We start from the raw sequence: 57,548 nt of genomic DNA on the forward strand, positions 1-57,548 counted from the left end.
TTTACTGTGACATCCACTGTGTGTATTATCTCTGTACTGTGACATCACTGTGTGTATTATCGGCCTGTACTGTGACATCACTGTGTGTATTATCTCTGTACTGTGACATCACTGTGTGTAGTTATCCTGTACTGTGACATCACTGTGTGTATTATCCCTGTACTGTGACATCACTGTGTGTATTATCTCTGTACTGTGACATCACTGTGTGTATTATCCCTGTACTGTGACATCACTGTGTGTATTATCCTGTACTGTGACATCACTGTGTGTATTATCTCTGTACTGTGACATCACTGTGTGTATTATCCTGTACTGTGACATCACTGTGTGTATTATCCCTGTACTGTGACATCACTGTGTGTATTATCTCTGTACTGTGACATCACTGTGTGTATTATCCTGTACTGTGACATCACTGTGTGTATTATCCTGTACTGTGACATCACTGTGTGTATTATCTCTGTACTGTGACATCACTGTGTGTATTATCCTGTACTGTGACATCACTGTGTGTATTATCCTGTACTGTGACATCACTGTGTGTATTATCCTGTACTGTGACATCACTGTGTGTATTATCCCTGTACTGTGACATCACTGTGTGTATTATCCCTGTACTGTGACATCACTGTGTGTATTATCCCTGTACTGTGACATCACTGTGTGTATTATCCTGTACTGTGACATCACTGTGTGTATTATCCTGTACTGTGACATCACTGTGTGTATTATCCTGTACTGTGACATCACTGTGTGTATTATCCTGTACTGTGACATCACTGTGTGTATTATCCCTGTACTGTTACATCACTGTGTGTATTATCCCTGTACTGTGACATCACTGTGTGTATTATCTCTGTACTGTGACATCACTGTGTGTATTATCCTGTACTGTGACATCACTGTGTGTATTATCCCTGTACTGTGACATCACTGTGTGTATTATCTCTGTACTGTGACATCACTGTGTGTATTATCCCTGTACTGTGACATCACTGTGTGTATTATCCCTGTACTGTGACATCACTGTGTGTATTATCCCTGTACTGTGACATCACTGTGTGTATTATCCTGTACTGTGACATCACTGTGTGTATTATCCCTGTACTGTGACATCACTGTGTGTATTATCCCTGTACTGTGACATCACTGTGTGTATTATCCTGTACTGTGACATCACTGTGTGTATTATCCCTGTACTGTGACATCACTGTGTGTATTATCTCTGTACTGTGACATCACTGTGTGTATTATCCTGTACTGTGACATCACTGTGTGTATTATCCCTGTACTGTGACATCACTGTGTGTATTATCTCTGTACTGTGACATCACTGTGTGTATTATCCCTGTACTGTGACATCACTGTGTGTATTATCCCTGTACTGTGACATCACTGTGTGTATTATCCCTGTACTGTGACATCACTGTGTGTATTATCCTGTACTGTGACATCACTGTGTGTATTATCCGGTACTGTGACATCACTGTGTGTATTATCCCTGTACTGTGACATCACTGTGTGTATTATCCTGTACTGTGACATCACTGTGTGTATTATCCTGTACTGTGACATCACTGTGTGTATTATCCCTGTACTGTGACATCACTGTGTGTATTATCTCTGTACTGTGACATCACTGTGTGTATTATCCTGTACTGTGACATCACTGTGTGTATTATCCCTGTACTGTGACATCACTGTGTGTATTATCTCTGTACTGTGACATCACTGTGTGTATTATCCCTGTACTGTACATCACTGTGTGTATTATCCCTGTACTGTGACATCACTGTGTGTATTATCCTGTACTGTGACATCACTGTGTGTATTATCCCTGTACTGTGACATCACTGTGTGTATTATCCTGTACTGTGACATCACTGTGTGTATTATCCTGTACTGTGACATCACTGTGTGTATTATCCCTGTACTGTGACATCACTGTGTGTATTATCCTGTACTGTGACATCACTGTGTGTATTATCTCTGTACTGTGACATCACTGTGTGTATTATCTCTGTACTTGTGACATCACTGTGTGTATTATCCCTGTACTGTGACATCACTGTGTGTATTATCTCTGTACTGTGACATCACTGTGTGTATTATCCTGTACTGTGACATCACTGTGTGTATTATCTCTGTACTGTGACATCACTGTGTGTATTATCCCTGTACTGTGACATCACTGTGTGTATTATCTCTGTACTGTGACATCACTGTGTGTATTATCCTGTACTGTGACATCACTGTGTGTATTATCCCTGTACTGTGACATCACTGTGTGTATTATCCTGTACTGTGACATCACTGTGTGTATTATCTCTGTACTGTGACATCACTGTGTGTATTATCCTGTACTGTGACATCACTGTGTGTATTATCTCTGTACTGTGACATCACTGTGTGTATTTTCTCTGTACTGTGACATCACTGTGTGTATTATCCCTGTACTGTGACATCACTGTGTGTATTATCTCTGTACTGTGACATCACTGTGTGTATTATCCCTGTACTGTTACATCACTGTGTGTATTATCTCTGTACTGTGACATCACTGTGTGTATTATCCTGTACTGTGACATCACTGTGTGTATTATCCTGTACTGTGACATCACTGTGTGTATTATCCCTGTACTGTGACATCACTGTGTGTATTATCTCTGTACTGTGACATCACTGTGTGTATTATCCCTGTACTGTGACATCACTGTGTGTATTATCCTGTACTGTGACATCACTGTGTGTATTATCCCTGTACTGTGACATCACTGTGTGTATTATCCTGTACTGTGACATCACTGTGTGTATTATCTCTGTACTGTGACATCACTGTGTGTATTATCCCTGTACTGTGACATCACTGTGTGTATTATCCCTGTACTGTGACATCACTGTGTGTATTATCTCTGTACTGTGACATCACTGTGTGTATTATCTCTGTACTGTGACATCACTGTGTGTATTATCTCTTTACTGTGACATCACTGTGTGTATTATCCCTGTACTGTTACATCACTGTGTGTATTATCTCTGTACTGTGACATCACTGTGTGTATTATCCTGTACTGTGACATCACTGTGTGTATTATCTCTGTACTGTTACATCACTGTGTGTATTATCTCTGTACTGTGACATCACTGTGTGTATTATCCTGTACTGTGACATCACTGTGAGTATTATCTCTGTACTGTGACATCACTGTGTGTATTATCCCTGTACTGTTACATCACTGTGTGTATTATCTCTGTACTGTGACATCACTGTGTGTATTATCCTGTACTGTGACATCACTGTGTGTATTATCCCTGTACTGTGACATCACTGTGTGTATTATCTCTGTACTGTGACATCACTGTGTGTATTATCCCTGTACTGTGACATCACTGTGTGTATTATCCCTGTACTGTGACATCACTGTGTGTATTATCCCTGTACTGTGACATCACTGTGTGTATTATCCTGTACTGTGACATCACTGTGTGTATTATCTCTGTACTGTGACATCACTGTGTGTATTATCCCTGTACTGTGACATCACTGTGTGTATTATCCCTGTACTGTGACATCACTGTGTGTATTATCCTGTACTGTGACATCACTGTGTGTATTATCCCTGTACTGTGACATCACTGTGTGTATTATCTCTGTACTGTGACATCACTGTGTGTATTATCTCTGTACTGTGACATCACTGTGTGTATTATCCCTGTACTGTGACATCACTGTGTGTATTATCCCTGTACTGTGACATCACTGTGTGTATTATCTCTGTACTGTGACATCACTGTGTGTATTATCTCTGTACTGTGACATCACTGTGTGTATTATCCCTGTACTGTGACATCACTGTGTGTATTATCTCTGTACTGTGACATCACTGTGTGTATTATCTCTGCACTGTGGCATCACTGTGTGTATTATCCTGTACTGTGACATCACTGTGTGTATTATCCTGTACTGTTACATCACTGTGTGTATTATCTCTGTACTGTGACATCACTGTGTGTATTATCCTGTACTGTGACATCACTGTGTGTATTATCTCTGTACTGTGACATCACTGTGTGTATTATCCCTGTACTGTGACATCACTGTGTGTATTATCCCTGTACTGTGACATCACTGTGTGTATTATCTCTGTACTGTGACATCACTGTGTGTATTATCCCTGTACTGTTACATCACTGTGTGTATTATCCCTGTACTGTGACATCACTGTGTGTATTATCCCTGTACTGTGACATCACTGTGTGTATTATCCTGTACTGTGACATCACTGTGTGTATTATCCGGTACTGTGACATCACTGTGTGTATTATCCCTGTACTGTGACATCACTGTGTGTATTATCTCTGTACTGTGACATCACTGTGTGTATTATCCCTGTACTGTTACATCACTGTGTGTATTATCCCTGTACTGTGACATCACTGTGTGTATTATCCCTGTACTGTGACATCACTGTGTGTATTATCCTGTACTGTGACATCACTGTGTGTATTATCCGGTACTGTGACATCACTGTGTGTATTATCCCTATACTGTGACATCACTGTGTGTATTATCCTGTACTGTGACATCACTGTGTGTATTATCCTGTACTGTGACATCACTGTGTGTATTATCTCTGTACTGTGACATCACTGTGTGTATTATCCTGTACTGTGACATCACTGTGTGTATTATCCCTGTACTGTGACATCACTGTGTGTATTATCTCTGTACTGTGACATCACTGAGTGTATTATCCCTGTACTGTTACATCACTGTGTGTATTATCCCTGTACTGTGACATCACTGTGTGTATTATCCCTGTACTGTGACATCACTGTGTGTATTATCCTGTACTGTGACATCACTGTGTGTATTATCCGGTACTGTGACATCACTGTGTGTATTATCCCTATACTGTGACATCACTGTGTGTATTATCCTGTACTGTGACATCACTGTGTGTATTATCCCTGTACTGTGACATCACTGTGTGTATTATCTCTGTACTGTGACATCACTGTGTGTATTATCTCTGTACTGTGACATCACTGTGTGTATTATCCCTGTACTGTGACATCACTGTGTGTATTATCTCTGTACTGTGACATCACTGTGTGTATTATCCCTGTACTGTTACATCACTGTGTGTATTATCCCTGTACTGTGACATCACTGTGTGTATTATCCCTGTACTGTGACATCACTGTGTGTATTATCCTGTACTGTGACATCACTGTGTGTATTATCCGGTACTGTGACATCACTGTGTGTATTATCCCTGTACTGTGACATCACTGTGTGTATTATCTCTGTACTGTGACATCACTGTGTGTATTATCCTGTACTGTGACATCACTGTGTGTATTATCTCTGTACTGTGACATCACTGTGTGTATTATCTCTGTACTGTGACATCACTGTGTGTATTATCCTGTACTGTGACATCACTGTGTGTATTATCCCTGTACTGTGACATCACTGTGTGTATTATCTCTGTACTGTGACATCACTGTGTGTATTATCCCTGTACTGTTACATCACTGTGTGTATTATCCCTGTACTGTGACATCACTGTGTGTATTATCCTGTACTGTGACATCACTGTGTGTATTATCCCTGTACTGTGACATCACTATGTATATTATCCTGTACTGTGACATCACTGTGTGTATTATCCTGTACTGTGACATCACTGTGTGTATTATCCTGTACTGTGACATCACTGTGTGTATTATCCTGTACTGTGACATCACTGTGTGTATTATCTCTGTACTGTGACATCACTGTGTGTATTATCCCTGTACTGTGACATCACTGTGTGTATTATCCCTGTACTGTGACATCACTGTGTGTATTATCTCTGTACTGTGACATCACTGTGTGTATTATCCTGTACTGTGACATCACTGTGTGTATTATCTCTTTACTGTGACATCACTGTGTGTATTATCCCTGTACTGTTACATCACTGTGTGTATTATCTCTGTACTGTGACATCACTGTGTGTATTATCCTGTACTGTGACATCACTGTGTGTATTATCCCTGTACTGTGACATCACTGCGTGTATTATCCTGTACTGTGACATCACTGTGTGTATTATCTCTGTACTGTGACATCACTGTGTGTATTATCCTGTACTGTGACATCACTGTGTGTATTATCTCTGTACTGTGACATCACTGTGTGTATTTTCTCTGTACTGTGACATCACTGTGTGTATTATCCCTGTACTGTGACATCACTGTGTGTATTATCTCTGTACTGTGACATCACTGTGTGTATTATCCCTGTACTGTTACATCACTGTGTGTATTATCCTGTACTGTGACATCACTGTGTGTATTATCCCTGTACTGTTACATCACTGTGTGTATTATCCTGTACTGTGACATCACTGTGTGTATTATCCCTGTACTGTGACATCACTGTGTGTATTATCTCTGTACTGTGACATCACTGTGTGTATTATCCCTGTACTGTGACATCACTGTGTGTATTATCCCTGTACTGTGACATCACTGTGTGTATTATCCCTGTACTGTGACATCACTGTGTGTATTATCCTGTACTGTGACATCACTGTGTGTATTATCTCTGTACTGTGACATCACTGTGAGTATTATCCCTGTACTGTTACATCACTGTGTGTATTATCTCTGTACTGTGACATCACTGTGTGTATTATCCTGTACTGTGACATCACTGTGTGTATTATCCCTGTACTGTGACATCACTGTGTGTATTATCTCTGTACTGTGACATCACTGTGTGTATTATCCCTGTACTGTGACATCACTGTGTGTATTATCCCTGTACTGTGACATCACTGTGTGTATTATCCCTGTACTGTGACATCACTGTGTGTATTATCCTGTACTGTGACATCACTGTGTGTATTATCTCTGTACTGTGACATCACTGTGTGTATTATCCCTGTACTGTGACATCACTGTGTGTATTATCCCTGTACTGTGACATCACTGTGTGTATTATCCTGTACTGTGACATCACTGTGTGTATTATCCCTGTACTGTGACATCACTGTGTGTATTATCTCTGTACTGTGACATCACTGTGTGTATTATCTCTGTACTGTGACATCACTGTGTGTATTATCCCTGTACTGTGACATCACTGTGTGTATTATCCCTGTACTGTGACATCACTGTGTGTATTATCTCTGTACTGTGACATCACTGTGTGTATTATCTCTGTACTGTGACATCACTGTGTGTATTATCCCTGTACTGTGACATCACTGTGTGTATTATCTCTGTACTGTGACATCACTGTGTGTATTATCTCTGCACTGTGGCATCACTGTGTGTATTATCCTGTACTGTGACATCACTGTGTGTATTATCCTGTACTGTGACATCACTGTGTGTATTATCTCTGTACTGTGACATCACTGTGTGTATTATCCTGTACTGTGACATCACTGTGTGTATTATCTCTGTACTGTGACATCACTGTGTGTATTATCCTGTACTGTGACATCACTGTGTGTATTATCCCTGTACTGTGACATCACTGTGTGTATTATCTCTGTACTGTGACATCACTGTGTGTATTATCCCTGTACTGTTACATCACTGTGTGTATTATCCCTGTACTGTGACATCACTGTGTGTATTATCCCTGTACTGTGACATCACTGTGTGTATTATCCTGTACTGTGACATCACTGTGTGTATTATCCGGTACTGTGACATCACTGTGTGTATTATCCCTATACTGTGACATCACTGTATTATCCTGTACTGTGACATCACTGTGTGTATTATCCCTGTACTGTGACATCACTGTGTGTATTATCTCTGTACTGTGACATCACTGTGTGTATTATCTCTGTACTGTGACATCACTGTGTGTATTATCCTGTACTGTGACATCACTGTGTGTATTATCTCTGTACTGTGACATCACTGTGTGTATTATCTCTGTACTGTGACATCACTGTGTGTATTATCCCTGTACTGTTACATCACTGTGTGTATTATCCCTGTACTGTGACATCACTGTGTGTATTATCCCTGTACTGTGACATCACTGTGTGTATTATCCTGTACTGTGACATCACTGTGTGTATTATCCGGTACTGTGACATCACTGTGTGTATTATCCCTGTACTGTGACATCACTGTGTGTATTATCTCTGTACTGTGACATCACTGTGTGTATTATCCTGTACTGTGACATCACTGTGTGTATTATCTCTGTACTGTGACATCACTGTGTGTATTATCCTGTACTGTGACATCACTGTGTGTATTATCCCTGTACTGTGACATCACTGTGTGTATTATCTCTGTACTGTGACATCACTGTGTGTATTATCCCTGTACTGTTACATCACTGTGTGTATTATCCCTGTACTGTGACATCACTGTGTGTATTATCCCTGTACTGTGACATCACTGTGTGTATTATCTCTGTACTGTGACATCACTGTGTGTATTATCCCTGTACTGTGACATCACTGTGTGTATTATCTCTGTACTGTGACATCACTGTGTGTATTATCCTGTACTGTGACATCACTGTGTGTATTATCCTGTACTGTGACATCACTGTGTGTATTATCTCTGTACTGTGACATCACTGTGTGTATTATCTCTGTACTGTGACATCACTGTGTGTATTATCCTGTACTGTGACATCACTGTGTGTATTATCCCTGTACTGTGACATCACTATGTATATTATCCTGTACTGTGACATCACTGTGTGTATTATCCTGTACTGTGACATCACTGTGTGTATTATCCCTGTACTGTGACATCACTGTGTGTATTATCCTGTACTGTGACATCACTGTGTGTATTATCCCTGTACTGTGACATCACTGTGTGTATTATCCCTGTACTGTGACATCACTGTGTGTATTATCTCTGTACTGTGACATCACTGTGTGTATTATCTCTGTACTGTGACATCACTGTGTGTATTATCTCTTTACTGTGACATCACTGTGTGTATTATCCCTGTACTGTTACATCACTGTGTGTATTATCTCTGTACTGTGACATCACTGTGTGTATTATCCTGTACTGTGACATCACTGTGTGTATTATCCCTGTACTGTGACATCACTGCGTGTATTATCCTGTACTGTGACATCACTGTGTGTATTATCTCTGTACTGTGACATCACTGTGTGTATTATCCCTGTACTGTGACATCACTGTGTGTATTTTCTCTGTACTGTGACATCACTGTGTGTATTATCCTGTACTGTGACATCACTGTGTGTATTATCCCTGTACTGTGACATCACTGTGTGTATTATCTCTGTACTGTGACATCACTGTGTGTATTATCTCTGTACTGTGACATCACTGTGTGTATTATCCTGTACTGTGACATCACTGTGTGTATTATCTCTGTACTGTGACATCACTGTGTGTATTTTCTCTGTACTGTGACATCACTGTGTGTATTATCCCTGTACTGTGACATCACTGTGTGTATTATCTCTGTACTGTGACATCACTGTGTGTATTATCCCTGTACTGTTACATCACTGTGTGTATTATCCTGTACTGTGACATCACTGTGTGTATTATCCCTGTACTGTTACATCACTGTGTGTATTATCCTGTACTGTGACATCACTGTGTGTATTATCCCTGTACTGTGACATCACTGTGTGTATTATCTCTGTACTGTGACATCACTGTGTGTATTATCCCTGTACTGTGACATCACTGTGTGTATTATCCCTGTACTGTGACATCACTGTGTGTATTATCCCTGTACTGTGACATCACTGTGTGTATTATCCTGTACTGTGACATCACTGTGTGTATTATCTCTGTACTGTGACATCACTGTGTGTATTATCCCTGTACTGTGACATCACTGTGTGTATTATCCCTGTACTGTGACATCACTGTGTGTATTATCTCTGTACTGTGACATCACTGTGTGTATTATCTCTGTACTGTGACATCACTGTGTGTATTATCTCTTTACTGTGACATCACTGTGTGTATTATCCCTGTACTGTTACATCACTGTGTGTATTATCTCTGTACTGTGACATCACTGTGTGTATTATCCTGTACTGTGACATCACTGTGTGTATTATCTCTGTACTGTTACATCACTGTGTGTATTATCTCTGTACTGTGACATCACTGTGTGTATTATCCTGTACTGTGACATCACTGTGTGTATTATCTCTGTACTGTGACATCACTGTGTGTATTATCCCTGTACTGTTACATCACTGTGTGTATTATCTCTGTACTGTGACATCACTGTGTGTATTATCCTGTACTGTGACATCACTGTGTGTATTATCCCTGTACTGTGACATCACTGTGTGTATTATCTCTGTACTGTGACATCACTGTGTGTATTATCCCTGTACTGTGACATCACTGTGTGTATTATCCCTGTACTGTGACATCACTGTGTGTATTATCCCTGTACTGTGACATCACTGTGTGTATTATCCTGTACTGTGACATCACTGTGTGTATTATCTCTGTACTGTGACATCACTGTGTGTATTATCCCTGTACTGTGACATCACTGTGTGTATTATCCCTGTACTGTGACATCACTGTGTGTATTATCCTGTACTGTGACATCACTGTGTGTATTATCCCTGTACTGTGACATCACTGTGTGTATTATCTCTGTACTGTGACATCACTGTGTGTATTATCTCTGTACTGTGACATCACTGTGTGTATTATCCCTGTACTGTGACATCACTGTGTGTATTATCCCTGTACTGTGACATCACTGTGTGTATTATCTCTGTACTGTGACATCACTGTGTGTATTATCTCTGTACTGTGACATCACTGTGTGTATTATCCCTGTACTGTGACATCACTGTGTGTATTATCTCTGTACTGTGACATCACTGTGTGTATTATCTCTGCACTGTGGCATCACTGTGTGTATTATCCTGTACTGTGACATCACTGTGTGTATTATCCTGTACTGTGACATCACTGTGTGTATTATCTCTGTACTGTGACATCACTGTGTGTATTATCCTGTACTGTGACATCACTGTGTGTATTATCTCTGTACTGTGACATCACTGTGTGTATTATCCTGTACTGTGACATCACTGTGTGTATTATCCCTGTACTGTGACATCACTGTGTGTATTATCTCTGTACTGTGACATCACTGTGTGTATTATCCCTGTACTGTTACATCACTGTGTGTATTATCCCTGTACTGTGACATCACTGTGTGTATTATCCCTGTACTGTGACATCACTGTGTGTATTATCCTGTACTGTGACATCACTGTGTGTATTATCCGGTACTGTGACATCACTGTGTGTATTATCCCTGTACTGTGACATCACTGTGTGTATTATCTCTGTACTGTGACATCACTGTGTGTATTATCCCTGTACTGTTACATCACTGTGTGTATTATCCCTGTACTGTGACATCACTGTGTGTATTATCCCTGTACTGTGACATCACTGTGTGTATTATCCTGTACTGTGACATCACTGTGTGTATTATCCGGTACTGTGACATCACTGTGTGTATTATCCCTATACTGTGACATCACTGTGTGTATTATCCTGTACTGTGACATCACTGTGTGTATTATCCTGTACTGTGACATCACTGTGTGTATTATCTCTGTACTGTGACATCACTGTGTGTATTATCTCTGTACTGTGACATCACTGTGTGTATTATCCCTGTACTGTGACATCACTGTGTGTATTATCTCTGTACTGTGACATCACTGTGTGTATTATCCCTGTACTGTTACATCACTGTGTGTATTATCCCTGTACTGTGACATCACTGTGTGTATTATCCCTGTACTGTGACATCACTGTGTGTATTATCCTGTACTGTGACATCACTGTGTGTATTATCCGGTACTGTGACATCACTGTGTGTATTATCCCTATACTGTGACATCACTGTGTGTATTATCCTGTACTGTGACATCACTGTGTGTATTATCCCTGTACTGTGACATCACTGTGTGTATTATCTCTGTACTGTGACATCACTGTGTGTATTATCTCTGTACTGTGACATCACTGTGTGTATTATCCCTGTACTGTGACATCACTGTGTGTATTATCTCTGTACTGTGACATCACTGTGTGTATTATCCCTGTACTGTGACATCACTGTGTGTATTATCTCTGTACTGTGACATCACTGTGTGTATTATCCCTGTACTGTGACATCACTGTGTGTATTATCTCTGTACTGTGACATCACTGTGTGTATTATCCCTGTACTGTTACATCACTGTGTGTATTATCCCTGTACTGTGACATCACTGTGTGTATTATCCCTGTACTGTGACATCACTGTGTGTATTATCCTGTACTGTGACATCACTGTGTGTATTATCCGGTACTGTGACATCACTGTGTGTATTATCCCTGTACTGTGACATCACTGTGTGTATTATCTCTGTACTGTGACATCACTGTGTGTATTATCCTGTACTGTGACATCACTGTGTGTATTATCTCTGTACTGTGACATCACTGTGTGTATTATCTCTGTACTGTGACATCACTGTGTGTATTATCTCTGTACTGTGACATCACTGTGTGTATTATCCTGTACTGTGACATCACTGTGTGTATTATCCCTGTACTGTGACATCACTGTGTGTATTATCTCTGTACTGTGACATCACTGTGTGTATTATCCCTGTACTGTTACATCACTGTGTGTATTATCCCTGTACTGTGACATCACTGTGTGTATTATCCTGTACTGTGACATCACTGTGTGTATTATCCCTGTACTGTGACATCACTATGTATATTATCCTGTACTGTGACATCACTGTGTGTATTATCCTGTACTGTGACATCACTGTGTGTATTATCCCTGTACTGTGACATCACTGTGTGTATTATCCTGTACTGTGACATCACTGTGTGTATTATCTCTGTACTGTGACATCACTGTGTGTATTATCCCTGTACTGTGACATCACTGTGTGTATTATCCCTGTACTGTGACATCACTGTGTGTATTATCTCTGTACTGTGACATCACTGTGTGTATTATCCTGTACTGTGACATCACTGTGTGTATTATCTCTTTACTGTGACATCACTGTGTGTATTATCCCTGTACTGTTACATCACTGTGTGTATTATCTCTGTACTGTGACATCACTGTGTGTATTATCCTGTACTGTGACATCACTGTGTGTATTATCCCTGTACTGTGACATCACTGCGTGTATTATCCTGTACTGTGACATCACTGTGTGTATTATCTCTGTACTGTGACATCACTGTGTGTATTATCCTGTACTGTGACATCACTGTGTGTATTATCTCTGTACTGTGACATCACTGTGTGTATTTTCTCTGTACTGTGACATCACTGTGTGTATTATCCCTGTACTGTGACATCACTGTGTGTATTATCTCTGTACTGTGACATCACTGTGTGTATTATCCCTGTACTGTTACATCACTGTGTGTATTATCCTGTACTGTGACATCACTGTGTGTATTATCCCTGTACTGTTACATCACTGTGTGTATTATCCTGTACTGTGACATCACTGTGTGTATTATCCCTGTACTGTGACATCACTGTGTGTATTATCTCTGTACTGTGACATCACTGTGTGTATTATCCCTGTACTGTGACATCACTGTGTGTATTATCCCTGTACTGTGACATCACTGTGTGTATTATCCCTGTACTGTGACATCACTGTGTGTATTATCCTGTACTGTGACATCACTGTGTGTATTATCTCTGTACTGTGACATCACTGTGTGTATTATCCCTGTACTGTGACATCACTGTGTGTATTATCCCTGTACTGTGACATCACTGTGTGTATTATCTCTGTACTGTGACATCACTGTGTGTATTATCTCTGTACTGTGACATCACTGTGTGTATTATCTCTTTACTGTGACATCACTGTGTGTATTATCCCTGTACTGTTACATCACTGTGTGTATTATCTCTGTACTGTGACATCACTGTGTGTATTATCCTGTACTGTGACATGACTGTGTGTATTATCTCTGTACTGTTACATCACTGTGTGTATTATCTCTGTACTGTGACATCACTGTGTGTATTATCCTGTACTGTGACATCACTGTGTGTATTATCTCTGTACTGTGACATCACTGTGTGTATTATCCCTGTACTGTTACATCACTGTGTGTATTATCTCTGTACTGTGACATCACTGTGTGTATTATCCTGTACTGTGACATCACTGTGTGTATTATCCCTGTACTGTGACATCACTGTGTGTATTATCTCTGTACTGTGACATCACTGTGTGTATTATCCCTGTACTGTGACATCACTGTGTGTATTATCCCTGTACTGTGACATCACTGTGTGTATTATCCCTGTACTGTGACATCACTGTGTGTATTATCTCTGTACTGTGACATCACTGTGTGTATTATCCCTGTACTGTGACATCACTGTGTGTATTATCCCTGTACTGTGACATCACTGTGTGTATTATCCTGTACTGTGACATCACTGTGTGTATTATCCCTGTACTGTGACATCACTGTGTGTATTATCTCTGTACTGTGACATCACTGTGTGTATTATCTCTGTACTGTGACATCACTGTGTGTATTATCCCTGTACTGTGACATCACTGTGTGTATTATCCCTGTACTGTGACATCACTGTGTGTATTATCTCTGTACTGTGACATCACTGTGTGTATTATCTCTGTACTGTGACATCACTGTGTGTATTATCCCTGTACTGTGACATCACTGTGTGTATTATCTCTGTACTGTGACATCACTGTGTGTATTATCTCTGCACTGTGGCATCACTGTGTGTATTATCCTGTACTGTGACATCACTGTGTGTATTATCCTGTACTGTGACATCACTGTGTGTATTATCTCTGTACTGTGACATCACTGTGTGTATTATCCTGTACTGTGACATCACTGTGTGTATTATCTCTGTACTGTGACATCACTGTGTGTATTATCCTGTACTGTGACATCACTGTGTGTATTATCCCTGTACTGTGACATCACTGTGTGTATTATCTCTGTACTGTGACATCACTGTGTGTATTATCCCTGTACTGTTACATCACTGTGTGTATTATCCCTGTACTGTGACATCACTGTGTGTATTATCCCTGTACTGTGACATCACTGTGTGTATTATCCTGTACTGTGACATCACTGTGTGTATTATCCCTGTACTGTGACATCACTGTGTGTATTATCTCTGTACTGTGACATCACTGTGTGTATTATCTCTGTACTGTGACATCACTGTGTGTATTATCCCTGTACTGTTACATCACTGTGTGTATTATCCCTGTACTGTGACATCACTGTGTGTATTATCCCTGTACTGTGACATCACTGTGTGTATTATCCTGTACTGTGACATCACTGTGTGTATTATCCCTGTACTGTGACATCACTGTGTGTATTATCTCTGTACTGTGACATCACTGTGTGTATTATCCTGTACTGTGACATCACTGTGTGTATTATCTCTGTACTGTGACATCACTGTGTGTATTATCCTGTACTGTGACATCACTGTGTGTATTATCCCTGTACTGTGACATCACTGTGTGTATTATCTCTGTACTGTGACATCACTGTGTGTATTATCCCTGTACTGTTACATCACTGTGTGTATTATCCCTGTACTGTGACATCACTGTGTGTATTATCCCTGTACTGTGACATCACTGTGTGTATTATCTCTGTACTGTGACATCACTGTGTGTAGTATCCCTGTACTGTGACATCACTGTGTGTATTATCTCTGTACTGTGACATCACTGTGTGTATTATCCTGTACTGTGACATCACTGTGTGTATTATCCTGTACTGTGACATCACTGTGTGTATTATCTCTGTACTGTGACATCACTGTGTGTATTATCTCTGTACTGTGACATCACTGTGTGTATTATCCCTGTACGGTGACATCACTGTGTGTATTATCTCTGTACTGTGACATCACTGTGTGTATTATCTCTGTACTGTGACATCACTGTGTGTATTATCTCTGTACTGTGACATCACTGTGTGTATTATCCTGTACTGTGACATCACTGTGTGTATTATCCCTGTACTGTCTATCTATCTGTGTATGATCAGACATATTTGATGACTTGGCGGCGCCTCCTCCGGGTGTCTTTCTCTCCTGATATTTCTCTCCCTCTATGACATTATTATTATTACTGAACTTAAGCAAATCCAATATTCTGACTCTCAGGATGAATTTTCTTCACATAAAATATAATGTTTGCATTAGTTGATACTTTGTTACTTTGGTGATCTCGGTTTTATTACTTTCATCATTAACCTTCTCAAATTAAAGATATATATTATTATTACCTAATGTTACAGGCGCCCCATCCCCCACCCGAGACTGCGACAAACAGCCCTGGAAACTGAAGTACAAAACTCTATTGATCCCTGTAGTTCTGTTCCATGCGGCCTCATTTCTGTTTTATATTCCCAATCTATGGGAGGAGCCTGGTTGTCACATGACTGTGTGCACTCGTCCTTATAACATTGGGGGCGGAGCTTGAAACATATTTTACCGATTAGTGTAATGAAAGGAACAACCAAGAGTTGTTACAATGTAGAAACCTTACTGTAACATGAAACACAGGGACTGGCGTAGACTTCTATTCTGATACATGGTAGTATATTGATAATTCATGACTATGTTGCACCAGCTGGGGAATGGAATAAGACTGGTATGCAGAACGCCAGTCTTAATAACCTCCCCCCTACGTGTTTTACCTTATTCTATGGTGGACCACTGCAATATCCATGGTCTGTAGGTCAGATGCTACCTATGGAGACTCCTTGTAGACCAGATCCCTGTATGGGGGTCATGGGGTGATGACTAGGGTCAGCTTCCATATTGCCCTTAAAAGTGGCCCCATGTCGAATCAGTACAACGGGTTCACAATCTGCTGCCTATTATCATAACATATCTGGTCCAGATCTACTGGAAGGATGTATAGTAGAGTAGAGTAGAGTTGGGGTCAAAATGTAGAACACAAACTAGCAAGTCACCTTATATTGTACTACTATGGTAGGCCCCATGTACCGCCTGAAGCTCCCAACCATTCACATCCCGGTTATTGGCTCGCTGGTGGACGACGTCATCCGAGCTTCCTCCTACACTTGAGTGGTTTCCTTGTGAACGGGATCTTGTTTAATCCAAGGAAGGAAGCCATAGCAGCCCGAAATAGGTTTTATACAAACCATATACACATGATATCATTTTATTACCAAAAATGAACTTTGTGCTGTGAGCAATGGTACATCATGTTCTCCCGGGACAGCCATCATATGTGCAACCACCTTGTAGGACAGAAGGTCGGTGTCCCAAATGTTTAAAATTTGGGTCGTTAACCACCTTGTAGGACAGAAGGTTGGTGTGGCCATCATATGTGCAACCAACTAGTAGGACAGAAGGTCCCAAAAGGTCCCAAATGTCATGCCACCAACTATAGTTGTACTCGACACTCACCCTGTTACTAGGAATGGTGGACAAACTCTTCGACTCTCACCAATCCTATGAAGGGGTGTAGACCTTGCATAGTCCACCCAGTGATTTGGTGAACGGTGCTGGCCACAGTTCCTTACACGGTCTGATCATTCTAAAGATGGGTGACTCCATCCTATGAGATACGCCATCGCTCTATATGTAAAATTTTGGCCGAACCAATTGATTTCAGGGGGACCCAAAGACGTCCTAATGTGTATGGGGGTAAATGGTCTTGATCTGCCATGTTGGATTCCCCTCTTCCCATTGAGACCACATGCTTGGACGAGCTGTGGTCGGAGGACCAACCCGCTATCTCCCTGCCAATGAGAATGAGTTGGGAATCACACATGCATGCGTGTTTCTAGCTTCAGGAACCACCTTTCGATTTTGGTCTTCGTACTTTTTGGTTCTTCTACCTCCGTTCCTTGTGAACATCACTCATCATTTGTTCTTCTCCTCTCTTGTTTCGTAGAGATTATGAAGTCACCATGGCGCCCTCTGCGGAAGATAAGTACATGTACTTGGCGATATACATTGTAACGATTGTCACCGGATTCCCCGCCAACCTCTTCGCCCTTCACGCACTGATTCGGAAGCTACGTATCAAGGCCACCCCCAATGCCATCCTGCTTTTCAACTTGACTATATCCGACCTATCGTTCTTGGCTTTCCTCCCTTTCAAGGTCACGGAGGTCTTTCAAGGCCAGTGGTTAATGCCCTCCTTCCTCTGCCCGCTCAGTGGTCTCTTCTACTTCAGCACCATCTACTCCAGCACATTGTTCCTCACCGCGGTCAGCGTGGAGCGCTACCTTGGCGTAGCCTTCCCCCTCAAGTACAAACTCTACCGTAAACCGAGCTACGCTGTGGTCATCAGTGGCTTCCTATGGGTCTGCTCCTTCGCCCATTGTAGTATCGTCTACATCACGGAGTACCACCAAGCGACCAACGTCAGCAGTAATAGGTTGGTGTGCTACGATAACTTTACCGAGAAGCAACTGGAAGTTCTTCTACCCTTCCGCCTCGAGCTGGGAATCCTCTTGTTTTGCCTTCCTTTCCTTATAACCTGTTTCTGCTACGGGAGCTTCATCAGGATCCTCATCTCTTCTCCTCACATCCACAAGGACAAGAAGCAGCGAGCCATCGGCCTGGTTCTTACCACGCTCTGTGTTTTTGCCATATGCTTTGCCCCCTACAACGTCTCTCACTTGGTCGGATTTGTCTATAAGAAGAACCTAGAATGGAGGGAAAAGGCCTTACTCCTGAGTACGTTCAATGCAAGTCTAGACCCCGTCATCTTCTACTTCTCCTCCACCGCCGTGCAGCACTCTTGCAAACGTTGCCTGATGAAGCTACATATTTGCCAAACCAGTCCGGCTCTACATAGGATAATGGACAAGCAGAGCATCAAACTGGGTCAACCTCAGGTTTCGGACAGCTCGAAGTACGATGCCTGAGGTCTTATTTATTTGACATGAATGTTCCATCATTGTTGTGTTGTAATGTCGTTGGTTTACCAGCATGATGTTTACCATGGGTTTTGCCAGGGGTACCCATGGAGGAGATAGAACATTGTACATACCCCCATGTGTCCCTTCTTGGAACCGGTCAATGTGGGTCTTATTTGTACCCTTCCATTGCAGAAGCAAAAAAACAACGATGGACCAAAATTTTTAGCATGGTGGTGGCCATTATGCGAATGTAAGATGGAGGTCAACCTAATATAGAACCACATGAGCTGCCTATATGGTGTACATGACCTTGGTACACAATGACTCAAATAATCTGGGATTATATCCAAGGACACCTACAGTTGGCTAGACCATCACCATTACTTGTGACCCATGACATCACCAACAGTGAGATTTGTTCCAATCCTATTAATATTATAAATGTGAAAGTTTGTGAGTTTGGATGTTAGTGTGTTTGGATGTTTGTTCCTCAATCACGCAAAACCCGCTCGACCGATTTGGCTGAAATTTTCCACAAACATAGTTAATACACCCGATTAAACAATAGGCTACTTTTCGTCACAATAGCGCACATACATTTGTGCCAGGACCCCCACAAAATCCAAACTCACATCACCATCTCTGCAATCTCACACACTTTGGACCATAGCAAGCCCCAAAATTCATATTGCCCTCTGCAGCCTCGCCCCTAACCCCACACAATCACATATACATAGACTTTACCACTTTGCCCCTCACCTTAACGATACTCCAGGGGGCTCTCTTTAACACTCCGGAGCAGCCATGTTTGCCGACCCCCACCGCTCTGACAATCCGCGACACCGCCCACCCATGTCAATACCCCTAGGCGGTCTAATAAATGCAAAAAAAAAAGTGTAAAAAAAATATAAAAACAAATAAAAAGTATTAAAAATTTAAATCACCCCTCTTTCCCTAGAACACATATAAAAGTAGTTAAAAACTGTGAAACACATACATGTTAGGTATCCCCGCATCCGAAATCGCCCGCTCTACAAAGCTATACAAATATTTTTCCTGTTCGGTAAACGCCGTAGCGGGAAAAATGGTCAAAAGTGCCAAACCGCCATTTTTTCACTGTTTTGATTCTGATAAAAATTTGAATAAAAAGTGATCAAAGCAATAACATTTCCCGAAAATTGTAGAACTAAAAAGTACACCCGACCTCGCAAAAAAAGACGCCCTATACATCCCCGTACACGGACGTATACAAAAGTTACCGCTGTCAGAATATGGCGACTTTTCAAAAAAAAAATTTTTAACACAGTTTTGCCTTTTTTTAAAGGGTCAAAATGTAAATAAAACCATAGAAATTTGGTATCGCTGGAATCGTAACGAAGCACAGAATACAGGGGACATGTCATTTTGGTTGCACAGTGAACGCCGTAAAACCAAAGCCCGTAAGAAAGTCGCAGAAATGCATTTTTACTTCAAATCCACCCCATTTAAATTTTTTCCCTGCTTCCCAGTACATTATATAGAATAAATAATGGTGGCATCATGAAGAAAAATTTGTCCCAGGAAAAATTAAGACCTCATATGGCTCTGGGAGCAGAGAAACTTATACACACTACGAAAACCTTACCCGCGCCTGTATATACCCACTTCTACAATCACCGCAGACGAAGTCGCGGGTACCAACTAGTATGACATAAAATGATGTGTAATAAAGCTGATATTTGGCGAAGAACTGTGTTTTTATTAAGACGACCCCTCTTCTTCCCTCCACCCACAAACCCCAAAGGCAACCCTTGCGTTTCCATCTAGTTGGCTCTCAGTTGTTCCATTGGTCACAGGGTTGCAGCAGAATTTACAAAACATGCCATTCACTTATTATAACTCCGCCCTCTAATATTCACAGCACGGCAGAAAAGTGAGATGTCTCAACCAGTATCTATTGTGCGCCCTCTAGTGGTCAGTCTGAAAACTCACAGCCAGATAACACTCCATTGTCTTACATGAGGAGGGTGGTGTTAGCAGATAGACCCCCCGGCCGCTCCTATGTCCTCTTCTCGGTGCCCTATATTTGTCTTTTTGACCTTTTGTGCTCCCAGACAGCAGGTGAAGCAGATTCTTATTTCATTACTGACCTAATCCAGAGACATTTTCTTCTCCTTCCTCCGTCTTATGGTCTTTTAATGTGACCCCGGGAGTAATGGAGGTAATTCTCCTGAGAATTTGCAACACCAGGAACGGAGACGTAAAATTAGATTTCTCAGCGCACATTACATCCAGTTACCGCCTGATACATGGAAAGTTCTAGAACATTCCCCCCGGAAATCGAGTGATCCCCATTTATTACATGGCCTTAGGTCACCCCATCCTGTCTATAATAAATGATCAATTAGCCAACATGGCTGTCACCCAGCTTTGCAAAGTCCCTAACTATGCAGCTTTTTTGTGTTCAGGGCTCCGGGAAAGCTGTGTGGCAACTATTGCCTGTAGCGGCTGTAATAGTTTCAGTACTGTCATCCAGCTTTCCAAGAAACAGACAACTCACAAAAGATTGATGTATACAGCTAGGCAGTACACAAAAGTGATCACTCAGCTTTCCAAGATCCAGATAAAACTTACAAAAGATTGATCTATAAAAATATGCAGTTCAAATGGTCTGTCACCCAGCTTTCACAGACTTCTGAGTGGCAACTATTCCTAGTTACGTAATGATACATCCTCAATCATATATCCCTGCTTAGTTTGTCATTCAGGACTCCAGGAAAGAATCTCTGTAAGAAGAATTGTTGCCCCTCACTCAGCTTTCCCAGAAACAGATATAGGAATTGTAAGAATTTGTCTGATGGGTATATATGGGTGACATCCCACATGGCTTCCATCCAAGAAGGGTCACCCAGCTTTCCAAAATCCTGAATGTCACTAGCCATGCAGACTTTGCTGTTCAGGGCTCCAGGAAAGCTGCATAACACCACCACAGGAGCTGTTATATGTCCAATATGGTCATCCAGCTTTCCAAGAAATAGATCTAAGTCACAAAGGATTGATGTATACAAAAAAAGCAATTCCAATAATTGATTACCCAACTTTCCCAGACTCCTGAATGGCAAATATACCTAGGTACGTAATGATATATCCCCACTAACATATCCCTGCTTAGTTTGTCATTCAGGACTCTAGGAAACAACCCTTGTAGGAAGAATTATTGGCCATCACTCAGCTTTCCCAGAAACAGATATATGATTGTAATCATGTTCCCTCTAGGGGGAGCTCAGGAGCTAATTGCATACTGATAATACATCTGTAATACCTGAGCTCCCCCTAGTGGACACATTATACAGGATTTCAACATTTACCTATCATCACAGAATACTGGACCCAAAAATTCCATTGTATTCATGTTGGAGATTCACTAGTATAAACTTGGGGGTGCATTTCTGATTCGGGGGGGTTAGAGGGGTCTTCCTGAATTCACTATCATCTCAGACCCAAAGATTCACTTTCATTGACTTTTAATGAAATATCCCAGAATCACGTGAAGCGAAAGCCGACGTATTAAATAACATAGGAGCCAGTAATCGCCATCGCCGAAAATACGGACGGAGCCTGAGAAGCGATTATTGCTGGAGGTCACACGGCGACAGCCAAAACAGCGGGTAATATCTGCAATCTGTAATATAAATATTTGATCATTATTTTGCATTTACCAATATTGTTATTTCTTTTTCCATTTAATATAGAATATTTTAGATATTTAACTATAGTTTCAAGATACATTTTTATTATCCTCAGTGGGGGTCCGACCCCGATACCCTGCTGATCAGCTGCCACAGCCACCAGATCGGCACAGTGAACCGAGCTGGAAACAGACAGCGCCATGTACTGTGTAGTGGCCATGTGCGGTACTGCAGCTCAACTCCTATTCAAGTGAATGCACAAATAATTGACTCACATGGAGACCGGATATCTCAGATCTTTCACTCTTCTCATTTGATTTTGCATCTCTTTCGCACTACAAATGAAAACAAGAGTAATATAAACCGTGGATCAACGTTAAAGACCCCAAAGGTGTTGTCACCCAGCTTTCTCAGCATCCGGAATGGAAATTCGCATGCTTGGCCATACTAAACCTAGTGCTACATCATTGCAATTCAACAGTGTGGCCACCTCTGTCTGTGCAAGCTACAACCCAGCTTTCCCAGATACAGATCTAATGAAGAAAGCACAAAATCTTACCTGTAAGAAGAATGCAGATGGTGAGGGCGAGTATGAGAGCGATTTTCAGGATGTTAAGATATTCTATAAGTTGATAGCTTGTTAGTCCAAACTCGGAAAGATCTAGAAAATAAAGTAGAAGAATAAAAATATATAGAAATACTATAGGATATACTGCCATCTACAGGAAAAACCCTGCAATTACATAGAAAAAACATCCAATGACCTTGACTCACCATAAGAATAGTTGGCATATATGGGTGCTGGAAGAGATAAATGCTCGACCACACAGGAAAGCGTCAGCAAGTTGGCTCTAAAGTGTGACGGTAAGACAAGGCGGCGGGCGGCTTGGAAATCACCATTTTCTGACTTCCATATCTCTACAGGTCCAGGATCAGGTAAGTCAATATGACTACTGTGCCAGCTTATAGCAATGCCCGCAGGGTAGTAGCCAGATGTCTGGCAAGTCAAAGCCATGTCTTCTTGCGACTTGGTGGCCACCTTCAGGAAGATCTCCGGCTGTGAAGGAGGAGCTGAGAGGAGAATACAAGGGATAAGATGTAATGCTGGGAGTTGTAGTTCTAAAGAATATGTGAGATCCGGGAATGACAATCATGCACGATGAAGGTGATGTGGGCTGGGTATATACAGGAGTATATAGATGGACACTATATAGACACGTGTATCCAAGATAAACAAATAGTCCGCTGGTAAGGGGTTAACCACGTACCGTACACCAGGAGTTTGGTGCCGCTCCCCTGCGCCTCCGCCTTCTCCCACATGTGCACCTTGCAGAAGTAAGTCCCAGCATCTTCCCGGGTGACCTGACTGATGACCAGGGAGGCGTCTCCTTCACTCAGGAAGGTCTTTGGATGGGCCAGAGAGAAGCGGCTCCTCAGATGGATGACTTGGCTGATGCTCATGTTACCGTCCAGCGCAGCAGCTCGGTGCCAGGACACGGCGCCTTTAACATTGGATTCTACAGAGAAAAAGCAGCCAAGGCTGGCATTCTGCCCCTGAGCAATGACCAAAGATGGAGGGGATTGGAAGACTGACAGATCAGGCATCCCTGGGGTGGAAAACGGCGAGTTAGTCTGAGCCAAGGGCCAAGACGAATATAGGCAAAGAATACACAGTACATACCCTAGAACATATAGTGAAGAACATACAGTACATACCCTACAACATATAGTGAATAACATACAGTACATAGTCAAGAACATATAGTATATAATCTAGAACGTATAGTGAAGAACATACAATACATAATCAAGAACATACGGTATACAGTCTAGAACATATAGTGAAGAACATAAAGTATATAGTCTAGTACATATAGTGGAGAACATACAATACATAATCAAAAACATACAGTATATATAGTCTAGAACATATAGTGAAGAACATACAATACATAATCAAGAACATACAGTATATAGTCTAGAACATATAGTGAAGAACATACAATACATAATCAAGAACATACAGTATATAGTCTAGAACATATAGTGAAGAAAATACAGTACACAGTGAAGAACATACAATACATAGTGAAGAACATACAATACATAATCAAGAACATACGGTATATAGTCTAGAACGTATAGTGAAGAACATCCAATACATAGTCAAGAACATACAGTATATAGTCTAGAACATATAGTGAAGAACATACAATACATAATCAAGAACATACAGTATATAGTCTAGAACATATAGTGAAGAACATACAATACATAATCAAGAACATACAGTATATAGTCTAGAACATATAGTGAAAATACAATACATAGTCAAGAACATACAATATATAGTCTAGAACATATAGTGAAGAACATACAATACATAATCAAGAACATATAGTATATAGTCTAGAACATATAGTGAAGAACATACAATACATAATCAAGAACATACAGTATATAGTCTAGAACATATAGTGAAGAACATACAGTACATAGTCAAGAAAATATAGTGAATAGTATATAGTACATAGTGAAGAACACACAGTACATAGTCAGGAACATATAGTGAAGAACATACAGTACATTGTGAAGAACATACAATACATAGTCAAGAATATATAGTAAATAACATACAGTACATAGTCAGGAACATATAGTGAAGAACATACAGTATATACTCAAGAACACATAGTCAAGAACATACAGTATATAGTCAAAAACATATGGTGAAGAAGATATATAATGAAGAACATATGTTGAAGAGTATATACAGCACGGGCACTTTACCATTGTCAGAATTCTCAATTCTCAGCTGCTATCCCTTTAAGGTTATGGTGCTGACTGGAGAAGCTTCCACAGAATTCTTGAGCCTGAGAAGGTCTATATAAGACCCCGCCCTCCTGACCTAGGCACCTGCTAATTTACTTCTCTAGTTTGGCTCTGAACCCATCTCTCGGGTATTGCATTACTTTACTGACCCTCACCTTGTTTCTGGTTATTTGTTTTTCTGCTGATTCTGCCTTTGACATTACTGCTCTGAACTGACCCTTGGCTTTGTATTAGATATCTGTTTCATCTCCTGATTCTTGCTCTGAAGCTCTCTCCTGGTATTGACCATTCGCTTGGACTTTACTCTCCTGTTTCAGATCTGACCTGTAAGCCAATGTTGCTTCTCGCTTTTATTTCCTGTACAGTTCCTGTGGTGTTATATTTGACCCCCAAATTCAGCAAATTCTATCTGACCTCTGGGCTGGCGTTGTGAAGGCATTTGGGGGTCTGGTTCTAACGTGCAGAACTGTACTGGATTTAAATAGCTTGTATACTGCTCTCTGTTATCAGCCAGGCTCTACTTTTGCTGGCATTTGCTCCTGGGTCACAACCAGAACATGCAAGCTGGGGTTGAATCTGATGAAGGGCAACATCTCAGTGGACATTGTAGGTTCTCCCTGTGCTTGTTTAGAGGTTACTCTGCTTACACCCCATCCTCTTAAATCATACTAAAGGGGGTGGCGCTCCACTGATTCCGGCACAGTTGGTTTCTGTAGCCAAACAATCATTGCCGTTAGTTTCAGCACACATGTGCTCTCTTCTGCCAAGTGGGCGGTGTCTGTCTTTCTGCTCCAGCCCAGGGCCGCCCAATTGACAGTACAGAGTACGACTGTGCAAAAGCAAATGGCAATGATTGCTCGGGAATAGTAAGGTCTAGAGAGAAAAAACCCCAACTGCGTCAGAATAGGTGGAGAGGCGGCTATTGGAGGAGTTGGTGAAGGGTCTTGTTTATAAGGAATGTGTCCCCGTATCACTATATTAACCCTAGATAGTGACATTTACTGGGAGAAACCATCTGGGGGATTCTTTACTGTAAGAGAAGCGAGGATATGCTGATGGTGGATTAATTGGGAAAGTTCTGGAAGGGCCTCGATGTCTCTCTTACAGGTTACATGTAGGGTTGAGCCGATCTTGACTTTTCAGGATCGATTTTAAAATCTGATTTCTGATCATTTTTCATTTGAACCCGATCTCGATCCCAATTCCGAGCCCAATGCAAGCCAATGGGATTTTACTAATTGGAGATCGGATTTTAAAAACAATCCTATTCACTATACAGCATGGAATCTAACAATTGAACACTTTGATTGTTAGAATCCACGCTGTGTAGTGATTTTTTTTTTAATCCTCTGGCTACTTAGTCCCCCCTGGTGTCCACTTACCTGCAGAGATGGCTGGTCTGGTGCCCGGTGTTCTCGTTCTTCTTCGCCTCGCTGCCCCCGCCTCCCAGGTTAGGAGAGTGTAGGCGGGTACTGGGAGGGGAGACGTCACGCCTCCCCTTCCAGTACCCGCCCACGCTCTCCTAAGCCACAAGCCCCGCCTTCTTCCTAGCTCTTTAACACTAACCTGGGAGGCGGGGGCAGCGAGGCAAAGAAGAACGAGAACACCGGGCACCGGACCAGCCATCTCTGCAGGTAAGTAGCTACTAGAGATGTTAGCTAGTCTCCCATTAGAATGAATGGACGCAGCTGGCACGCAGGGGGATTAAGGCTGTGTGCCGGCTGCTTCCATTCATTCCTATGGAACCGCAGCGGAGCCTTCACACTGAGTATACACTCCACTCAGAATGAGTGGAGTGTATACTCAGTGTATAGGCTAACATTGTTAGCTTTTCCCACAGTGCTTGGCCAGTAGCAAAGCATTGTGGGAAATAATCACCAATCTCGATCCCACCTAAAAAGATCGTGTTCGGAATTCTGATCGCGAAAGTTTCTCGATTGTCAATCGGAATCCGATCTTTTTTGAACACGATCGCTCAACCCTAGTTACATGTCACCAGTTTTAGATGTTTGGTAAAGACAAATGGGTCCAGGGTTTTATACGAATTGCCAAATTTGGAGTCAGGTAGGACTTGTTTCCTCTGACATGGGGCAATTGATCTACTTTGCAGTCAATGGTCACGGACAGATCATGGAACAAAAGTACATGGACAACTGGTCATCGGCACCTTGTGTTTTCCCAAAAGGACGGCTACTCGGACCCATCGGTGCCCAGTCAGGTTGATGGTCATGTACAGGCAAGGCAGTATAAAGGGGTTTGTCCACAAGTACAACTTATCCACAGGAATGGGCAGAGAGCAGGGGGTCCGACCACTGTGACCCCCATAGAGCATGACAACCTCACACTAGTGCAACCCATTGTCTATTATCATGGGGGTCCCAGGGGTTGGCCCTACCGAGCTGGGGCAGATAGAAGCTACAACTTACAGAAGTTTCTCAAACTAATCTGCACCCACTTTTCAGTCGCGGTGTAGAACAGTAAAAATTTGCAACTTTTTACCCAAAAATTTGCAATTTTTTTTGTTTTGCACAAGAGTCTCCCTATAGACTAATACTAATACAGGATTTTGGATTGTCCAGGAATTTCTTCATCCTAATTTATACCCCCCACCAAACTCATGACTCACCTGCTGGAATCAAATGGACCACGATCAGGATTTGGGTGAGGATCGGCGCCTGATCCATGGTGGTAAATCTCACACAATGATGTGAGACTCATCCAGTGGCTAAAAAGTATCATCGCCCCCGGCTTATGGGAGGCGTCACTGGAAATGGGTGGGACGCCATGGCTGAAGACTTCGAGTGCGGTTTGTAATGAGAGCGTCAATTCTGCTGACACAGCCAAAATCAGACCAAGACCCCATTTCCAGGTCGCCACAGGAGCAGCACCGAGCTGCGTATTTATGTCATGCTCTTACACAACCCTGACGGCTACAGATGTGAAATGGTTAATAAACCCTGCATGGTTTTGCAGTTAGATGCAGTTGTGCTCCCAAAAGCATGGTGGATGAATATAGCAAGAGCCCAAGTCTCTGATAACACCAGAAGTAAATTTCAGACCACGTTAGGATCCCAAGAGACAACGGAGCTAAGCTAGAGCTATAAATCCTAGCTGAGCTGCGGTGTAAAGCATGGCGGATATCTAGAGCCGTAGCCAATACAAACCGCCCTCTGCACCCATCCATACCAACACTAATCCGTTCTCACTGGTGAAGGCTACTTGTGGACATTGATGTGGATGGTCTTGTCGTTCCTCACGAGGTCTTAGTCCGATACACTCAGCGTTACACGACGAGGTACCGGAGGATGATGACATGTCTTCAAGAAGTAGTTTTCATGGTCGCACCTTACGGTATTAAAGCTCCTAAGAAGAGGATATAAAACTGCTGACTGGAGGAAATCGTGGTCTAGGCTAAGAATATCTCCCCGCACTTCCCTACCACAAGTTATAAATTCACTAGTGAAACTCCTCGCATAAAACGTTACATAAAATGTTGTAAGGTGTTTTATTACGAGAGACCGTGTGGACGACAGGGGGCGCTATATGTCATGTGTGCGTCTCGTAAATCAGGGCAAGATTGTAAAGTATATGGCAGTGGTGTGGAGTATATAGCAATGGAGTGGAGTATATGACAATGATGAGGGATATGGCAGTGGTGTGGAGTATATAGCAATGGAGTGGAGTATATGACAGTGATGAAGAATATGGCAGTGATGAGGAGTATATAGCAATGGTGTGGAGTATATGACAGTGATGAGGGATATGACAGTGGTGTGGAGTATATAGCAATGGAGTGGAGTATATGACAATGATGAGGGATATGGCAGTGATGTGGAGTATATAGCAATGGAGTGGAGTATATGACAGTGATGAGGGATATGGCAGTGGTGTGGAGTATATAGCAATGGAGTGGAGTATATGACAATGATGAGGGATATGGCAGTGGTGTGGAGTATATAGCAATGGAGTGGAGTATATGACAATGATGAGGGATATGGCAGTGGTGTGGAGTATATAGCAATGGAGTGGAGTATATGACAGTGATGAAGGATATGGCAGTGATGAGGAGTATATAGCAATGGTGTGGAGTATATGACAGTGATGAGGGATATGACAGTGGTGTGGAGTATATAGCAATGGAGTGGAGTATATGACAATGATGAGGGATATGGCAGTGATGTGGAGTATATAGCAATGGTGTGGAGTATATGACAGTGATGAGGGATATGACAGTGGTGTGGAGTATATAGCAATGGAGTGGAGTATATGACAATGATGAAGGATATGGCAGTGATGTGGAGTATATAGCAATGGAGTGGAGTATATGACAGTGATGAAGGATATGGCAGTGATGTGGAGTATATAGCAATTGGATTGGAGTATATGACAATGATGAGGGATATGGCAGTGGTGTGGAGTATATAGCAATGGAGTGGAGTATATGACAATGATGAGGGATATGGCAGTGATGTGGAGTATATAGCAATGGAGTGGAGTATATGACAGTGATGAAGTATATGGCAGTGATGTGGAGTATATAGCAATTGGAGTGGAGTATATGACAATGATGAGGGATATGGCAGTGATGTGGAGTATATAGCAATGGAGTGGAGTATATGACAGTGATGAGGGATATGGCAGTGATGCGGAGGAGATGGCAATGGTGACGGATATTGTAAATTTACCAATATGGCAGATCAGCCCCCAGTTGGGTACGGCCGGGCCCCCCGAGGGTCACTAGAGCTGCAGTACATGAAATGAGTCTGGGGGGGTCACAATGAAAGGAGACAAAGCGGGACATACAGTCCTATGAAAAAGTTTGGGCACCCCTATTAATCTTAATCATTTTTAGTTCTAAATATTTTGGTATTTGCAACAGCCATTTCAGTTTGATATATCTAATAACTGATGGACACAGTAATATTTCAGGATTGAAATGAGGTTTATTGTACTAACAGAAAATGCGCAATATGCATTAAACCAAAATTTGACCGGTGCAAAAGTATGGGCACCTCAACAGAAAAGTGACATTAATATTTAGTAGATCCTCCTTTTGCAAAGATAACAGCCTCTAGTCGCTTCCTGTAGCTTTTAATCAGTTCCTGGATCCTGGATAAAGGTATTTTGGACAAACAATTCAAGTTCAGTTAAGTTAGATGGTCGCCGAGCATGGACAGCCCACTTCAAATCATCCCACAGATGTTCAATGATATTCAGGTCTGGGGACTGGGATGGCCATTCCAGAACATTGTAATTGTTCCTCTGCATGAATGCCTGAGGATTTGGAGCGGTGTTTTGGATCATTGTCTTGCTGAAATATCCATCCCCGGCGTAACTTCAACTTCGTCACTGATTCTTGAACATTATTCTCAAGAATCTGCTGATACTGAGTGGAATCCATGCGACCCTCAACTTTAACAAGATTCCCGATGCCGGCATTGGCCACACAGCCCCAAAGCATGATGGAACCTCCACCAAATTTTACAGTGGGTAGCATGTGTTTTTCTTGGAATGCTGTTTCTTTTTGGACGCCATGCATAACGCCTTTTTTTATAACCAAACAACTCAATCTTTGTTTCCAAAATGAAGCTGCCTTCTCCAAATGTGCTTTTTCATACCTCAGGCAACTCTATTTGTGGCGTACGTGCAGAAACGGCTTCTTTCTCATCACTCTCCCATACAGCTTCTATTTGTGCAAAGTGCGCTGTATTGTTACCGATGCACAGTGACACCATCTGCAGCAAGATGATGCTGCAGCTCTTTGGAGGTGTCTGTGGATTGTCCTTGACTGTTCTCACCATTCTTCTTCTCTGCCTTTCTGATATTTTTCTTGGCCTGCCACTTCTGGGCTTAACAAGAACTGTCCCTGTGGTCTTCCATTTCCTTACTATGTTCCTCACAGTGGAAACTGACAGGTTAAATCTCTGAGACAACGTTTTGTATCCTTCCCCTGAACAACTATGTTGAACAATCTTTGTTTTCAGATCATTTGAGAGCGGGCTGTCCATGCTCGGCGACCATCAAACTTAACTGAACTTGAATTGTTTTGTAGAAAGAAATGGTCCAAAATCCCTTCATCCAGGATCCAGGAACTGATTAAAAGCTACAGGAAGCGACTAGAGGCTGTTATCTTTGCAAAAGGAGGATGTACTAAATATTAATGTCACTTTTCTGTTGAGGTGCCCATATTTTTGCACCGGTCAAATTTTGGTTTAATGCATATTGCGCATTTTCTGTTAGTACAATAAAACTCATTTCAATCCTGAAATATTACTGTGTCCATCAGTTATTAGATATATCAAACTGAAATGGCTGCTGCAAACACCAAAATATTTAGAACTAAAAATGATTAAGATTAATAGGGGGGCACAAACTTTTTCATAGGACTGTATCTGAGGGGCAGGAACTGAAATTCGGCTGGATCCAGGACCCCTGGCTGATATACATAAGATCACTAATAGGGTTGAGCCGATCTTGAAATTTCAGGATCGATGTTAAAAATTGGTTTTCCGATCATTTGTCCAGCTGATCCTGATCGTGAAATTTGCTCAATCTCCAATCGGAATCCGATCTTTCCCGATCCCTCAACTCTAGTCAATGCTTCTCTATGGGGAAAGTCACTTTTAGGGTTGAGCCGATCTTGAGCTAACCTCCGACCTCAACCCAGCTGAAAAAGATCGGGATCGGAATTCCGATCGCGAAATTTACTCGATTGCTGATCGGAATCCAATCTCTTTCGATCCCGAACGCTCAACCCTAACCGCTGATAGATTTGCTGAGGTATTGTCCCATACGGCGGCCATTTTGTGACCTGATCTGAAGCCCTATTGGTTGGACTGTTGGCCCTGAGCTTCATTACTATTACCGTATCCTAAGACGTGGACACTGACAACAAGGCGGGTCTTTTGGTGCCCTATATGAATATTAAGTAGGGGGACACGTACAAGCTCCTCCCCTGACTACCTAGGAACATGAAGTAGCCAATAAACTGTGCAAAAGGGGAGTCATGTGATCCATTTCCTTGTTGCCGTGACTATTGGCTAAAAACAAGGGGTGGAGCTTTCTTTTTCGCTACTAAGTAGCATTTCAGCCCGCGAACGGTTGTCAGGAGGCGGGGCTTGTTTCTTCTGGGCCCGAAGACGTCACATGACCCATTTCCCTTAGGCCATGTTGATTGGCTGAAAAATCAGTTGCCCAAGGGGCGGGGCTTATTTTCCAACCCTCAGGATTGTTCCCCTTTCTATGGAGTCAGGAGGCGGAGTTAATATCTTCTGGGCCCCCAATTGGTATTTTGGGGGGCCAATGATTCAATGTGGTTGTAACCAAAGGTTCAGGACCCCTGCCCTCCAGTATGTGTACCCCGCCATAAGGGACCCTCAGCTACCCCTGTAAGTATAGGGGCGGGGCATGGACGATAGGGGGTAACTGCTGCGGGATTGTAGGGGCGGAGCTAAATGGGCGGCCGAATCTACATTGGGGTCCACCGCCTGCTTATTTAACCCCTTAAAAGCCACGTCCTGTACGTGGTTAGATAGTAGAAGTCGTCTCCACCGGACCCCTGCGGGGGCGCTGCTGGGTTGCTCTGTCAACCAGGGGAGTCCCATAAAGCTGCCAAATGTGCAGTGTAATCGGACTCCCCCCAAAAAATTGGAATAAAAGTAGTCAAAAAGTTTTACGTAGCCCAAAGCGACGGGCAACAAAAACTACGGCTCGCCCCGCAAAAAAAAAAAAGAGCCCCATCGCCATAAAAAAAAATCACGGCGACACAAAAACAAAGGTTTTTTTTTCTCGAAAAAGTAGTAAAACATAAAAAAAATGTATAAATACGGGGATCGGGGAAAGACAAGACTGGAAGTTTTTGGATATGTCGCATGAACCGCGACAAATCCAGCAAAAAAAAAAACGCGATGGATCTCAGAATACGGCGACGTAATGAAAAAAAAATGACAACTCGTGCATTCGTCACATCGAATCGGAGTCACCCAGCTTTCCCAGGCTCCTGCACAGCTCGGTGATGAAGCAGACTAGCACTAGGACCATGGACAGAGCCGTGCTGAGCCCGGCCAGCCGCGCGCTCACGTCACGTGGTCGCGACCTTGTCACATGACGCCGAGCTGACAGCTCCAGGCCCCGCCCACCCCTCCACTTTCCGCAGCTTATCTGGGGTGGAGTCTATAGGGCTTTGTTCAAACTCGTGCGCGGCCCCGCGGCGTTTGGCGCGTTTCACCCGAACGCGCCTTAGAAGCGTTTCTTAAATTCTTTCACAGAGTGTGAACGATGGCGTTTTAGTGATAACCAACCGACCTGTTAGGAAACATAGAAACCATCAGATTTGTACCTGTCAGTGAGAGTGCATAGGTAGTATAAGAAGCGATATTACGGCCTAGGCCTGGAGCAGTGTACAGAAAAACATGAAAAATAGCCAAAAAAAAATACTGTGAAAAACCTTCTAGAAAGAAATTCGCCCGACCGCGACTGAAAATAAATGAAAACATAAGTGAACCATTGTGTGTTTGTGTTATCACCCGCCCGCCCGCGCTGGATTTACCAGAGTCTGTGTTTGTATGTCGCGCCCGCCCGCCCTGCACGGACTGGCAGTGTGTGAGAGCTTTGTGTTTGTCGCGCCCGCCCGCTCCGATCTCCCCCGGCAGTGTGTGAGAGCTTTGTGTTTGTCGGGCCCGCCCGCTCGTGCTGTAAGCGCGGCTTCTTGTGTCTCGGGCCCGCCCGCTCGTCTATCTGCCCGCCCGCTCGCTCCTTCCCGTGTGACGCTGCTTCCCGGTGCTCTCGGTGGCCGCCGTCCGCTGTGAGCTTGTACCCCGGCGCCGCTGCTGCTTCTCCCCGCCTCCCTTCTCCTCACGTGTCCCGGCGGCGGTGCAGGAGAGGCAGGGAAGGGATCTCCTCACATGACCCGTGTGTTTGTCCCCGTGATCAGATCCGTCGGGCCTCCCGCCTCCTCCTCCTCCTCCCCGGGCCGCCCCGGGCCCCGGCCCCGCACAGCCTGACCCGGGGGGGGGCCCTCTCCCTGCCTGAGCCCCGACACATGGACATGCTGGACCAGAGCCTCGACTCCTCCGCCGCTGCAGCCGCCGCCAGGTGAGAAATCTAGGGCCGGGCTGAGGCCTACAACATGGAGGCTGGAGGGAAGGAGGCCAGTGCTGCTGACAACTACAGGGGCCACATACACACCGCTGACAACTACAGGGGCCACATACACACCGCTGACAACTACAGGGGCCACATACACACCGCTGACAACTACGGGGGCCACATACACACCGCTGACAACTACGGGGGCCACATACACACCGCTGACAACTACGGGGGCCACTTACACACCGCTGACAACTACGGGGGCCACGTACACACCGCTGACAACTACGGGGGCCACGTACACACCGCTGACAACTACGGGGGCCACGTACACACCGCTGACAACTACGGGGGCCACGTACACACCGCTGACAACTACGGGGGCCACGTACACACCGCTGACAACTACGGGGGCCACGTACACACCGCTGACAACTACGGGGGCCACGTACACACCGCTGACAACTACGGGGGCCACGTACACACCGCTGACAACTACGGGGGCCACGTACACACCGCTGACAACTACGGGGGCCACGTACACACCGCTGACAACTACGGGGGCCACGTACACACCGCTGACAACTACGGGGGCCACGTACACACCGCTGACAACTACGGGGGCCACGTACACACCGCTGACAACTACGGGGGCCACGTACACACCGCTGACAACTACGGGGGCCACGTACACACCGCTGACAACTACGGGGGCCACGTACACACCGCTGACAACTACGGGGGCCAGGTACACACCGCTGACAACTACGGGGGCCAGGTACACACCGCTGACAACTACGGGGGCCAGGTACACACCGCTGACAACTACGGGGGCCACGTACACACCGCTGACAACTACGGGGGCCACGTACACACCGCTGACAACTACGGGGGCCACGTACACACCGCTGACAACTACGGGGGCCACGTACACACCGCTGACAACTACGGGGGCCACGTACACACCGCTGACAACTACGGGGGCCACGTACACACCGCTGACAACTACGGGGGCCACGTACACACCGCTGACAACTGCGGGGGCCACGTACACACCGCTGACAACTGCGGGGGCCACGTACACACCGCTGACAACTGCGGGGGCCACGTACACACCGCTGACAACTGCGGGGGCCACGTACACACCGCTGACAACTGCGGGGGCCACGTACACACCGCTGACAACTGCGGGGGCCACGTACACACCGCTGACAACTGCGGGGGCCACGTACACACCGCTGACAACTGCGGGGGCCACGTACACACCGCTGACAACTACAGATGTGTACGGGGTCACCCCGGTCTCCAGTGATGCGTGTGCTTAGTGTGTAGGGCTCTGTGAACACGTGTTTACTACCATTGTATGGCGGCCGCCATGATTCACTCCCCGTCCTGAGGGTGAGTTACCTGAGTTTTCTGACGTGTATCATCGTGAACTGTAGACTTGTAGCATTTGCTGTATGTGGCAGGGTATAGAGCGCCCCCCTGTCACTGATGGCAAGCAGAGGTACTGCCTCAAGGCTCTAACTATATCAGGTGGTCACAGGATGTCTATGATACAGAGGCCTCCCATGGGGCTGTAGCTATTAGGGGTCACACCTCCTCCCCTCCCTGGTGGAAACCATCAGCAAGAATGTGACGGCCTTCCTGACAGATCCACCTGCAGGTATAGTAGGTCACTGGTATAGACTGTTACGCTGGGACTTGTAGTGCCTCCCCTTAGTTCTATTCCAGCTCGCTCCAGTGTTTGCTCTCTCTTGGTGACCTCTGGCTGATATCTGTGAGCGCGGAGGGTTTGTTTCAGTGTCTCGCTCCGTGCACGCACCTTGATAAGTGTTGACGTGTCTGAGCTGCGTGAGCGCCAGGATTACAGCTGCTTTACTGCAGGCCGGGAGGAGGAGACCTGGGAAAGCTGGGTGACATCTGAGGGATTTAGGGGGGTCCTATGGCTGGGTGACAGCCATAAGGATTTAGGGGGTCCTATGAAAGCCCCCCCTGCCCCGGTGACCCCGGACTCTTCAGTAACCGGATCTTTGATCCATCAATTCGGTCACCTCCTAGCGTGTTTTTGGAAAAGCTGGGTGGCCGCCATTGTAATCGTAGTGATTGTGCAGCAGCGCTGACTGTGTTTATGGCAGGAGAGGTCATGTGGCCGCGTCATGTGATGGCCCGCGGTGACGGCTCCGCACGTTGTCCTCAGATGCTTCACAAATCGTTTAACCCCTTAATACGCAGACATTGCCGAAAATTAGACGACTTCGTTGTGAACTGCGCCAGAATCGTTGCATTTTTGCTTTCTCCCAGCAGGAGATCAGCGGCGCTGCTTATCTCACATGAAAAGGTAGAATCCCATAGTCAGGTTGTTCCTGTCCTGTTCTTCCCCCCCTCCCTTTTACATGTGTATTGACCCCCGGTTGATGCAGATGTGATGGTGACAGATACCCGTTCCCATCCTTTGCAGCCATAATCCTCCCCACCCTGCGTAAGTGGGTCATCCTCATAGGCGCCTCTCCAGAATATTCCGGGACCGAGTTTTTTAGTTTTAGGAAATTGCCTCTATTTCCCTAAAGGTGGAGTGTGTCTTTAAAATTATGCAAAAATATGCAAATTCCCGTCACTGCAAATTTTTACGCGGCCTCCATTTCTCTATGACCCCTTTTCAGTGCGGGTTATATTGTGTATGGCTCGTACTGCACAGAGGATTTGTCCCTTTAGCTGCTTATGACACCGGCACAGCAGAGCTGACTGTGTCAGGGCTCAGCTACGTCAGTCCAGGGTTAGTCTGCCCCTGCCAACTCTAAATGTGGGCACGATCCACCCCAGGACCAGCCCCGTCATGTCTTATATCTCATGTGGTACACTGCAAGCCTCAGGACCATTGGCCGCATGTACAGATTATTCTCACCGGCCATGAAAGTGTTAATCTGTTCCAACAAGCCGATTAAAATGCAAAGAGGGCGCCGAGTATTATTAGGAAGGAGCGAAGGGAGACGTCTTCTAAGGCTCCTTGGGAAAGTCTGGAAAGCCGGCACCTGAGCATGTATAGTACTATAGGGGCACTACTGATGTCCTGTCACTATACTGAGCATGTATAGTACTATAGGAGCACTACTGATGTCCTGTCACTATACTGAGCATGTATAGTACTATAGGGGCACTACTGATGTCCTGTCACTATACTGAGCATGTATAGTACTATAGGAGCACTACTGATGTCCTGTCACTATACTGAGCATGTATAGTACTATAGGGGCACTACTGATGTCCTGTCACTATACTGAGCATGTATAGTACTATAGGGGCACTACTGATGTCCTGTCACTATACTGAGCATGTATAGTACTATAGGGGCACTACTGATGTCCTGTCACTATACGGAGCATGTATAGTACTATAGGGGCACTACTGATGTCCTCCTGTCACTATACTGAGCATGTATAGTACTATAGGGGCACTACTGATGTCCTCCTGTCACTATACTGAGCATGTATAGTACTATAGGGGCACTACTGATTTCCTGTCACTATACTGAGCATGTATAGTACTATAGGGGCACTACTGATGTCCTGTCACTATACTGAGCATGTATAGTACTATAGGAGCACTACTGATGTCCTGTCACTATACTGAGCATGTATAGTACTATAGGGGCACTACTGATGTCCTGTCACTATACTGAGCATGTATAGTACTATAGGGGCACTACTGATGTCCTGTCACTATACTGAGCATGTATAGTACTATAGGAGCACTACTGATGTCCTGTCACTATACTGAGCATGTATAGTACTATAGGAGCACTACTGATGTCCTGTCACTATACTGAGCATGTATAGTACTATAGGAGCACTACTGATGTCCTGTCACTATACTGAGCATGTATAGTACTATAGGAGCACTACTGATGTCCTCCTGTCACTATACTGAGCATGTATAGTACTATAGGAGCACTACTGATGTCCTGTCACTATACTGAGCATGTATAGTACTATAGGAGCACTACTGATGTCCTCCTGTCACTATACTGAGCATGTATAGTACTATAGGGGCACTACTGATGTCCTCCTGTCACTATACTGAGCATGTATAGTACTATAGGGGCACTACTGATGTCCTGTCACTATACTGAGCATGTATAGTACTATAGGAGCACTACTGATGTCCTGTCACTATACTGAGCATGTATAGTACTATAGGAGCACTACTGATGTCCTCCTGTCACTATACTGAGCATGTATAGTACTATAGGGGCACTACTGATGTCCTCCTGTCACTATACTGAGCATGTATAGTACTATAGGGGCACTACTGATGTCCTGTCACTATACTGAGCATGTATAGTACTATAGGAGCACTACTGATGTCCTCCTGTCACTATACTGAGCATGTATAGTACTATAGGGGCACTACTGATGTCCTGTCACTATACTGAGCATGTATAGTACTATAGGAGCGCTACTGATGTCCTCCTGTCACTATACTGAGCATGTATAGTACTATAGGGGCACTACTGATGTCCTCCTGTCACTATACTGAGCATGTATAGTACTATAGGAGCACTACTGATGTCCTGTCACTATACTGAGCATGTATAGTACTATAGGGGCACTACTGATGTCCTGTCACTATACTGAGCATGTATAGTACTATAGGAGCACTACTGATGTCCTGTCACTATACTGAGCATGTATAGTACTATAGGAGCACTACTGATGTCCTCCTGTCACTATACTGAGCATGTATAGTACTATAGGAGCACTACTGATGTCCTCCTGTCACTATACTGAGCATGTATAGTACTATAGGAGCACTACTGATGTCCTCTTGTCACTATACTGAGCATGTATAGTACTATAGGAGCACTACTGATGTCCTGTCACTATACTGAGCATGTATAGTACTATAGGGGCACTACTGATGTCCTGTCACTATACTGAGCATGTATAGTACTATAGGGGCACTACTGATGTCCTGTCACTATACTGAGCATGTATAGTACTATAGGGGACACTACTGATGTCCTGTCACTATACTGAGCATGTATAGTACTATAGGGGCACTACTGATGTCCTGTCACTATACTGAGCATGTATAGTACTATAGGGGCACTACTGATGTCCTGTCACTATACTGAGCATGTATAGTACTATAGGAGCACTACTGATGTCCTGTCACTATACTGAGCATGTATAGTACTATAGGGGCACTACTGATGTCCTGTCACTATACTGAGCATGTATAGTACTATAGGGGCACTACTGATGTCCTGTCACTATACTGAGCATGTATAGTACTATAGGGGCACTACTGATGTCCTGTCACTATACTGAGCATGTATAGTACTATAGGAGCACTACTGATGTCCTCCTGTCACTATACTGAGCATGTATAGTACTATAGGAGCACTACTGATGTCCTGTCACTATACTGAGCATGTATAGTACTATAGGGCACTACTGATGTCCTGTCACTATACTGAGCATGTATAGTACTATAGGGGCACTACTGATGTCCTGTCACTATACTGAGCATGTATAGTACTATAGGAGCACTACTGATGTCCTGTCACTATACTGAGCATGTATAGTACTATAGGAGCACTACTGATGTCCTGTCACTATACTGAGCATGTATAGTACTATAGGGGCACTACTGATGTCCTGTCACTATACTGAGCATGTATAGTACTATAGGGGCACTACTGATGTCCTGTCACTATACTGAGCATGTATAGTACTATAGGGGCACTACTGATGTCCTGTCACTATACTGAGCATGTATAGTACTATAGGGGCACTACTGATGTCCTGTCACTATACTGAGCATGTATAGTACTATAGGGGCACTACTGATGTCCTGTCACTATACTGAGCATGTATAGTACTATAGGAGCACTACTGATGTCCTGTCACTATACTGAGCATGTATAGTACTATAGGAGCACTACTGATGTCCTGTCACTATACTGAGCATGTATAGTACTATAGGAGCACTACTGATGTCCTGTCACTATACTGAGCATGTATAGTACTATAGGAGCACTACTGATGTCCTCCTGTCACTATACTGAGCATGTATAGTACTATAGGAGCACTACTGATGTCCTGTCACTATACTGAGCATGTATAGTACTATAGGAGCACTACTGATGTCCTCCTGTCACTATGCTGAGCATGTATAGTACTATATGAGCACTACTGATGTCCTGTCACTATACTGAGCATGTATAGTACTATAGGGGCACTACTGATGTCCTGTCACTATACTGAGCATGTATAGTACTATAGGAGCACTACTGATGTCCTGTCACTATACTGAGCATGTATAGTACTATAGGGGCACTACTGATGTCCTGTCACTATACTGAGCATGTATAGTACTATAGGGGCACTACTGATGTCCTGTCACTATACTGAGCATGTATAGTACTATAGGGGCACTACTGATGTCCTCCTGTCACTATACTGAGCATGTATAGTACTATAGGGGCACTACTGATGTCCTCCTGTCACTATACTGAGCATGTATAGTACTATAGGGGCACTACTGATGTCCTGTCACTATACTGAGCATGTATAGTACTATAGGAGCACTACTGATGTCCTGTCACTATACTGAGCATGTATAGTACTATAGGGGCACTACTGATGTCCTCCTGTCACTATACTGAGCATGTATAGTACTATAGGAGCACTACTGATGTCCTGTCACTATACTGAGCATGTATAGTACTATAGGGGCACTACTGATGTCCTGTCACTATACTGAGCATGTATAGTACTATAGGAGCACTACTGATGTCCTCCTGTCACTATACTGAGCATGTATAGTACTATAGGGGCACTACTGATGTCCTGTCACTATACTGAGCATGTATAGTACTATAGGGGCACTACTGATGTCCTGTCACTATACTGAGCATGTATAGTACTATAGGAGCGCTACTGATGTCCTCCTGTCACTGTACTGAGCATGTATAGTACTATAGGGGCACTACTGATGTCCTCCTGTCACTATACTGAGCATGTATAGTACTATAGGGGCACTACTGATGTCCTCCTGTCACTATACTGAGCATGTATAGTACTATAGGGGCACTACTGATATCCTGTCACTATACTGAGCATGTATAGTACTATAGGGGCACTACTGATGTCCTCCTGTCACTATACTGAGCATGTATAGTACTATAGGAGCACTACTGATGTCCTGTCACTATACTGAGCATGTATAGTACTATAGGGGCACTACTGATGTCCTGTCACTATACTGAGCATGTATAGTACTATAGGGGCACTACTGATGTCCTGTCACTATACTGAGCATGTATAGTACTATAGGAGCACTACTGATGTCCTGTCACTATACTGAGCATGTATAGTACTATAGGAGCACTACTGATGTCCTGTCACTATACTGAGCATGTATAGTACTATAGGAGCACTACTGATGTCCTGTCACTATACTGAGCATGTATAGTACTATAGGAGCACTACTGATGTCCTCCTGTCACTATACTGAGCATGTATAGTACTATAGGGGCACTACTGATGTCCTCCTGTCACTATACTGAGCATGTATAGTACTATAGGGGCACTACTGATGTCCTCCTGTCACTATACTGAGCATGTATAGTACTATAGGAGCACTACTGATGTCCTCTGTCACTATACTGAGCATGTATAGTACTATAGGAGCACTACTGATGTCCTGTCACTATACTGAGCATGTATAGTACTATAGGAGCACTACTGATGTCCTGTCACTATACTGAGCATGTATAGTACTATAGGAGCACTACTGATGTCCTGTCACTATACTGAGCATGTATAGTACTATAGGGGCACTACTGATGTCCTGTCACTATACTGAGCATGTATAGTACTATAGGAGCACTACTGATGTCCTGTCACTATACTGAGCATGTATAGTACTATAGGAGCACTACTGATGTCCTGTCACTATACTGAGCATGTATAGTACTATAGGAGCACTACTGATGTCCTGTCACTATACTGAGCATGTATAGTACTATAGGGGCACTACTGATGTCCTGTCACTATACTGAGCATGTATAGTACTATAGGGGCACTACTGATGTCCTGTCACTATACTGAGCATGTATAGTACTATAGGAGCACTACTGATGTCCTGTCACTATACTGAGCATGTATAGTACTATAGGAGCACTACTGATGTCCTGTCACTATACTGAGCATGTATAGTACTATAGGGAGCACTACTGATGTCCTGTCACTATACTGAGCATGTATAGTACTATAGGAGCACTACTGATGTCCTGTCACTATACTGAGCATGTATAGTACTATAGGGGCACTACTGATGTCCTCCTGTCACTATACTGAGCATGTATAGTACTATAGGAGCACTACTGATGTCCTGTCACTATACTGAGCATGTATAGTACTATAGGAGCACTACTGATGTCCTGTCACTATACTGAGCATGTATAGTACTATAGGGGCACTACTGATGTCCTGTCACTATACTGAGCATGTATAGTACTATAGGGGCACTACTGATGTCCTGTCACTATACTGAGCATGTATAGTACTATAGGAGCACTACTGATGTCCTGTCACTATACTGAGCATGTATAGTACTATAGGAGCACTACTGATGTCCTGTCACTATACTGAGCATGTATAGTACTATAGGGGCACTACTGATGTCCTCCTGTCACTATACTGAGCATGTATAGTACTATAGGAGCACTACTGATGTCCTGTCACTATACTGAGCATGTATAGTACTATAGGGGCACTACTGATGTCCTCCTGTCACTATACTGAGCATGTATAGTACTATAGGGGCACTACTGATGTCCTCCTGTCACTATACTGAGCATGTATAGTACTATAGGAGCACTACTGATGTCCTGTCACTATACTGAGCATGTATAGTACTATAGGGGCACTACTGATGTCCTGTCACTATACTGAGCATGTATAGTACTATAGGAGCACTACTGATGTCCTGTCACTATACTGAGCATGTATAGTACTATAGGAGCACTACTGATGTCCTGTCACTATACTGAGCATGTATAGTACTATAGGAGCACTACTGATGTCCTGTCACTATACTGAGCATGTATAGTACTATAGGAGCACTACTGATGTCCTCCTGTCACTATACTGAGCATGTATAGTACTATAGGAGCACTACTGATGTCCTCCTGTCACTATACTGAGCATGTATAGTACTATAGGGGCACTACTGATGTCCTGTCACTATACTGAGCATGTATAGTACTATAGGGGCACTACTGATGTCCTCCTGTCACTATACTGAGCATGTATAGTACTATAGGAGCACTACTGATGTCCTCCTGTCACTATACTGAGCATGTATAGTACTATAGGGGCACTACTGATGTCCTCCTGTCACTATACTGAGCATGTATAGTACTATAGGAGCACTACTGATGTCCTGTCACTATACTGAGCATGTATAGTACTATAGGGGCACTACTGATGTCCTGTCACTATACTGAGCATGTATAGTACTATAGGGGCACTACTGATGTCCTCCTGTCACTATACTGAGCATGTATAGTACTATAGGGGCACTACTGATGTCCTCCTGTCACTATACTGAGCATGTATAGTACTATAGGAGCACTACTGATGTCCTGTCACTATACTGAGCGTGTATAGTACTATAGGAGCACTACTGATGTCCTGTCACTATACTGAGCATGTATAGTACTATAGGGGCACTACTGATGTCCTTCTGTCACTATACTGAGCATGTATAGTACTATAAGGGCACTACTGATGTCCTGTCACTATACTGAGCATGTATAGTACTATAGGGGCACTACTGATGTCCTGTCACTATACTGAGCATGTATAGTACTATAGGGGCACTACTGATGTCCTGTCACTATACTGAGCATGTATAGTACTATAGGGGCACTACTGATGTCCTCCTGTCACTATACTGAGCATGTATAGTACTATAGGAGCACTACTGATGTCCTCCTGTCACTATACTGAGCATGTATAGTACTATAGGGGCACTACTGATGTCCTCCTGTCACTATACTGAGCATGTATAGTACTATAGGAGCACTACTGATGTCCTGTCACTATACTGAGCATGTATAGTACTATAGGGGCACTACTGATGTCCTGTCACTATACTGAGCATGTATAGTACTATAGGGGCACTACTGATGTCCTCCTGTCACTATACTGAGCATGTATAGTACTATAGGGGCACTACTGATGTCCTCCTGTCACTATACTGAGCATGTATAGTACTATAGGAGCACTACTGATGTCCTGTCACTATACTGAGCATGTATAGTACTATAGGGGCACTACTGATGTCCTGTCACTATACTGAGCATGTATAGTACTATAGGGGCACTACTGATGTCCTCCTGTCACTATACTGAGCATGTATAGTACTATAGGGGCACTACTGATGTCCTGTCACTATACTGAGCATGTATAGTACTATAGGAGCACTACTGATGTCCTGTCACTATACTGAGCGTGTATAGTACTATAGGAGCACTACTGATGTCCTGTCACTATACTGAGCGTGTATAGTACTATAGGAGCACTACTGATGTCCTGTCACTATACTGAGCATGTATAGTACTATAGGGGCACTACTGATGTCCTTCTGTCACTATACTGAGCATGTATAGTACTATAGGGGCACTACTGATGTCCTGTCACTATACTGAGCATGTATAGTACTATAGGGGCACTACTGATGTCCTGTCACTATACTGAGCATGTATAGTACTATAGGGGCACTACTGATGTCCTGTCACTATACTGAGCATGTATAGTACTATAGGAGCACTACTGATGTCCTGTCACTATACTGAGCATGTATAGTACTATAGGAGCACTACTGATGTCCTGTCACTATACTGAGCATGTATAGTACTATAGGAGCACTACTGATGTCCTGTCACTATACTGAGCATGTATAGTACTATAGGAGCACTACTGATGTCCTGTCACTATACTGAAGCATGTATAGTACTATAGGAGCACTACTGATGTCCTGTCACTATACTGAGCATGTATAGTACTATAGGGGCACTACTGATGTCCTGTCACTATACTGAGCATGTATAGTACTATAGGAGCACTACTGATGTCCTCCTGTCACTATACTGAGCATGTATAGTACTGTAGGAGCACTACTGATGTCCTGTCACTATACTGAGCATGTATAGTACTATAGGAGCACTACTGATGTCCTCCTGTCACTATACTGAGCATGTATAGTACTATAGGAGCACTACTGATGTCCTCCTGTCACTATACTGAGCATGTATAGTACTATAGGAGCACTACTGATGTCCTCCTGTCACTATACTGAGCATGTATAGTACTATAGGAGCACTACTGATGTCCTGTCACTATACTGAGCGTGTATAGTACTATAGGAGCACTACTGATGTCCTGTCACTATACTGAGCATGTATAGTACTATAGGGGCACTACTGATGTCCTTCTGTCACTATACTGAGCATGTATAGTACTATAAGGGCACTACTGATGTCCTGTCACTATACTGAGCATGTATAGTACTATAGGGGCACTACTGATGTCCTGTCACTATACTGAGCATGTATAGTACTATAGGGGCACTACTGATGTCCTGTCACTATACTGAGCATGTATAGTACTATAGGGGCACTACTGATGTCCTCCTGTCACTATACTGAGCATGTATAGTACTATAGGAGCACTACTGATGTCCTCCTGTCACTATACTGAGCATGTATAGTACTATAGGGGCACTACTGATGTCCTCCTGTCACTATACTGAGCATGTATAGTACTATAGGAGCACTACTGATGTCCTGTCACTATACTGAGCATGTATAGTACTATAGGGGCACTACTGATGTCCTGTCACTATACTGAGCAAGTATAGTACTATAGGGGCACTACTGATGTCCTCCTGTCACTATACTGAGCATGTATAGTACTATAGGGGCACTACTGATGTCCTCCTGTCACTATACTGAGCATGTATAGTACTATAGGAGCACTACTGATGTCCTGTCACTATACTGAGCGTGTATAGTACTATAGGAGCACTACTGATGTCCTGTCACTATACTGAGCGTGTATAGTACTATAGGAGCACTACTGATGTCCTGTCACTATACTGAGCATGTATAGTACTATAGGGGCACTACTGATGTCCTTCTGTCACTATACTGAGCATGTATAGTACTATAGGGGCACTACTGATGTCCTGTCACTATACTGAGCATGTATAGTACTATAGGGGCACTACTGATGTCCTGTCACTATACTGAGCATGTATAGTACTATAGGGGCACTACTGATGTCCTGTCACTATACTGAGCATGTATAGTACTATAGGAGCACTACTGATGTCCTGTCACTATACTGAGCATGTATAGTACTATAGGAGCACTACTGATGTCCTGTCACTATACTGAGCATGTATAGTACTATAGGAGCACTACTGATGTCCTGTCACTATACTGAGCATGTATAGTACTATAGGAGCACTACTGATGTCCTGTCACTATACTAAGCATGTATAGTACTATAGGAGCACTACTGATGTCCTGTCACTATACTGAGCATGTATAGTACTATAGGGGCACTACTGATGTCCTGTCACTATACTGAGCATGTATAGTACTATAGGAGCACTACTGATGTCCTCCTGTCACTATACTGAGCATGTATAGTACTGTAGGAGCACTACTGATGTCCTGTCACTATACTGAGCATGTATAGTACTATAGGAGCACTACTGATGTCCTCCTGTCACTATACTGAGCATGTATAGTACTATAGGAGCACTACTGATGTCCTCCTGTCACTATACTGAGCATGTATAGTACTATAGGAGCACTACTGATGTCCTCCTGTCACTATTCTGAGCATGTATAGTACTATAGGGGCACTACTGATGTCCTCCTGTCACTATACTGAGCATGTATAGTACTATAGGGGCACTACTGATTTCCTGTCACTATACTGAGCATGTATAGTACTATAGGGGCACTACTGATGTCCTTCTGTCACTATACTGAGCATGTATAGTACTATAAGGGCACTACTGATGTCCTGTCACTATACTGAGCATGTATAGTACTATAGGGGCACTACTGATGTCCTGTCACTATACTGAGCATGTATAGTACTATAGGGGCACTACTGATGTCCTGTCACTATACTGAGCATGTATAGTACTATAGGGGCACTACTGATGTCCTCCTGTCACTATACTGAGCATGTATAGTACTATAGGAGCACTACTGATGTCCTCCTGTCACTATACTGAGCATGTATAGTACTATAGGGGCACTACTGATGTCCTCCTGTCACTATACTGAGCATGTATAGTACTATAGGAGCACTACTGATGTCCTGTCACTATACTGAGCATGTATAGTACTATAGGGGCACTACTGATGTCCTGTCACTATACTGAGCATGTATAGTACTATAGGGGCACTACTGATGTCCTCCTGTCACTATACTGAGCATGTATAGTACTATAGGGGCACTACTGATGTCCTCCTGTCACTATACTGAGCATGTATAGTACTATAGGAGCACTACTGATGTCCTGTCACTATACTGAGCGTGTATAGTACTATAGGAGCACTACTGATGTCCTGTCACTATACTGAGCGTGTATAGTACTATAGGAGCACTACTGATGTCCTGTCACTATACTGAGCATGTATAGTACTATAGGGGCACTACTGATGTCCTTCTGTCACTATACTGAGCATGTATAGTACTATAGGGGCACTACTGATGTCCCTGTCACTATACTGAGCATGTATAGTACTATAGGGGCACTACTGATGTCCTGTCACTATACTGAGCATGTATAGTACTATAGGGGCACTACTGATGTCCTGTCACTATACTGAGCATGTATAGTACTATAGGAGCACTACTGATGTCCTGTCACTATACTGAGCATGTATAGTACTATAGGAGCACTACTGATGTCCTGTCACTATACTGAGCATGTATAGTACTATAGGAGCACTACTGATGTCCTGTCACTGTACTGAGCATGTATAGTACTATAGGAGCACTACTGATGTCCTGTCACTATACTGAGCATGTATAGTACTATAGGAGCACTACTGATGTACTCCTGTCACTATACTGAGCATGTATAGTACTATAGGGCACTACTGATATCCTGTCACTATACTGAGCATGTATAGTACTATAGGAGCACTACTGATGTCCTCCTGTCACTATACTGAGCATGTATAGTACTATAGGAGCACTACTGATGTCCTGTCACTATACTGAGCATGTATAGTACTATAGGAGCACTACTGATGTCCTGTCACTATACTGAGCATGTATAGTACTATAGGAGCACTACTGATGTCCTCCTGTCACTATACTGAGCATGTATAGTACTATAGGAGCACTACTGATGTCCTGTCACTATACTGAGCATGTATAGTACTATAGGAGCACTACTGATGTCCTCCTGTCACTATACTGAGCATGTATAGTACTATAGGAGCACTACTGATGTCCTCCTGTCACTATACTGAGCATGTATAGTACTATAGGGGCACTACTGATGTCCTGTCACTATACTGAGCATGTATAGTACTATACGGGCACTACTGATGTCCTGTCACTATACTGAGCATGTATAGTACTATAGGGGCACTACTGATGTCCTCCTGTCACTATACTGAGCATGTATAGTACTATAGGGGCACTACTGATGTCCTGTCACTATACTGAGCATGTATAGTACTATAGGGGCACTACTGATGTCCTGTCACTATACTGAGCATGTATAGTACTATAGGGGCACTACTGATGTCCTGTCACTATACTGAGCATGTATAGTACTATAGGAGCACTACTGATGTCCTGTCACTATACTGAGCATGTATAGTACTATAGGGGCACTACTGATGTCCTGTCACTATACTGAGCATGTATAGTACTATAGGAGCACTACTGATGTCCTGTCACTATACTGAGCATGTATAGTACTATAGGAGCACTACTGATGTCCTGTCACTATACTGAGCATGTATAGTACTATAGGGGCACTACTGATGTCCTCCTGTCACTATACTGAGCATGTATAGTACTATAGGGGCACTACTGATGTCCTGTCACTATACTGAGCATGTATAGTACTATAGGAGCACTACTGATGTCCTGTCACTATACTGAGCATGTATAGTACTATAGGAGCACTACTGATGTCCTCCTGTCACTATACTGAGCATGTATAGTACTATAGGAGCACTACTGATGTCCTGTCACTATACTGAGCATGTATAGTACTATAGGAGCACTACTGATGTCCTCCTGTCACTATACTGAGCATGTATAGTACTATAGGAGCACTACTGATGTCCTGTCACTATACTGAGCATGTATAGTACTATAGGAGCACTACTGATGTCTCCTGTCACTATACTGAGCATGTATAGTACTATAGGAGCACTACTGATGTCCTCCTGTCACTATGCTGAGCATGTATAGTACTATATGAGCACTACTGATGTCCTGTCACTATACTGAGCATGTATAGTACTATAGGGGCACTACTGATGTCCTGTCACTATACTGAGCATGTATAGTACTATAGGAGCACTACTGATGTCCTGTCACTATACTGAGCATGTATAGTACTATAGGGGCACTACTGATGTCCTGTCACTATACTGAGCATGTATAGTACTATAGGGGCACTACTGATGTCCTGTCACTATACTGAGCATGTATAGTACTATAGGGGCACTACTGATGTCCTCCTGTCACTATACTGAGCATGTATAGTACTATAGGGGCACTACTGATGTCCTCCTGTCACTATACTGAGCATGTATAGTACTATAGGGGCACTACTGATGTCCTGTCACTATACTGAGCATGTATAGTACTATAGGAGCACTACTGATGTCCTGTCACTATACTGAGCATGTATAGTACTATAGGGGCACTACTGATGTCCTCCTGTCACTATACTGAGCATGTATAGTACTATAGGAGCACTACTGATGTCCTGTCACTATACTGAGCATGTATAGTACTATAGGGGCACTACTGATGTCCTGTCACTATACTGAGCATGTATAGTACTATAGGAGCACTACTGATGTCCTCCTGTCACTATACTGAGCATGTATAGTACTATAGGGGCACTACTGATGTCCTGTCACTATACTGAGCATGTATAGTACTATAGGGGCACTACTGATGTCCTGTCACTATACTGAGCATGTATAGTACTATAGGAGCGCTACTGATGTCCTCCTGTCACTGTACTGAGCATGTATAGTACTATAGGGGCACTACTAATGTCCTCCTGTCACTATACTGAGCATGTATAGTACTATAGGGGCACTACTGATGTCCTCCTGTCACTATACTGAGCATGTATAGTACTATAGGGGCACTACTGATATCCTGTCACTATACTGAGCATGTATAGTACTATAGGGGCACTACTGATGTCCTCCTGTCACTATACTGAGCATGTATAGTACTATAGGAGCACTACTGATGTCCTGTCACTATACTGAGCATGTATAGTACTATAGGGGCACTACTGATGTCCTGTCACTATACTGAGCATGTATAGTACTATAGGGGCACTACTGATGTCCTGTCACTATACTGAGCATGTATAGTACTATAGGAGCACTACTGATGTCCTGTCACTATACTGAGCATGTATAGTACTATAGGAGCACTACTGATGTCCTGTCACTATACTGAGCATGTATAGTACTATAGGGGCACTACTGATGTCCTCCTGTCACTATACTGAGCATGTATAGTACTATAGGAGCACTACTGATGTCCTCCTGTCACTATACTGAGCATGTATAGTACTATAGGAGCACTACTGATGTCCTCTGTCACTATACTGAGCATGTATAGTACTATAGGAGCACTACTGATGTCCTGTCACTATACTGAGCATGCATAGTACTATAGGAGCACTACTGATGTCCTGTCACTATACTGAGCATGTATAGTACTATAGGAGCACTACTGATGTCCTGTCACTATACTGAGCATGTATAGTACTATAGGGGCACTACTGATGTCCTGTCACTATACTGAGCATGTATAGTACTATAGGAGCACTACTGATGTCCTGTCACTATACTGAGCATGTATAGTACTATAGGAGCACTACTGATGTCCTGTCACTATACTGAGCATGTATAGTACTATAGGAGCACTACTGATGTCCTGTCACTATACTGAGCATGTATAGTACTATAGGAGCACTACTGATGTCCTGTCACTATACTGAGCATGTATAGTACTATAGGGGCACTACTGATGTCCTGTCACTATACTGAGCATGTATAGTACTATAGGGGCACTACTGATGTCCTGTCACTATACTGAGCATGTATAGTACTATAGGAGCACTACTGATGTCCTGTCACTATACTGAGCATGTATAGTACTATAGGAGCACTACTGATGTCCTGTCACTATACTGAGCATGTATAGTACTATAGGAGCACTACTGATGTCCTGTCACTATACTGAGCATGTATAGTACTATAGGGGCACTACTGATGTCCTGTCACTATACTGAGCATGTATAGTACTATAGGGGCACTACTGATGTCCTCCTGTCACTATACTGAGCATGTATAGTACTATAGGAGCACTACTGATGTCCTGTCACTATACTGAGCATGTATAGTACTATAGGAGCACTACTGATGTCCTGTCACTATACTGAGCATGTATAGTACTATAGGAGCACTACTGATGTCCTGTCACTATACTGAGCATGTATAGTACTATAGGGGCACTACTGATGTCCTGTCACTATACTGAGCATGTATAGTACTATAGGAGCACTACTGATGTCCTGTCACTATACTGAGCATGTATAGTACTATAGGAGCACTACTGATGTCCTGTCACTATACTGAGCATGTATAGTACTATAGGGGCATTACTGATGTCCTCCTGTCACTATACTGAGCATGTATAGTACTATAGGAGCACTACTGATGTCCTGTCACTATACTGAGCATGTATAGTACTATAGGGGCACTACTGATGTCCTCCTGTCACTATACTGAGCATGTATAGTACTATAGGGGCACTACTGATGTCCTCCTGTCACTATACTGAGCATGTATAGTACTATAGGAGCACTACTGATGTCCTGTCACTATACTGAGCATGTATAGTACTATAGGGGCACTACTGATGTCCTGTCACTATACTGAGCATGTATAGTACTATAGGAGCACTACTGATGTCCTGTCACTATACTGAGCATGTATAGTACTATAGGAGCACTACTGATGTCCTGTCACTATACTGAGCATGTATAGTACTATAGGAGCACTACTGATGTCCTGTCACTATACTGAGCATGTATAGTACTATAGGAGCACTACTGATGTCCTCCTGTCACTATACTGAGCATGTATAGTACTATAGGAGCACTACTGATGTCCTCCTGTCACTATACTGAGCATGTATAGTACTATAGGGGCACTACTGATGTCCTGTCACTATACTGAGCATGTATAGTACTATAGGGGCACTACTGATGTCCTCCTGTCACTATACTGAGCATGTATAGTACTATAGGAGCACTACTGATGTCCTCCTGTCACTATACTGAGCATGTATAGTACTATAGGGGCACTACTGATGTCCTCCTGTCACTATACTGAGCATGTATAGTACTATAGGAGCACTACTGATGTCCTGTCACTATACTGAGCATGTATAGTACTATAGGGGCACTACTGATGTCCTGTCACTATACTGAGCATGTATAGTACTATAGGGGCACTACTGATGTCCTCCTGTCACTATACTGAGCATGTATAGTACTATAGGGGCACTACTGATGTCCTCCTGTCACTATACTGAGCATGTATAGTACTATAGGAGCACTACTGATGTCCTGTCACTATACTGAGCGTGTATAGTACTATAGGAGCACTACTGATGTCCTGTCACTATACTGAGCATGTATAGTACTATAGGGGCACTACTGATGTCCTTCTGTCACTATACTGAGCATGTATAGTACTATAAGGGCACTACTGATGTCCTGTCACTATACTGAGCATGTATAGTACTATAGGGGCACTACTGATGTCCTGTCACTATACTGAGCATGTATAGTACTATAGGGGCACTACTGATGTCCTGTCACTATACTGAGCATGTATAGTACTATAGGGGCACTACTGATGTCCTCCTGTCACTATACTGAGCATGTATAGTACTATAGGAGCACTACTGATGTCCTCCTGTCACTATACTGAGCATGTATAGTACTATAGGGGCACTACTGATGTCCTCCTGTCACTATACTGAGCATGTATAGTACTATAGGAGCACTACTGATGTCCTGTCACTATACTGAGCATGTATAGTACTATAGGGGCACTACTGATGTCCTGTCACTATACTGAGCATGTATAGTACTATAGGGGCACTACTGATGTCCTCTGTCACTATACTGAGCATGTATAGTACTATAGGGGCACTACTGATGTCCTCCTGTCACTATACTGAGCATGTATAGTACTATAGGAGCACTACTGATGTCCTGTCACTATACTGAGCGTGTATAGTACTATAGGAGCACTACTGATGTCCTGTCACTATACTGAGCGTGTATAGTACTATAGGAGCACTACTGATGTCCTGTCACTATACTGAGCATGTATAGTACTATAGGGGCACTACTGATGTCCTTCTGTCACTATACTGAGCATGTATAGTACTATAGGGGCACTACTGATGTCCTGTCACTATACTGAGCATGTATAGTACTATAGGGGCACTACTGATGTCCTGTCACTATACTGAGCATGTATAGTACTATAGGGCACTACTGATGTCCTGTCACTATACTGAGCATGTATAGTACTATAGGAGCACTACTGATGTCCTGTCACTATACTGAGCATGTATAGTACTATAGGAGCACTACTGATGTCCTGTCACTATACTGAGCATGTATAGTACTATAGGAGCACTACTGATGTCCTGTCACTATACTGAGCATGTATAGTACTATAGGAGCACTACTGATGTCCTGTCACTATACTAAGCATGTATAGTACTATAGGAGCACTACTGATGTCCTGTCACTATACTGAGCATGTATAGTACTATAGGGGCACTACTGATGTCCTGTCACTATACTGAGCATGTATAGTACTATAGGAGCACTACTGATGTCCTCCTGTCACTATACTGAGCATGTATAGTACTGTAGGAGCACTACTGATGTCCTGTCACTATACTGAGCATGTATAGTACTATAGGAGCACTACTGATGTCCTCCTGTCACTATACTGAGCATGTATAGTACTATAGGAGCACTACTGATGTCCTCCTGTCACTATACTGAGCATGTATAGTACTATAGGAGCACTACTGATGTCCTCCTGTCACTATACTGAGCATGTATAGTACTATAGGAGCACTACTGATGTCCTGTCACTATACTGAGCGTGTATAGTACTATAGGAGCACTACTGATGTCCTGTCACTATACTGAGCATGTATAGTACTATAGGGGCACTACTGATGTCCTTCTGTCACTATACTGAGCATGTATAGTACTATAAGGGCACTACTGATGTCCTGTCACTATACTGAGCATGTATAGTACTATAGGGGCACTACTGATGTCCTGTCACTATACTGAGCATGTATAGTACTATAGGGGCACTACTGATGTCCTGTCACTATACTGAGCATGTATAGTACTATAGGGGCACTACTGATGTCCTCCTGTCACTATACTGAGCATGTATAGTACTATAGGAGCACTACTGATGTCCTCCTGTCACTATACTGAGCATGTATAGTACTATAGGGGCACTACTGATGTCCTCCTGTCACTATACTGAGCATGTATAGTACTATAGGAGCACTACTGATGTCCTGTCACTATACTGAGCATGTATAGTACTATAGGGGCACTACTGATGTCCTGTCACTATACTGAGCATGTATAGTACTATAGGGGCACTACTGATGTCTCCTGTCACTATACTGAGCATGTATAGTACTATAGGGGCACTACTGATGTCCTCCTGTCACTATACTGAGCATGTATAGTACTATAGGAGCACTACTGATGTCCTGTCACTATACTGAGCGTGTATAGTACTATAGGAGCACTACTGATGTCCTGTCACTATACTGAGCGTGTATAGTACTATAGGAGCACTACTGATGTCCTGTCACTATACTGAGCATGTATAGTACTATAGGGGCACTACTGATGTCCTTCTGTCACTATACTGAGCATGTATAGTACTATAGGGGCACTACTGATGTCCTGTCACTATACTGAGCATGTATAGTACTATAGGGGCACTACTGATGTCCTGTCACTATACTGAGCATGTATAGTACTATAGGGGCACTACTGATGTCCTGTCACTATACTGAGCATGTATAGTACTATAGGAGCACTACTGATGTCCTGTCACTATACTGAGCATGTATAGTACTATAGGAGCACTACTGATGTCCTGTCACTATACTGAGCATGTATAGTACTATAGGAGCACTACTGATGTCCTGTCACTATACTGAGCATGTATAGTACTATAGAGCACTACTGATGTCCTGTCACTATACTAAGCATGTATAGTACTATAGGAGCACTACTGATGTCCTGTCACTATACTGAGCATGTATAGTACTATAGGGGCACTACTGATGTCCTGTCACTATACTGAGCATGTATAGTACTATAGGAGCACTACTGATGTCCTCCTGTCACTATACTGAGCATGTATAGTACTGTAGGAGCACTACTGATGTCCTGTCACTATACTGAGCATGTATAGTACTATAGGAGCACTACTGATGTCCTCCTGTCACTATACTGAGCATGTATAGTACTATAGGAGCACTACTGATGTCCTCCTGTCACTATACTGAGCATGTATAGTACTATAGGAGCACTACTGATGTCCTCCTGTCACTATACTGAGCATGTATAGTACTAATAGGGGCACTACTGATGTCCTCCTGTCACTATACTGAGCATGTATAGTACTATAGGGGCACTACTGATTTCCTGTCACTATACTGAGCATGTATAGTACTATAGGGGCACTACTGATGTCCTTCTGTCACTATACTGAGCATGTATAGTACTATAAGGGCACTACTGATGTCCTGTCACTATACTGAGCATGTATAGTACTATAGGGGCACTACTGATGTCCTGTCACTATACTGAGCATGTATAGTACTATAGGGGCACTACTGATGTCCTGTCACTATACTGAGCATGTATAGTACTATAGGGGCACTACTGATGTCCTCCTGTCACTATACTGAGCATGTATAGTACTATAGGAGCACTACTGATGTCCTCCTGTCACTATACTGAGCATGTATAGTACTATAGGGGCACTACTGATGTCCTCCTGTCACTATACTGAGCATGTATAGTACTATAGGAGCACTACTGATGTCCTGTCACTATACTGAGCATGTATAGTACTATAGGGGCACTACTGATGTCCTGTCACTATACTGAGCATGTATAGTACTATAGGGGCACTACTGATGTCCTCCTGTCACTATACTGAGCATGTATAGTACTATAGGGGCACTACTGATGTCCTCCTGTCACTATACTGAGCATGTATAGTACTATAGGAGCACTACTGATGTCCTGTCACTATACTGAGCATGTATAGTACTATAGGGCACTACTGATGTCCTGTCACTATACTGAGCGTGTATAGTACTATAGGAGCACTACTGATGTCCTGTCACTATACTGAGCATGTATAGTACTATAGGGGCACTACTGATGTCCTCTGTCACTATACTGAGCATGTATAGTACTATAGGGCACTACTGATGTCCTGTCACTATACTGAGCATGTATAGTACTATAGGGGCACTACTGATGTCCTGA

The 57,548-nt window shown here is 43.2% G+C and overlaps 2 protein-coding genes across 2 annotated transcripts; one reads left to right on the plus strand and one right to left on the minus strand.

The window, feature by feature from the left end:
* Positions 1 to 18,020: 18,020 nt before the first annotated feature.
* LOC142209855 (free fatty acid receptor 2-like) lies at positions 18,021 to 19,047 on the plus strand. The gene has a single exon (XM_075278897.1). It carries the CDS (start codon positions 18,031 to 18,033, stop codon positions 18,994 to 18,996), a length of 966 nt encoding a protein of 321 aa, XP_075134998.1. The 5' UTR covers positions 18,021 to 18,030; the 3' UTR covers positions 18,997 to 19,047.
* A 3,487-nt stretch (positions 19,048 to 22,534) lies between these two features.
* On the minus strand, positions 22,535 to 24,534 carry LOC142209857 (tyrosine-protein phosphatase non-receptor type substrate 1-like). Its single transcript, XM_075278898.1, has 6 exons — positions 24,474 to 24,534; positions 23,927 to 24,431; positions 23,433 to 23,729; positions 23,218 to 23,319; positions 22,934 to 22,993; positions 22,535 to 22,651 (listed from the first exon to the last, which is right to left on the minus strand). The coding sequence occupies exons 2-5, from the start codon at positions 24,417 to 24,419 to the stop codon at positions 22,968 to 22,970; spliced, it is 918 nt and encodes a 305-aa protein (XP_075134999.1). The 5' UTR covers positions 24,420 to 24,431; positions 24,474 to 24,534; the 3' UTR covers positions 22,535 to 22,651; positions 22,934 to 22,967.
* Between the last annotated feature and the right edge of the window lie 33,014 nt (positions 24,535 to 57,548).

Source organism: Leptodactylus fuscus, chromosome 6 (genome assembly GCF_031893055.1).
Source record: "Leptodactylus fuscus isolate aLepFus1 chromosome 6, aLepFus1.hap2, whole genome shotgun sequence".
Taxonomy (NCBI): Eukaryota; Metazoa; Chordata; class Amphibia; order Anura; family Leptodactylidae; genus Leptodactylus; species Leptodactylus fuscus.

Excerpts from the sequence above, each read along its gene's own strand:
- LOC142209855 (XM_075278897.1), top strand. The coding sequence starts at position 18,031 with ATGGCGCCCTCTGCGGAAGATAAGTACATGTACTTGGCGATATACATT.
- LOC142209857 (XM_075278898.1), bottom strand. The coding sequence starts at position 24,419 with ATGTTCTTGACTATGTACTGTATGTTATTCACTATATGTTGTAGGGTA. Across the intron at positions 23,730-23,926 it reads CACCAAACTCCTGGTGTACG|CTCCTCCTTCACAGCCGGAG; the intron begins GTACGTGGTTAA and ends TTCTCCTCTCAG. Across the intron at positions 23,320-23,432 it reads ATATGCCAACTATTCTTATG|ATCTTTCCGAGTTTGGACTA; the intron begins GTGAGTCAAGGT and ends TTTATTTTCTAG.